We start from the raw sequence: 72,089 nt of genomic DNA on the forward strand, positions 1-72,089 counted from the left end.
GAGCATTTTAAAATAGCATATTTTTCCTCTTTAAATATCTCCAATCAAAACGATGCTAAAAACCCCGAAATGTCCATATTTAAGGAGTTATGAGCATTTTAAAATAGCCTATTTTTCCTCTTTAAATATCTGCCATCAAAACTATGCTAAAAATCCCGAAATGTCCATATTTAAGGAGTTATGAGCATTTTAAAATATCCTATTTTTCCTCTTTAAATATCTGCCATCAAAACGATGCTAAAAACCCCGAAATGTCAATATTTAAGGAGTTATGAGCATTTTAAAATAGCCTATTTTTCCTCTTTAAATATCTGCCATCAAAACGATGCTAAAAACCCCGAAATGTCCATATTTAAGGAGTTATGAGCATTTTAAAATAGCATATTTTTCCTCTTTAAATATCTCCAATCAAAACGATGCTAAAAACCGCGAAATGTCAATATTTAAGGAGTTATGAGCATTTTAAAATAGCATATTTTTCCTCTTTAATTATCTCCAATCAAAACGATGCTAAAAATCCCGAAATGTCCATATTTAAGGAGTTATGAGCATTTTAAAATAGCCTATTTTTCCTCTTTAAATATCTGCCATCAAAACGATGCTAAAAACCCCGAAATGTCAATATTTAAGGAGTTATGAGCATTTTAAAATAGCATATTTTTCCTCTTTAAATATCTCCAATCAAAACGATGCTAAAAACCCCGAAATGTCAATATTTAAGGAGTTATGAGCATTTTAAAATAGCCTATTTTTCCTCTTTAAATATCTGCCATCAAAACGATGCTAAAAACCCCGAAATGTCCATATTTAAGGAGTTATGACCATTTTAAAATAGCATATTTTTCCTCTTTAAATATCTCCAATCAAAACGATGCTAAAAACCGCGAAATGTCAATATTTAAGGAGTTATGAGCATTTTAAAATAGCATATTTTTCCTCTTTAAATATCTCCAATCAAAACGATGCTAAAAATCCCGAAATGTCCATATTTAAGGAGTTATGAGCATTTTAAAATAGCCTATTTTTCCTCTTTAAATATCTGCCATCAAAACGATGCTAAAAACCCCGAAATGTCAATATTTAAGGAGTTATGAGCATTTTAAAATAGCATATTTTTCCTCTTTAAATATCTCCAATCAAAACGATGCTGAAAACCCCGAAATGTCAATATTTAAGGAGTTATGAGCATTTTAAAATAGCCTATTTTTCCTCTATAAATATCTGCCATCAAAACGATGCTAAAAACCCCAAAATGTCCATATATAAGGAGTTATGAGCATTTTAAAATAGCATATTTTTCCTCTTTAAATATCTGCCATCAAAACGATGCTAAAAACCCCGAAATGTCAATATTTAAGGAGTTATGAGCATTTTAAAATAGCCTATTTTTCCTCTTTAAATATCTGCCATCAAAACGATGCTAAAAACCCCGAAATGTCCATATTTAAGGAGTTATGAGCATTTTAAAATAGCATATTTTTCCTCTTTAAATATCTCCAATCAAAACGATGCTAAAAACCGCGAAATGTCAATATTTACGGAGTTATGAGCATTTTAAAATAGCATATTTTTCCTCTTTAAATATCTCCAATCAAAACGATGCTAAAAATCCCGAAATGTCCATATTTAAGGAGTTATGAGCATTTTAAAATAGCCTATTTTTCCTCTTTAAATATCTGCCATCAAAACGATGCTAAAACCCCCGAAATGTCAATATTTAAGGAGTTATGAGCATTTTAAAATAGCATATTTTTCCTCTTTAAATATCTCCAATCAAAACGATGCTAAAAACCCCGAAATGTCCATATTTAAGGAGTTATGAGCATTTTAAAATAGCCTATTTTTCCTCTTTAAATATCTGCCATCAAAACGATGCTAAAAATCCCGAAATGTCAATATTTAAGGAGTTATGAGCATTTTAAAATAGCATATTTTTCCTCTTTAAATATCTGCCATCAAAACGATGCTAAAAACCCCGAAATGTCCATATTTAAGGAGTTATGAGCATTTTAAAATAGCCTATTTTTCCTCTTTAAATATCTGCCATCAAAACGATGCTAAAAATCCCGAAATGTCAATATTTAAGGAGTTATGAGCATTTTAAAATAGCATATTTTTCCTCTTTAAATATCTCCAATCAAAACGATGCTAAAAATCCCGAAATGTCCATATTTAAGGAGTTATGAGCATTTTAAAATAGCCTATTTTTCCTCTTTAAATATCTGCCATCAAAACGATGCTAAAACCCCCGAAATGTCAATATTTAAGGAGATATGAGCATTTTAAAATAGCATATTTTTCCTCTTTAAATATCTCCAATCAAAACGATGCTAAAAACCCCGAAATGTCCATATTTAAGGAGTTATGAGCATTTTAAAATAGCCTATTTTTCCTCTTTAAATATCTGCCATCAAAACGATGCTAAAAATCCCGAAATGTCAATATTTAAGGAGTTATGAGCATTTTAAATAGCATATTTTTCCTCTTTAAATATCTCCAATCAAAACGATGCTAAAAACCCCGAAATGTCCATATTTAAGGAGTTATGAGCATTTTAAAATACCCTATTTTTCCTCTTTAAATATCTGCCATCAAAACGATGCTAAAAACCCCGAAATGTCAATAATTAAGGAGTTATGAGCATTTTAAAATAGCATATTTTTCCTCTTTAAATATCTCCAATCAAAACGATGCTAAAAACCCCGAAATGTCCATATTTAAGGAGTTATGAGCATTTTAAAATAGCCTATTTTTCCTCTTTAAATATCTGCCATCAAAACGATGCTAAAAATCCCGAAATGTCCATATTTAAGGAGTTATGAGCATTTTAAAATAGCCTATTTTTCCTCTTTAAATATCTGCCATCAAAACGATGCTAAAAACCCCGAAATGTCAATATTTAAGGAGTTATGAGCATTTTAAAATAGCATATTTTTCCTCTTTAAATATCTGCCATCAAAACGATGCTAAAAATCCCGAAATGTCCATATTTAAGGAGTTATGAGCATTTTAAAATAGCCTATTTTTCCTCTTTAAATATCTGCCATCAAAACGATGCTAAAAACCCCGAAATGTCAATAATTAAGGAGTTATGAGCATTTTAAAATAGCATATTTTTCCTCTTTAAATATCTCCAATCAAAACGATGCTAAAAACCCCGAAATGTCCATATTTAAGGAGTTATGAGCATTTTAAAATAGCCTATTTTTCCTCTTTAAATATCTGCCATCAAAACGATGCTAAAAATCCCGAAATGTCCATATTTAAGGAGTTATGAGCATTTTAAAATAGCCTATTTTTCCTCTTTAAATATCTGCCATCAAAACGATGCTAAAAACCCCGAAATGTCCATATTTAAGGAGTTATGAGCATTTTAAAATAGCCTATTTTTCCTCTTTAAATATCTGCCATCAAAACGATGCTAAAAACCCCGAAATGTCCATATTTAAGGAGTTATGAGCATTTTAAAATAGCCTATTTTTCCTCTTTAAATATCTGCCATCAAAACGATGCTAAAACCCCCGAAATGTCAATATTTAAGGAGTTATGAGCATTTTAAAATAGCATATTTTTCCTCTTTAAATATCTCCAATCAAAACGATGCTAAAAACCCCGAAATGTCCATATTTAAGGAGTTATGAGCATTTTAAAATAGCCTATTTTTCCTCTTTAAATATCTGCCATCAAAACGATGCTAAAAACCTCGAAATGTCAATATTTAAGGAGTTATGAGCATTTTAAAATAGCCTATTTTTCCTCTTTAAATATCTCCAATCAAAACGATGCTAAAAACCCCGAAATGTCAATATTTAAGGAGTTATGAGCATTTTAAAATAGCCTATTTTTCCTCTTTAAATATCTGCCATCAAAACGATGCTAAAAACCCCGAAATGTCCATATTTAAGGAGTTATGGCATTTTAAAATAGCCTATTTTTCCTCTTTAAATATCTCCAATGAAAACGATGCAAAAAACCCCGAAATGTCCATATTTAAGGAGTTATGAGCATTTTAAAATAGCCTATTTTTTCCTCTTTAAATATCTCCAATGAAAACGATGCAAAAAACCCCGAAATGTCCATATTTAAGGAGTTATGAGCATTTTAAAATAGCCTATTTTTCCTCTTTAAATATCTGCCATCAAAACGATGCTAAAAACCCCGAAATGTCCATATTTAAGGAGTTATGAGCATTTTAAAATAGCATATTTTTCCTCTTTAAATATCTCCAATCAAAACGATGCTAAAAACCCCGAAATGTCCATATTTAAGGAGTTATGAGCATTTTAAAATAGCCTATTTTTCCTCTTTAAATATCTGCCATCAAAACGATGCTAAAAATCCCGAAATGTCAATATTTAAGGAGTTATGAGCATTTTAAAATAGCATATTTTTCCTCTTTAAATATCTCCAATCAAAACGATGCTAAAAACCCCGAAATGTCCATATTTAAGGAGTTATGAGCATTTTAAAATAGCCTATTTTTCCTCTTTAAATATCTGCCATCAAAACGATGCTAAAAACCCCGAAATGTCAATATTTAAGGAGTTATGAGCATTTTAAAATAGCCTATTTTTCCTCTTTAAATATCTCCAATCAAAACGATGCTAAAAACCCCGAAATGTCCATATTTAAGGAGTTATGAGCATTTTAAAATAGCATATTTTTCCTCTTTAAATATCTGCCATCAAAACGATGCTAAAAACCCCGAAATGTCAATATTTAAGGAGTTATGAGCATTTTAAAATAGCATATTTTTCCTCTTTAAATATCTCCAATCAAAACGATGCTAAAAACCCCGAAATGTCCATATTTAAGGAGTTATGAGCATTTTAAAATAGCATATTTTTCCTCTTTAAATATCTGCCATCAAAACGATGCTAAAAACCCCGAAATGTCAATATTTAAGGAGTTATGAGCATTTTAAAATCTGCAATATCTGCAATCAAAACGATGCTAAAAATCCCGAAATGTCAATATTTAAGGAGTTATGAGCATTTTAAAATATCATTTTTTTCCTCTTTAAATATCTCCAATCAAAACGATGCTAAAAACCCCGAAATGTCCATATTTAAGGTGTTATGAGCATTTTAAAATAGCCTATTTTTCCTCTTTATATATCTGCCACCAAAACGATGCTAAAAACCCCGAAATGTCAATATTTAAGGAGTTACGCGCATTTTAAAGTAGCATATTTTTCCTCTTTAAATATCTGCCATCAAAACGATGCTAAAAACCCCGAAATGTCCATATTTAAGGAGTTATGAGCATTTTAAAATAGCATATTTTTCCTCTTTAAATATCTCCAATCAAAACGATGCTAAAAACCCCGAAATGTCAATATTTAAGGAGTTATGAGCATTTTAGCTCATAACTCCTTAAATATTGGAGTTTTTTTAGGCTATTTTTCCTCTTTAAATATCTGCCATCAAAACGATGCTAAAAACCCCGAAATGTCCATATTTAAGGAGTTATGAGCATTTTAAAATAGAATATTTTTCCTCTTTAAATATCTGCCATCAAAACGATGCTAAAAACCCCGAAATGTCAATATTTAAGGAGTTATGAGCATTTTAAAATAGCATATTTTTCCTCTTTAAATATCTCCAATTAAAACGATGCTAAAAACCCCGAAATGTCCATATTTAAGGAGTTATGAGCATTTTAAAATAGCCTATTTTTCCTCTTTAAATATCTGCCATCAAAACGATGCTAAAAACCCCGAAATGTCCATATTTAAGGAGTTATGAGCATTTTAAAATAGCATATTTTTCCTCTTTAAATATCTGCCATCAAAACGATGCTAAAAACTCCGAAATGTCAATATTTAAGGAGTTATGAGCATTTTAAAATAGCCTATTTTTCCTCTTTAAATATCTGCCATCAAAACGATGCTAAAAACCCCGAAATGTCAATATTTAAGGAGTTATGAGCATTTTAAAATAGTCTATTTTACCTCTTTAAATATCTGCAATCAAATCGATACTAAAAATCCCGAAAAGTAAATATTTAATGGAGTTATAAGCATTTTAAAATAGCATATTTTTCCTCTTTAAATGTCTGCAATCAAAACGATGCTAAATTCCCGAAATGTCAATATTTAAGGAGTTATGAACATTTTAAAATAGCCAATTTTCCTCTTTAAATATCTGCCATCAAAACGATGCTAAAAACCCCGAAATGTCAATATTTAAGGACTTATGAGCATTTTAAAATAGCCCATTTTTCCTCTTTAAATATCTGCAATCAAAACGATGCTAAAAACTCCGAAATGTCAATATTTAAGGAGTTATGAGCATTTTAAAATAACCTATTTTTCCTCTTTAAATATAGCCTATTTTTCCATTTTAAATATCTACAATCAAAACTATGCTAAAAACTCCGAAATTACAATATTAAGGAGTTATGAGCATTTTAAAATAGCCTATTTTTCTTTTTAAAATATCTGCAATGAAAACGATGCTAAAAACCGCTAAAAGTCAATATTTATATGAGCATTCTAAAATATCCCATTTTTCCTCTTTAAATATCTGCAATCAAAACGATGCTAAAAAAATCGAAATGTCAATATTTAAGGAGTTAAATAGCCTCTTTTTCCTCTTTAAATATCTGCAATCAAAACGATGCTAAAAACTCCTAAAAGTCAATATTTAAGGAGTTATGAACATTTTAACATAGTCTATTTTTCCTCTTTATATATCTGCAATCAAAACGATGCTAAAAGCCCCAAGATGTCAATATTTAAGGAGTTATGAGCATTTTAAAATAGCCTATTTTACCTCTTTAAATATCTGCAATCAAATCGATGCTAAAAACCCCGAATGTCAATATTTAAGGAGCTATGAGCATTTTAAAATAGCCTATTTTTATGCCCTCCACCATACTATGGAGGGTATATTAATTTTGTCATTCCGTTTGTAACTCCTCGAAATACTCATATCATACCCAACAAAGTATATATATTCTTGATCAGCGTAAAATTCTAAGACGATTTAGCCATGTCCGTCTGTCTGTCGGTCTGTCCCTCTGTTTGTCTGTTGTAATCACGTTATCTTTCGAATAAATTGAGATAGAAGGCTAAAATTTTGCACACATGTATATTTTGCAAGTAGGCAGGTTAAGTTCGTAAATGGGCCATGTAGGTCCAAGTTATCATATAGCCCCCATATAACGGTACCTCCCGATATTCGGTATTTTGATGATTTTAGCGACATTATTGAACGGAATTGTTTCAAATTTGGCATTTGAAGTTCGTAGTAGATACTACAGCCTAAGTCAGAAAATTATCTGTGCAGGTCCACATTTTCGTATAGCCCCCATATAACGGTACCCCCGATATTCGGTATTTTGATGATTTTAGCGACATTATTTACCGGAATCGTTTCAAATTTGACATTTGAAGTTCGTAATGGATACTACATCCTAACTCAAAAAATGAGCCATGTAGGTCCACGTCTTCGTATAGCCCCCATATACCGGACCCCCAGATGTTCGGTATTTTGATGATTTTAGTGACATTACTTACCGGGATTGTTTCAAATTTCGCATGTGAAGTTCGTAATGGATACTCCAGCCCATGCCAGATAATTGTCTGTGCAGGTCCACGTCTTCGTATAGCCCCCATATAACGGTACCCCCTATATTCGGTATTTTGATGATTTTAGCTACATTATAAACAGATTTTTCTTCAAGTTTCGCATTTGAATATTGTAATAACTTATGACAAAAGTTGCCTATGCAGGTCTATGTCGTCGTATAAGCATTCGGTATTTTTAAGATTTTAACAGAATTTTCAACGGATTTTATTATGTTTTTTTTTTTTTTTTGGAAATTGCCAAATTGGTACCAAATGGTGGAGGGTATTAAAAGTTCGGCCCGGCCGAACTTACAGCTTTTTTACTTGTTCCTCTTTAAATACTGCAATGAAAACGCTGCTAAAACCCCGAAATGTCAATATTTAAGGAGCTATGAGCATTTTTAAATGGCCTAGTTTTATGCCATCCACCAAAAAAAGTATGGACGGTATATTAAGTTCGTCATTCCGTCGAAATAATCATTTTAGAACCAACAAAGTATATATATTCTTGATCAGTGTAAAATTCTAAGACGATTTAGCCCAGTCCGTCCGTCTGTCCGTCTGTTGTAATCACGCTACATTCTAAAGGAATTAAGATAGGAAGCTAAAATTTTGCACAGATCCCTCTATTGTCTGCAGGCAGGTCAAGTTCGAAGATGGGCTATATCGGTCCACGATATCGTATAGCCCCCATATAACGGTACCCCCGATATTCGGTATATTGATGATTTCAGCCACATTTTTCAATGGAATTGACTGAAATTCCACACGAGGAGTTCATTGTGAGTACTTTATCCCTTGGAAGAGAATTATCTATATAGGTCTACGATATCGTTAGCCCCCTATATAACGGTACCCCGATATTCGGTAATTTGATGAATTTAGCCATATTTTCCTTGTCTGAAAATCCACACAAGGAGTTCTTTGTGAGCACTTTAACCCCTGGAAGGTAATTGTCTATATAGGTCCACAATATCGTATATCCCCCCATATATCGGCACCTTCCGATATTAGATATTTTAAAGATTTTAACAGAATTCTTAATGGATTTTATTTTTTGAATTCTAATTCGTTCCAAATTGTGGAGGGTGTTCAAAGTTCGGCCCGGCCGAACTTACAGCTTTTTAACTTGTTCCTCTTTAAATATCTGCAATCAAAACGCTGCTAAAACCCCGAAATGTCAATATCTAAGGAGTTATGAGCATTTTAAAATAGCCTATTTTTCCTCTTTAAATACAACACAAGATATTTTATTATACCTAGAAATTTACTTTGTAACGTGACTGTTTTATACAGGTTACACCTCTTTCTACCAAAACTAATATCTACCTAACTTTACTTTACTTTTTACTTCGATGTACTTTTCTACAGTTACGGACAGATATAATTGTAATACGGCTCAAATAATACATCTGGTTTTCTCACCGAAGTCGTCGAATACCAGCCGACAAAGTACGAAGTGAAATAGTCGTGTGGCTCGTCCGTAGTCTCGACAGCTAGCAAGCTCCAAGCTCTTAGCCAGCTCCAAGCTCTTAGTCAGCTTCAAGCTCATAGCCAGCTCTACGCTCTTAGCCAGGTCAATGCTCATAGTCAGCTCCATCTATCCAATCTATTCTCAGGCAGCACCCGAATACCCTCAAGACGAGACACGTGCCCGACCACCGGCCCGAGCCCTCTGAAATCCAAAGACTTCTGGGCCGAACCTCGCACCTGAGCTCCAACCAAAGATTTGAGATCCAAACCGGCAATCCGATATGCACATACCAAATCCACATTGTGCCGAATTTATCAAAAATGTAATGATAACTGCTGCAACCGCGTCGACTACCGAATAACCGTATCCAACAACGTGATCTCCTCCAAGCCGAAACCAGCACATTCGATTCAACAGTAACAACCTGAAATATTTCCCACATAAAGTACCAAAACCAAAAATCACAATAAATATATAAATTATTACATCTCGTGGTTTTCTTTTAGCTAAGATTTGTGGGTCCTTAGGTCAACACCGGCAGCGACTGACTTTACCTCAGTCTTAGACAAAACCACTCACTATAACTTATGTCAAAGGTAAGTCTATGGTTTAGCTTTCGGATCTATACCCTCAACCCTCAAAATACTCTGATTTCTGTTATGATTATTCAAATGTTTGACCTTCCAAAGGAATGGGTCAATGTTGTCCATTTCGTATAGGAGCTAAATTAATATGATATAAATATTGCGACGTGCCGTGGTTACTTCTTTCACTTTATGTGTGATAATTTTTAAAATGTGCGTGAGGTACCAGATATAGTCGACCGAAGTATTCCATTTTCATGTTTCATCTAATACATATAAAACAAGTAAGCAAAGGCTATAGTCGTGCGGGGCCGACCATGTGATACCCTACAACACTACAATATGTTAGAAGCACCCTTATGTCCAAGTCCATTTTAGAAGATTTCGCTTTTGAAATTTTGTCATGGAGGACTGCCCAGATATTGCCCTTAGCATTTGGACCAGGGACATTTGCGCACTCCGTCGTGCTGTTAGTTGTTGTGGTTTATTTTACAGCTAAATATAATCCAGTGATTATCCAAAAAGCTAGAATTCTTCCCTATCCTTAACTCTCTGCTCAGGCATGTCGATTGGCTTCAATTGTGTGATCATGATTTCTTTTCTGTTTTTGGTTTATTAGAGCCCCTTAATATTTTGCGTTCATCTCCAAAAGCAAGAAGCCACGAAATCAGCATAAAAAAGCCAGAAGTTCGATTTTTTGTGTATTCCGGATATCGCTTGTAAGTAATGTTGGTATTTTTTTGCACACAAAAGTAGTGGTCCATTCTACTCGCTGTCCTAAACCCTAACTACATGCGAGATTTCGTGTCCTTTGGTTTCTATTTGCGACCTTATAACGGCTGCAAAATCAGGAACATTTTTAGTGGTTGGTCCATTTTAACCCCTAAATATATTGCGGTCATCTTTGAAAATATTAGCTCTTCTGAGCCTAACCCTACCCTTGTGAAAATGTTCGGTAATTGCAATCTGTATATAATAACCCCAACCCGTGTTGTAAGGTGAAAAAAATTTTACAAAATGTACACTTCAATATTATAAGTCAAATTGAAAAAATCGCATGCGATAAAAAATATGAAAAAATAAAAAATGTCACAAAATTCTACAAAATCTATAATAACACCATTATTGGCCTATCTTTATGCGATTTTTTTGGATTTTATTCTCTTATACCAAGAGGGCACTCTGAAGTGTCAAAATTTGTCAAAATCGGTCCACCCATTCTTGAGATATAAGTATTCTAGCTAACATCCCCTTCCTTTGTACATATTTCGCTATATATATCCGATATATTTACTATGGACATCTACGTAACAGTCAGAATTGACCTGTTCGTCTATTTGTGATTTCGCCGGCATTAAAAATATTCGCGGTTTAATGAAAAATTTGACTTTTATTTAATACAAATGTTATGGTCTATTTCAACCACCAAATATTACCCGATGACCATCAAAATTGGAAGACTTCTGCCCAGCCCTTAGCTCTAGCCCCATTTTAACTTTCGCGTCGGTTGGTCTATAACTGCGACCTGTAGAGCAACTGCAAAAACAGGAAATTTTTCAGTATTTGGTCCATTTCAACCCCTAAATATTATGCGATCATCTCCAAAAGCAATAGGGTTCTATTCTGGCCCAAACCCCACCACCATTCTAAATTTCGTGAAGATCGGGCCATAATTGCGACCTGTAGAGTGATTACAAATTAACATCGACAGACGGACGGACGGACATACATAGCTAGATCGACTCAGCTCGGCGAGATAAGAAGATCCATATATACTTTCCTATGCGGGAAACCAATATTTCGTGGTGTTACATAATTTTTGGCCCAATCAAACTTATAATACCCCAACACATAGTGTTGTAGGGTATAAAAACAAGTTAATAGGTATATGTCGGTTTTGCCGACAGATATATACCCTCAGCCAATGTACGATTATTTAAAAATATTTTGACTTCTGTTATGATTATTCAAATGTTTAACCCCACGAGTGAGGAATGTGCCAATATTGGCCATTTCGTATCGAACCTAAATAAAAATGATATAAATATTGCGACGTTCCAGGTTTGGGCTATATTGGTAACTTCCTTCACTTTACATGAGATATGTGCTCATTTTTAGAAAATGTTAAAATGTGCGTGAGGTACCACCGACCGAAGTATTCCATTTTCATGTTTCATCTAATACATATAAAAATATTGGTATGCGCAATATTACAAAAGAACCGAACATTTATATCCAAGTTTATGCAGAGCAAGACCTATTTATAAATTTTAGGAAATGCAATGAGATGGATATCCCACGATGAACAGCATGAGTTTTTGAGGAATGTTTCAGGATAAGCATCTTTAGTTGTGCAACTTGTTATTTATATTTCGGGAGGGAATAAATAACCTGACGAAGAGATTTCGTCTGCTAGTTTTGCATACACACGGGAATTTCTACTAGTTATAGAATTCCTCTAATTTTAATAGTGACTCTTTCACACGTGTGACCACCGTTTCCATATTTACTTTCTCTGGGATAAAACAGTGATGCATCTTGATTTTGAACAAATCGTTATAAAGAGTGAATTTAATTTTCTATGGCAAATCTTGGTGATTTAACTGGATTTAGCACTTAAATGGCCTTTAGTCTTAACGTATTTTTTATCTTCATGAGTATGAGTGATACACAAAATGTCCCTGCAAAATCTAAAAACCTCCAAAATCTAAAAATCTTTCTTAGTTTGAAATCAAATATCATCAAAATACCGAACAAAGGGAGGTACCGTTATATGTGGGGTATATGAAGATGGACATGGACCTTTGTAGACAATTTGAAGTATCCATTACGAACTTTAAATACGAAATATGAAACCATTCCGGTCTATAATGTCGGTAAAATTATCAACATACCGAATATCGGGAGGTACCGTTATATGGGGGCAAATCGAATACGTAGACCGACATGATCCATTTACGAACTTAACTTCATTGGCAAAATACACATGTGTGCGAAATTGTAGCCTATATCAATTCGTTCGAAAGATAGCGTGATTAGGATAGACAGACGGACACCGCTAAATCGACTTAGAATTTTATGCTGATCAAGAATATAAATACTTCGTTGTGTCTAACATAAGTATTTCGAGGAGTTATATAGAATGGTGGTGGGTATAAAAAATAATAGATTACCAAGAGAGCTTCTCAAAGAAACCATTAAAGAAAGTCCTAAAGTCGGGCGGGACCGACTTTATGATACCCTACACCACTTTGCTAATTTAGTAGAGCTCCACATAACAATTAAAAGATTTTTTGGGCGAGAATTCAATCATACACGATATGATTATAATTATAATTTAAAGTTCAAAGGACTAAATATGCCGAAGCATTTGTATCTTTTAAATTCGGACTTGTATTGCCCATTTGAAATCAGATAAAGATATATATGGGAGCTATATCCAAATCTGAACCGATCTCGATAAAATTTGGCAAAGACATTTCTGAGCTGTATTTGATATACTTCCCCGAATATCGTTGTTACGGAGTGCATATTACGGCAGTGGGTAACAAATATAACAAATCGGATGAACAATATAGCTATATCTGAACCGATCTTCACCAAATTTGGCATGCTACCTTCTGGACTCAATTCGATCGTATGTGCCAAATTTTATCCCATTTGGGCAAATATTAGACGTTTGGTGCACAATAAAAGGTAAATCGGACAAAGTTATATATGGGAGCTATATCCAAATCTGAACCGATTTCGATAAAATTTAGTAAAGGTATTTCTGAGCTGCATTTGATATATTTCTCCAAATATTGTTGCTACAGAGTGCATATTACGGCTGCGGAGGACAAAAATAACAAATCGGATGAACAATATATATGGGAGCTATAGCTATATCTGAAGCGATTTCGATCAAATTTGGCATACTTATTTTCAGGCCTAATTTTGTTGTATGTGCAAAATTCCATACTATTCGGGCTGATATTATACGTTTGGTGCACTATGAAAGGCAAATCGGACGAAGATATATATGGGAGATATATCTAAATTTTTACCGACTATCTCCAATTTCAATAGGGTTCGTCCTTGGGCCAAACAAATGATTTGTGCAAAATTTTTATCTCAATCGGATAATAAATGCGATCTGCATTTTGTTCACAAGAATACTTGGACAGTCGGACGGACGGACGGACTGACATGCATAAATCAACTCAGGAAGTGATTCTATTGAGATCCTCAAAAGTAACTATGGGTCTATCTCGCTTCCTTCTCCATGTTACAAACAAATGCACAAATACATAATACCCTTACCACTATGTGGTGTAAATAGAATAGAATAGCACTAAAAAATATAAATTTAATTCAATCTGAACTTTCAATTTTTTTAATAACAAGTAAGCAAAGGCTACAGTCGAGCGGGGCCGACCGTTGAATACCCTACCATACAGTTTATATAGGCGAGATACTCGAAAGAACTCCACAAGTTATTGTGACAAATAATAAAAGAAAACCATCATGTTTCGTTCTCTAATTTTCGAATAATAGCAACTTAAACGAATTTGCCCATTTCCAATTTATTGGTAGATGTTGCAGGTAAATGGTTTTCCTAGATCTGGAACCAATATTTCCCAAAGACCTATAATCTCTCAGAAGTGGCAAAAGATTAACATTTATTATTGGGTTTTGACTGAAACGCATCTATATGAGATACAGACATTTGACTATGTTCTTCAACGAAGTCAGCGTTAACGAAATAGTCAGAAGTGCGTCTTTCCTGTATTTGTGAATTCTCCAAAAAGTCACTGGAAAGGACATTTTCGTATTTTGTCTACAAAAGTTGGCAAACTATTTCACACATTGAATATTTTTGGATGGCCATCCGAAACTGCTTGGCTTTTGCAATGTGCGGTAACCCCCATTCAAATGTGCGTGAGGATCGGGCGATAAATATATATCGATCATCTCCAAAAAGAGTAGGCATTTATTCTGACCCTCATCTTATCCCCATGCAAAATTTCGTAAGGATCGGGCCATAAATGCGATTTGTATATGATATCCTGATATCCTAACTACTTAGTTTTGTTAGCTGTAGAAACATTACCAAATGTTTAAATCAAAATGCAAATTTGCCAAAAATATGAAAAAATTGAAAAAAATATGAGAAATGTTACAAAACCAATATTTTTTTTTATCTATAAAGAGACATTTTTATGCGATTTTTTAGACGTTTTTTCTTTCCTGCCAAGAGGCCATTCCGAATTAATGAGAACTGTCGAAATCAGTTCAGCTGTTCTCGACATATAAGAGATCTTACAAGCATATCTTCCTTGATAGACATATATATCGCACATGTTTTGCTATATATCCGATTTGTTGGATGTTAACATCAATGTAAAGGTCAGAAGTAACCTTGTCATGACTTTGTGATTTCGCCGGGATTAAAAAAATTCACGGTTTAATTTTTTCAACACAAAAGATGTGGTCTATTTTACCCGCTAAATATTATCCGATGACCACCCAAATTGGTAGGCTTCTTCCCCGCCTTAAACTCTAGCTACATGCGTCGATTGGTCTATAATTGCGACCTATATAGCTACAGCAAAATCCGACATTTTTCAGTATTTGGTCCATTTCAACCCCTAAACATTTGGCGATCATCTCCAATTCTGACCCTAACCCCACCTTCGTGCAAAATTTCGTAAGGATCGGGCCATAATTGCGACCTGTAGCGTGATTACAAATTAACATAGACAGACGAACAGACGGACGGACGGACATACATAGCTAGATCGACTCAGCTCGGCGAGCTAGGAAGATCTATATATACTTTCCTATATGGGAAACCAATATTTCGAGGTGTTACATAAATTCTGGCCCAATCAAACTTATAATACCCCCACACATAGTGTTGTAGGGTATAAAAATACAGAGTCAAGAATATTTATTTTTTTTATAAATTTATTCTTATTTATCAAATAAACGATTAATATTATTATAATTATATTATTTATTTTATACAAAATACAAATACAATATTCAAATTGGGCTAAATTTGATTTTCGATAACATTCCACACTTATATTTTTTGTTCTTCTAAAATACTGGGGGGTTATAATAGAAGGCCGATCAAAACGAATTTCTCTTTCCTGTTTTAGGTGGTGCGGAGTAAGGGTTCATAATCACTTGTATCCAATCACACATACATTCAACATAAATACATAACTAACATTATACGAATAAAGTTCCATTTGTTGTAACTTAAATTAACAAAACATTATTTAGAGAGGAGGAGAGAAATGAGAGAAGAGATATTTTGGGGGTTGGGGGTTAGGAAATCATAGGGACGCAGTGGGAGTAAGCTATTCATTATACAATTTATATAGTTTAGAATATATTTGACAACATTACACATCTCAATATTGTGGGAGGATCGCTCGATCGCTCGATCTCTCCCTGAATGTAGATTAACTTTACAAACAAAAAACAAACTGGCTACCATGCTCTCATTTTGTTTCTCCATGAAGCAACAAATCATTTCCTTAGGGGATCCAAACTTTCCAAAGTGAAATCATCTACAGAGATTTTACTCAGTTTCTGGGGGAAAATACTTTGATGGTGGGTGCCAGTGTTGGATGTATCAAAGGGATCCGAACCAAAAAGATCGGCAAGATTGTTATTGTTGGTTGTAATGTTGCCATTGGTCAATAAATTGTTAATGGCATTTGGTGAAGTGCTATTGTTGCTGTTGGTTACCGAGGTACTGCGACGTGAGGCCGATACTTTGGGTGGTGGAGCCACTGAAAATAAGGGAAAAATTAAATTTTAAAATTGATTCCTTGGGGGTATCCGATTTTTAACTACTTACACAATGGTGGTGTTATGGTCAATTCACTGAATGTGTTATTACTAATAATGCTGGTATTGTTGTTGTTGTTATTGTTATTATGGAATTTATTATCATTGTTGTTATAGAACAATTGTTGGCCAAACGAATTGGATGGCTCGAAGCCAAACAAATCATTACTTATATTTTTACCACTACCAGTGCTATTGCCATCTGTTGACTCCTCTGCACGTGGGTCAAAATCACTATCCGAATCGGAATTCAATAATAGCTCTTCCATTTTTTGGGCATTATTATTCATGGACTTGGTGTTGGCGTTGTTGTTGTTACGTGGCGGTACAGCGGGTAAGAATAGCGATGATTTCAAGGAGTTTGATGAATTCGAATTGGTATCAATCAACAGGGTCTTATCATCGTGATTTGTTAGACCATTCGAACCATTGGTAAGATTCTGAGTGGACACATCACCATTTGTGGTAATAGTCTGTGCTGGTACTTCCAGAATATCTTTGATATTTTGTTTAAACAAATAGGCATCCAAATCTGATTTGGCCAATTTTGCAGAGAGATCTCTCAGCCGATTCTTGTAGATATTTACAGTTTTCTCCAAATCGGCAATCTGTTGCTGGGCCTTACCCAGTTCTGTTTTTTCCGTGGAGCTGACATATTTTCTGAAATCATTGAAAGAGAGGAGAGTCATTAGTAATGTAAAAATTGTGCTAAATTTAAAGTACTAGAAGAGTTTTCAATGGAGGACTTGAAAGCCTTTAAAGAAGAGACCAGAAAGTCTTCCAGTAGAGATGTGCAGCTGGGCTAATAAGAGAAACCTGCCTCATTCCATGACAGTACCAACCGGTCTAGAATAAATTGGCCAACTGGTGTTGTATGAAAAGACCAACTGAGTTTGTAAGAGAAGACTTACTGGGTTTCTATGAGAATGCCAACTGGTCTTCTATGAGAAAAACAAATGGGTTTTTAAGGGAAGAACAAATGGACTTCTATGAGAAGGCCAACTGTTCTTCTATGAGGAGACATTTTGTTCTTCTATGAGAAGACTAAATGTTCTTCTATGAGAATACCAACTGTTCTTCTACGATAAGGTCAACAGGGCTTTTTTGAGAAAACCTTCACAGAAGACGAAGTGAACTATTATCAGAAGATCAACTAAGCATTTATAAGATGACTAGATGGGCTTTTAAGTCTTTGGTTCGGTCTTCTAAGAAAAAAACCTTCCGGAATTTTTAAATGAGAAAACAGTTTGTTCAATGAAGATTAATCTATGAAGATTGTAATTTACAGGCAAAAATACAGTCTTCTATGAAGGAGGCCATTTTCTATTATTAAAGGAAGATACATTTTTTGTTGAAGAAGAACATTTGGCTTTCTATAAGTAATATCGCCCGATCCTCTATAAATATTATAATTTTTTCTTTGAAGGAATCCACATAAGGAATTCATAAGGAAGACCAACTGCTCTTCTTTGAGAAGGCCCTATGCAAGTCTCCAAGTTTTTTCCATTTAACAATTCTCCTATTTATCAGAACTCCATCTGATATTCTATGAAACTTTCTTAGCTTATAAAACGGAACCCAAGTTGTTTCCTTTTACAGGACTCATTTCTTCAAAGCTTAAAAACAAAAACTCACCTAAATGCCAATTCAAATGCCTGACCAATGGTCAATGTGATATCCGATGCCAACTTATTCGATATGAACACAAAACACTCGTGTGTATCCTCGGCAGTCGATGAGGATTGTGTTGAACCATCGGGACTACTGCCACGGCCGTTCGAAGTGTTATCTCCCGATGTTGGTTTCACAGTTTTTGCAATAAAACTAAAGAATTTCTTGACACCCTTCTCGTCGGCACAATACGAGATATTGTGCAATGGGAATTGATGTAGAATCTTTTGGGTGCGGGGCTCCTGCACCGCTACACCATCTACACTAATAGTGATTTCGACTTTCTTGAATTTCTCTTGAGTACCCGTTTCGGCTTTTTTCATTTGTTGGGCAAATTGCAGTTTGCGTATGGTATCCTTGACGACTTCAATGCCCTTGGGCTGGTCAACCGGGACATTGCCAAAGAACTGGAATCGGGAAAAAAAATTAAGATAAGATTAGTTGAAAGTCTAAAATGTTTTTATATGAGAGGAGCTTGCCTTGACTAGATAGACAACATGACCATTTATAAGGGCTTCGGGTGTGTGCAACCAGTTGCGTTTTCCTGCCTTCGAATCCTCTTTGTTAGCACCATTTTTAGTTTCAGTCACTTCAGCATCCTTATCTTTGTCCTTGCTTGTGTTGTTGTTCTGCTTGTTCCAAAATTTTAATTGTGATATTTTTGCTGTCTTCTCCATTCTGTGGACTGACTAAACGATCAACGTTTCGAATTGAGTAAGTTATATCTAGAAATAATAAGAAAAGAAACAAACGTTAAATTTTTGGTTACGTTCCCAATAATTTTTAAACGCTATATTTTATAGATATACTAAACAATGTAATATAATCTACACATATTATATTTATATAACTCTTATGCTTTGAGTATATTAATATACACTATACTACACTTTCTTTCAGATAACAAATTGTGTAAAGCGCCTTAAAGTATGTTATAAAAATGCTAAAATAAATGTGGAAAAAGTAGCTTTACATAAGACTCTAACATTTGGTCTGTTCCAGAACTGAAAGAATGTAAAAGTATTCACTACGACAACCGATTTTCCCTTTATGATAACGAAACAAATTTTAAAACTAGTAGATTCTTGCGGGTACTTGAACAGAGCAATTAGATATTTACTAGTCTTCTCTGAGCAAAAACTTGCAAAAAAGTACAACATCCAGTAAAAAATGTAATTTAATGGACATTTTGGAACAAGTTTCTAAAAAAAGTCTTTGAAAAATTCATCTACTGGAAAAAACTTTAGTGAATACATGTTTTAGTATTTTTTTCATTTATTTATTTTTTTATTTATTTTCAATTAGTACAGAAACCTAGCCGACAGGGCCATGGACGGTTCAAAAAACTTCTATACATGACTACTCTAAATTAATTATAATATCCTTAATCCTAAAAGAATTACTTAAAATTAAACACTAAAACAAATTAACAAAAAATGAATAAAATTAACAATTGATTGATGGTTCCAAGAACTCCTATACATGACTACTCAAAACTATTCATAACATCCTTAATCTTAAAAATAACATTAAAAAAATAACAAAAAAAAAAAGATTAGCAAAAATCACAATTCATTGAAGATTTAGATAAATCAACTATGCAAGGAAAAAACAAATTAACACAAGAAAACTATATATTTTAAACAATATTGAAATGAGCATATAATTTACGCTTATAACATTTTAGGGAAGAATTGAATGTCTTAAGATTAGGTGGCAGATTGTTGAAAATGCGAGCAATTCTTACATAGAAGGATTTTTCCAACAGAGGAGTCAAGCGTGGTATAACAATTTGCAGGTTCCTTACAGATCTCGAAAACTTAAAAAGGTCCAAAAGAGTAGAAGATGTCCTCAATTTAAAATGTTTGTAGAAGAACAACATTGACCTTAAATTCACAAAACACTCAAACGAACAACCAAGAAACTCTTTCACAGAAGGAGATATATGATCACGACGTTTGACACAAAAAACATATCGCATTACTCTATGAAACAATAGTTTTAACTTACGAAAAACAAAACCGTAGCTACCCCCAAAAATCTCAATACAATATAAAAAGTGAGGCATTATTAATGCATGTACCAACTGAATTCTAATCTTCTTAGGCAAAACTATGTCCAAGCAATACAACTTCTTTAAAATAAAGTTAACTTTGGACACTAAAGAATTCACATGCACATCAAACACCAAACCAGAATCAAGAAACAAACCAAGACATTTCATCGAGCTTACAACATTTATAGGCGTCCTATAAATGGAAACTCTAATTGAATCCTCTTGCAAGTTCCCAAAAAACATAACTTTAGATTTTTGAGTATTTATTGAGAGACCGTTACAGGACAACCAAGTTACCAACATATTAATATTAAAATCAATTGACGACTGCAACACATCCATAAACACATATTCTCCTTTAAACAAAATTTGAATGTCATCAGCAAATGCAAACGACATACAATTCCTACCATTAATACAACTCAGCAAATCATTAACATACATAACGAACAATAGAGGGCCAAGAACAGATTCCTGTGGCACACCACTACTCACTGATTTTTTTGATTCCTGTAAAATTTCGTACAAATGATTATAAAATATTAAAAAAAAACCTCTTGGAATGCCCTCTATGTACAGCGGTGAGCTAACTCTAGAAGACAAATAAGTGTTTTTTAGTGCCTAGAAGTCATATAAAATATCATGTAATCTTTCATATGAAGACAAAATTTTGGTTTTTCTGTAAGGAAACCATTTGCTCATCTATGAAACCATCTGATCTTCTATGAATAAAACCATATGCTCATCTGTGTGGAAGATCAACGCCTCGTCTGCAAGAAACCATTTTGTGTCCAGAACACTTGTGAAAAATTGAAAATATTTTTGCTGGATCCCAACGTTTCAAAGAAAACTCCACAAATGTCATTATTACCCATGCTCTGTTCCGGATGCTGGAGGAATGTAAAACATCTTACTACGATAAGCGATTTTGATACGGCCAAAACGTGTCTCATTGAAATAACGGTTTTAGACCTTAGCTCTCTTTGGAACAAATCCGTTTCAGAAAATTTGGAGTCGATCTAGCGATGTCCGTCCTTCCGTCCGTCTGTTTGTCTGGCTGGTGAGCACGATAACTCTTGAAGCGAGCTTCCGATTTGGTCCAAACTTAGTGAATCGTAATATTATTATCAAACTTAGATCGAGTTTGGAGATGGGCAAAATCGCTTCGCGAGTGAGGCCTCGCCTCCACCCCTCTCACAAAAGGGCACAATTTTTAAAGAAAATAATCTACCCCATAGTAAGAGAAAGGATAATTCGATTTTGTGCAAACTTTGCACATCCCAATATTTTTGCCAGTGCTAGGTTAGGTGCTAAAATGGACAATATAGGTTCACTCCATCAAGTACCTCACCCACAAAGGGGCCAAATTTTGAATAACCATGAAGCTCGTAAATCTCGAAAAGAGGCTTTTCAAATTTCACACATCCCAAAACTTCTACTTAAACAAGATCTGGTGTGAAGATGGTAGATATCGGACCACTCCTTCTGATAACTCCCCACATAGGTTAAAAACTTTAAATAATCATAACTATTATAAAATTTGAGCTAAGTCTCTGATCATCTTCGGCTTTCGCGAATTTCAATAATTCTACTAACACAAGGTCTGGTATGAAGATCGGATTGAACGGACCACTCCTTCCTTCCACAACGGGTCAAAATTTGAAATAACCACGAAGCTCATAAACGCAAAATGACCATACGATTACCCTTGTAAAATGTGATGTAAGTGTCCGATTGTCTCTAAATTACAGACATCACATTATTTCTACTAACATAAGATATGTAGTGAAGATGGTCCACTCCTTCTGGTACCTACCCACAAAGGATTAAAATTTTGAATGTCCATGAAAACCCATAAAAAGCGGAATTAACATCCGATTCCATTCAGACTTGGTACATCTCAATCTTTCCATCAAAATAAGATCTGTCATAAAGATGGTACAGATCGCACCATTTCTTCTGGTGCCTCCCCACATGTGGTTCAAGATTTTGAAAAAAAAGCAAACGCTCAAAGCATCCCACTCTCCAATTTCACACAAGATCTGTTGTGAAGATGATATATGTCTGCGAACCCCTTCTGGTACCTCACCCACAAAAGGTCGCAATTTTTAATACTTTCATATGTCATAACTTGCGAAACAAGTCAGCGATTCTTTGCTATATCTACATTTTCTCCCAACCATGAACCTAAGATGAATATGAAATTTATGATTTCGCATTTAATTAGTTATAAATATACGATTTTCTTGTAATATTGCCCATACCAATCATTTTATCTGTCTTAGATGAAGTATGAAAATGGAATACTTCGGCCGATTATATATTTTAATATTTTCTTAAAATTATCACATATCTCATATAAAGTGAAGGAATATAGTCCAAACTTGACACTTCGCAATATTTATATCATATTTATTTATGTACGATGCGAAATTAAAAATATTCGCCCATTCCTTTCGAACATAATTCCATAGAGGGTCAACAATTTGAATAATCATTACAAAAGTCGAAATTTATTTAATCGAACATTGGCTGTTGGCAATACCGACTGATTCTATTAGAATTGTATAACGAAAATTATGTCTAGAATACCACGGAAGGTCTTCTGTAAGATGTCACCTATGACTATAAGACTTACAAAATGTTTTCTATACACAAAAGACCTACAAGAAGCTGTTTATGCATAGAAAACTTATAATATCTTGAAGACCGATAAACGATTATGTATCCCTCATGTTTATCTTGAAGACCGATAAACGATTATGTATCCCCCATGTTTATCCTCGCTTGTCAATGACAAATGTTGGAAAATTTCCTATGGCCGTAACGCTCTACACGCTCTATACTGCAGTGTCAATTAAAAATTCACATAAAAAGCATCCATTAATTGTTGGCAACTATTCTCAAGCGTCTTCTACTGTAGAACTACTACCTGAAGCTTCTTTAGAATCTTTAATTAATTGTAGACATCGGTCGTTGTGTTTTCGTTCCTCCTTCTTTTCAAATTTATATTCATTAGACTAATCGCATCGAGTGACTGGCGCAATTCTCAGCAACCATATAACCACAATAACAACTACACTCCCTCATTGTTGAGATTAATTTAAACAAACACACAGAAAGGAAAAATAACTAACAATAATTAAAAGTGACTGTAAATATACATATTTAAATCGCAAATAAAAGAGAAAGACAAAAAATTAAAAGATTTTTTTGTTAATATATTGAAAATTGTTTTCTATAATTAAATTAAATAGTTAATATCGAAACCAGCAGATGCTGGCCACTCAATTGACTGGCTGGCTGGCTATCGGGATGAGTGAGTGTTAATGCTATTGTCAGATGATGATGATTTCGTGTCGTAAATTCCATTGGCTTAATTTTGTTGTGTCGTGAACAAAAATATTTGTTGTTTTGTTTTTTCTGCCTGCTTATTTTAATAGTTAATAAAAATTAAAAAAAAAAAAAAAAACAAATCAAATGAAATTCATATGCACATGCACATGAAACTACTAAATGCAATACTTAACCAAACAAAATTGAATATTCTGAGGGAAGATGAGGGGTTGTCATCAGTATTCATTGTTACATGGAGCAAGCAGAAGATCCATAGGCGGTCGAGGGGCGATGGAACGGACAATTGGCATACCATCACGAAGTGGAAAAATATTTTAAATTTCACAAATATTACCAACCGCCCATATGACAAGCCAGTCAATGGTTTCACGTTTTGTTTGAATTGCATTTAAGGTGTTTTATGTCCCCCACCCATTTAAGTGTGGAATGAAATTCATTCAATCTGTAAGGGCATGTGAAAAATAATAGCAGACAAAAGTTTTTTAACGTTGTTAACAAATATTTACTTTTCCGCAACAGCAAAAAGAACATCTTATCGCATTATTTATTTTTTTCGTTTTTTGTTATTTGCAAATGGAAATATTTTCGATAAGAAAGAAAACATCAAATGTCAATTTCCTTTCACCGAGATGCACTGCAAGAAATGTATCACTAAAATGCATTAAAATATCTTCTAGAAAAAATACCTTTAAAACAACTTCAAATATGTTGTATGTTAGAAATATTTGATATATATATAAACTTATAAAGAACATAAATTGGTTCTTATATACAATAAGAACCATATGTAACCCTTAGTTTAATTAAGACTAGTTTACGCATCATATTAGAGTCATATGCAAAGAAACTTTCTCACATTTATATTAGGCATTTTATTTCATCGTAAACATAATATAATACTTTGTATTACGAATGCTATCAATATATCAATTCATACATTACTCCAAAGCTACCCTTTATATACCCTTAGCCATATGGCCAGGGTGAGATGACAAAACTGCAACCAAATTCAGACTGCTGTCATTTCTAAGCCAATCTTCCGACAGCTGTTATATTGTTTACAAAGCATTTTGGTGAGAATTTTCCTAACTCTAATTTTATGCGAGATTTCGTGTTCTTCGGTTTCTATTTGTGACCTTTATAACTGCTGCACAATCAGGACAATTTTTAGTTGTTGGTCCATTTCAACCCCTAATATATTGCAGACATCTTTGAAAACAATAGGCCTGGCCCTTCTAAGCCCAACCCTACCATTGTGAAAATTTTCGTGGGGATCGGACGATATTTGAATATAGTATCCCAACCTGTGTTGTAAGGTGAAAAATTATTACAAAATATTATAAGTCAAATTAAAAAAATCGCATGCGATAAAAAATATGAAAATATAAAAAAATGTCACAAAATACAACAAAATTTAAATTAACATCATTATTGGCATGTTTTTCTGCGTTTTTTTATTTATATACTTTTTCGTCAAGAGGGCATTCTGAATTGACAAAATTTGTCAAAATCGTATTAATATAAGCATTATAAGCATTCTAACTAACATCACCTTCCTTTGTATATACACATTGTATATATTTCGCTATATAACCGATATATTTACTATCGGCATCTACGTTACGGTCAGAATTGGCCCGTTCGTCTATTTATGATTTCGCCAGGATTAAAAATATTCGCGTTTTAATGGAAAATTTGACTTTTATTTAACACAAATGTTGTGGCCTATTTCACCCACTAAATATTACGCGATGACCATAAAAATTGGAAGGCTTCTGCCCAGTCCTAAGCTCTAGCCCCGCTTTGATTGGTCTATAATTGCGACCTGTAAAACAACTGCAAAATCAGAATTTTTCAGTTTTTGGTCCATTTCAACCCCTAAATATTATGCATTCATCTGCAAAAGAAATAGGGTTCTATTCTGACCCTAGCCCCACCTCCATTCTAAATTTCGCAAAGATCGGACTATAATTATGACCTGTAGAGTGATTACAAATTAACATGGACAGACGGACGGACGGACATACATAGGTAGATCGACTCAACTCGTCGAGATAAGAAGATCCATATATACTTTCCTATGTGGCAATCCAATATTTCGAGGTGTTACATAATTTTTGGCCCTATCAAATTTATAATACCCCCCAAACATAGTGTTGTAGGGTATAATTACTTATTTCCGACATTTTTTGCTTTCATTCAATAAAATAAAAAAAAATGTAAAAAATATGGGATTTGACTTTGTTGCAGTTTTTTATCTCACCCTGTATGATGTAAGAGTCCGATTCTCTTCAAATTACACACAATACAATATTTTTATGAGTTCACAGACTGGTGTGAAGATGGAATATGTCGGTCCACTCCTTCGGGTACCTCTCCAACAAAGGGAAACAATTTTGAATATCCATAAAACTCATAAAATGATAAACTTACATCCGATTCCATTCAGACTTTGTACATCTTAATATTTCTTTCAACACAAGATCTGTTAAAAAGATGGTAGGGATCGGACCATTTCTTCTGGTACCTCCCCCACAAAGCCTCAAAGTTTTGAATAACCAAACAAAACGATTATAAAATCCGAAAGAAGCATTCGATTCTCTACATATTACACACATCCGATTATTTCTACTAACACAAGATCTGCTATGAAGATTCCCATCTATGTGATCAAATTGGGAGATCTTCTGGTACCTCCCCCACATAGTGTTCAAGATTTGAAAAAAGATAAAGAAAGCGAAATAAGCATCCAATTCTCTTCAAATTTCACACACACAAATATTTTTGCTACGACAAGATCTGTTGTGAAGATGATATATATCTGCGAACCTCTTCTGGTATCTCAACCACAAAGGGTCACAATTTTCAATACTTTTATCAGTCATAACTTGCGAAACAAGTCAGCGATTCTTTACAACATGCTATATCTAAATATTTCTCTCAACCAGAAACCTGAGATGAACATGGAATTCACGATTGCATAAAATTGGATATGAATGTTCGAGTTTCTTGTAATTTTGCCCATATTAATATTTTTATCTGTATTATATGAAGTATGAAAATATCGAACTCGACTATATCTAGTACATCACGCACATTTTAACATTTTCTAAAAATATCTCTTATAAATTGAAGGAAGTAGTCTATATAACCTAAACCTGACACCTCTCTATATTTATATCATATTTATTTAGGTCCGACACGAAATGGACAATATTGGTCCATTCCTTCGGAACCTTCGGAATTCAGAAGTCAAAATATATTTAAATAAAGGGTGTCCCAAATGCGACATAATTTTTCATTGTATTTCGACTTATGCAGTATATTTCTTATTGTTTGAGGGCAACATACTTTTCCCAAATCCTTATCAGCTATTTTGCGAGCTTCGATTCTTTTTGATCTGCCGTAAGATAAGATTTTATTATTTGCCGTTTTTAACTTATTTTTACACATCCATCTGTTTTGAACCGTTTTATGATGTACTGAACTGTAGATCGCCTTCTGTTAACAATCCCACATATCTAACTTAGCGATTTATGGTTTTTGTAATGTTTAATTAATAAATTTCTCACTTCAACAGTGGTTTGTCCTTGTTGTCTTCCGATTTTTTTTTTAATATTTACGTTAGTAAATTACACAACCCGTTGAAATGTTTGATAAATGGGCTTTTAGGGACTTCCCTAAGTACATTTTCCAACAATCGCTTGAAGTTGGACGCAGTTCGAAACAGGGTTGCCGTATAAATGTAAGCTGTACGAGTGAGTTTAGCATTTACATAGAAATTTGGTGAGTTTTAGAATAAATTTCATTATTTTGCTAAATAAAAAAACAGTAAACTTTTGTCCTACGGCTAGTTCTAGTACCCTATAAACTAATAAAAGATATAGGTTTCTTCTGGTAGTAAATTGGATAATAATCATATATTGTGAGTGAGTTTAGCTTTAACATAGAAATTTGGTGAGTTTTAGAATAAATTTGATTATTTTGCTAAATAAAAAAACAGTTCTACGGCTAGCTCTAGTGCCCTATAAACTAATAAAAAATATAGGTCTCTTCTAGTAGTGAATTTGATAATAATCATATATTGCATGAATCATATATTGCATGAAAGAAATTTGTTTGCTAAGTGTACGAGTTTTGCTTGGAGCTACTGTATTTTTTAAGAAACATTCAAAAAAATTGACATATCAATGTTCCCAAGCATTGATGCAGCTACCTGTGTCCCTCTACCATGGACTAATATTTTGTCGCAATAACAAGCAGTCCCTCCCAATTTTAAAAACCAGATGAAAATTTTTTACACTTTTTGCACTATTGTTATCTTTTGTTCTTTGATTTCAATCACAATAATGCATTTTGACATTACATTTGGTAGTCAGCTGGCTTGACAGGGGGACCTTATACGTGGGCCATAATTGGTATGATGGGTAAAGATGAGAGAGGATATACCAAAAAGAGAATAGAAGGAAGGAGACTAGTTCTTATTACAATGTATTTTCATGGGCAAATACAATTCTAGTTTTTTGTTGTTCGGAGGCAAAGTGTATACAACGCCTTCCCCAAAAACACACTTGCATTTTTAAGCAGCATTTACGTGTATTTTTGATCAACTTAGCAATGCAAATCATTAGACAGAATTGTATTCTTCAGTGATACTTTTTTTTCTACAACTTAACCTTTTTATTAATCTTATTTCTTTAATATTCTACAAAATTTAAATGAATAAATATAAATCACACCCCGAAAATTTTTCTTATATGTGTTGAATATCTTGAAAATCCTGATTAGAATACTGTAGCAGAATATCAGGTTAAATGAAAACGTTAATTACTCGTCAAACCAAGCTATTAACCTAATAAAATGGGATGAGGTCTGTGCACTTGAAAGATTTATGCACACAATTCAAATGAACATTCACAAAAGCCTAAAGTACTGGAATTTTTGAAATTAAGCAATATAAAAAAACGATATGTAGGTCAATAGCTTATATTCGTTGCATCAATCATAACATTTTACAATCACAAAAAGGATTGTGAAAGGTTTTAAGTTAATCACCTTTTAAATAAAGGGTGGCTTAGAATAAATTTATCTATCGAGTGGATTTTAAAAATCAATTCCATTGCGCATGCGTCAAATGAACTTGACTTTCATAAACAGTGGTTTTAATTTGCCGCATGCGCAATGGAATTGACAATTCTTGGGAGCGTCTAAACGTATGCTTGAAAAGTGCTAAAAATAAATGTGAAAACAGTAACGTTGCATATAAATTTAAGATAATTGGCCTGTTCCACAACTGCAAGAATGTCAAACTTTTTACTACGATAACCTACTATGGAGGGTATATTAACTTTGTCATTCCGTTTGTAACTCCTCGAAATACTCATGTAAGACCCAAAAAAGTATATATATTCTTTATCAGCGCAAATTCTATGTCGATTTAGCGATGACCGTCTATCTGTGTGTCTGTCTGTCTGTTGTAATCACGCTATCTTTCGAACGAATCGAGATAGAAGACTAACATTTTGCAGACATGTTTATTTTGCCAGGTCCACGTTTTTGTATAGCCCCCATATAATGGTTCCTCCCTATATTCGATATTTAGATGATTTTAGCTACATGGTGGCCCGGTCGAACCTACAGCCTTTTTACTTTTTTTGATTAAAATTTTTGATAGAATCGAACAAGTATTGAAATTTATTGTGGTTGTCAGGCGAATTCAAATCATATTGACAGAAAATGTAGATATCAGCTGGTCTTACTTGTCGACCTTATAATTGGGTTGTGATACATCCCTAAGACTACACCAGCTTTCAATTATTCAAACTTGAACTATAAGACTATAGTTTAGAGTTGCATTTTCCTTTCGTTTTAAGCTACCTTACTGGTTGTGCCAAGGTCAATGGTAATAAATATTTTTTTTTTTGCAGAAAAGACTACCAACAGGACATGATATGAGGCCCCTTCTATAAGTTGTGTTCCAGAACCTACAAATTAGTACTAATTAGTGCTAATTCTGCTACAACGCGTTCCCGTACTTCAGAAACTAGCAAAACTTGCAGCTCTCTCGAGCTGGTGCTGAGTGGTGCACATTTCTGCTTGTTTTAGCTACATGATTTTGCCGACCAGAAATGTGCAAATTGTAAATTTGACATTTAATTGGCAGGGCTAACAAGGTTGAAAAATGTATTGATACATTTCAAAGTTCGCGCGTGACAACAAATATAAACTTAAAAACTAAAGAAAAACTAATATTTGTCGTGCAAAAAACAAAAAGAGAAAATATGGAGCAACTGATGTATTCACTTTTGGATGAATCCAGGAGAGAAGAGGACTGGCTGAATGAGGAATCAGACGAAGAAAATGTATTGGAAAACATTGCAAAATGAGTGCAAGGTAAATTGAAAAATTAAATTTAAAATCAAAGATGTTCGCTTATTACTGCGAACATTTTCTTTTTATTTTTTAGGTTGGCTGTCTTCCCAACTTGTGGCATTAAATCTTCTAGCAGACTTAACATTAATTTTACCGGCGCCTCCAACCATGTCAGCTTCTCCGGGGTTGGGATTTGCGAAAACTCCACCTCTAAATATTCTTAAACGCATTCTGAAAACAAAACTTTCTAAATAAACAGCATTCAAAAATAATTATTAATTTTAACTTATTTTCAATACTCATTTTTTTAAATTTTGGCGTCCATTTCAGTAAGGTTTCACCAGTCCGATTTAGGCTGTTTTCTTTTGGAATTTTGAATGTTGACATTATATCGCATTTCTGCTAATTTACCGTTCCCTTATTTTTTGAGCGCACCTAAATGAGAATAGCATTTTGTACTGTTCTCTCTTCTGCTAGTTTTACTACTAAAAAGTACTAGAACACAGCTATAATCTCTGCCAAAAAACGGGTTAGTTTTAATGTTTTACTTAAAAAAAATATTGCAACAAACAAATGTCTCTTCGAAACCAAAATTCCGAATTTAGATTTCTATCCAATGATTACACATAATAATCAAACAACTGCCAGACTAGGTATGTGTCCATTGCCCCGATGAGGTTGATTTTATTGACGTAATAATGTTAATAGGTGACCATGTATGTAATTATTTTAATGAAATCGAAAAAAAACGCCACTTTTTTAAACAGATGGCTAAATAAGTAATGGAACGGGGGAAGAAGAAGGGTATACCCCTAAAACCATCAACTTAATACAGGCCAAATATGAATAAGAGATTACAGGCGAAGACGAAACAACAAGAAAAAAATATCAACCGACCGACTGAACACAACTACAACCACAAAATACAAACAAAAAATTTTAAACAAAACCTTACAAAACAACAACAGCAAGTAAATATTAGCATTTAATATTGTTTTATTGCAAAATAAAGCGAAAGTAACACAAAATGAGCCAAATAAAGACAGGCAGACGGACGGACGATCGGTCGGGGCAAAAACATAATCATGGCAACGATCGTAGCCACGCTAAGGTACTAACGCCACCACCGACGCCGCTGTTGCCACTAATCAAAATAGAGAAAAAAACAAAAACATAAAACAATGGCCCAGCGTTGTAAACACGTTAATTTTTTCTGTTTACAACAACAACTACCAACCAAAACAAATAATAAACCAAGAAAACCTAAATTGTTTGAAAACAGCGAAAACAAAAGCCAAGGAAAAGAAAAAAATAAGCCACGCAAAAATCAAATACTCTCACACAATCTGGTGGTAGTTAACCGCCCGCCGCCTGACGCCCGACGCTTTTCGCCGATCAACTGTGTGCAATAATGAGTGCAAATATGGTACAAGTATGTTTTGATCATTCAAAAACACACACACACTCGCACAAACACAACTTACACATGGCATGGCATAATATGACGAAACACCCTGTATATGGAGATGTGAAATAAAGCCTCCAATAACAACAAAAACGGCGTCTTAGGTAAATCTGACCAACCACAAAATCCATAGAAGAAAAAAATTCCTACACACACCGTCCGGAGCTCTATCGTCAGAGGCTAGCATTATTTTTTGCTGGCGTTTTTGCATCTACGGAAGTTATTGTCGGTTGGTCAGTTTGTCATAGCCGGTTGTGTCTGTCCATCCGCCGCGTTTTTTGCAGTCTGCATATCCACTTTATTATGAATATCAAGAAAAAAAGAAACGCAGCGTAGTTGGAAAAATTATTTTGTTTTCAATTCAAATTAGTCTTAAACGAGGTTGGTATGGTGGGAATGAGAAAAAATTCAGATTTTTTCTAAAAATTGTCACTTATTTTATAGCTCATATTTATACGGACGTGTTCTCTTCAATGGACGCATTGGAAGACAACATTGAATCATTTATTCTTGAGTTACTGGCCGAAATGTTGGAAAGAGTATCCAAAATTGGACTAATCGCTATAATCATCAAAATACCGTTATATAGGGTCTATACAGAAACATGTAGCTACATAGATAATTTTCGGTGATAGAAAAATTTGAAACTTTCCCGGTGAAAAATCTGACACAAATCATTAAAACACCGAATACCTGGAGGTATAGTTATATGGGTACTATACCAAAACTTGACAGTTCTAAGGAAGGATATTTCTTACATAATGGGTGCACATGCTGCCAATTTACAGCAAATTTGGGGTTTAACTAAACTAATGGGGACTACACGAAAACGTGGACCTGTATAGCCCATTTTCAATACCAAAAGTCCTACAGAACTAGCATCGCTTTTTATCAGCCTACTTCATTTCGTTCGGAAACTTAAGTGATTTCCACAGACGGACATCGCTAAATCAACATAGAATTTTATGCTGATCAAGAATATCTATACTTTGTGGGATCTATACAAATAAATGGTAGCGTATTCATACTAAATACTAATTACATATTTTAAGCCATCCCAGCTAGCATTTGGAAGATTGTTTTTCCAAAAATCACTTTGGTGGGTCTTCTTCGAGTTATTTTGGTGATCAAAAAATGATTAACTAACTTGTATGATCGAAAAGCGACTCGAAAATAACTCTCTCCAATGAGTAAAAAGAGAGTAATTTACTATACAACATCAAAATGTATGGGAATCAAAAATCAATCATTGATATGTGCAAAATGTGACTATTATTTCGCTATTTATTATCGTATTGCGATCATCTAGAGATTGAAAAATGATTATTCTTATTCTTTGAAAAGTGATAATACTTATGCATTTTTTTTTATCATATTTTTGCACATATAAGTGCTTAAATGCTGTTTGTTTTGCCAAGCATAACGAGCCATTTCGTCGGGTTTCTGGAGTGACTATCAAAAAGTTGACTTATTGTTCATTTATAAAAAGCCAACAGTAAAAGTGTATAATATGGAAATGTGAATAAAAAAATATAAAAAGTGTACGATTATCTGTTTTTTTTTTATTTATTAATTTTTCATTAAATATATTTTTTTCCTTTTTTAAAAAAAAAATAGAAAATCTAAAATGAAAAGGATGACAAAAAAAGTATTTGCAAGCCTTTGATGAATTGAAATAATACAACACTTAAATAATTTGTAAGTATAGAATATTTGCCTTTGATTGATTAATTCAATACTTTACAAAATACTCATATAATTTTTATAATCTATTTCCAGAAAGAGTTTATTGCAAAAACCGTTGGTGAAGGCCCCACAATTTCTTCAGGCTGCCGTTCGAAAGTTTGTTTCAGATAATTTAACCTGCCAAAACAGCTGGAAGTGGACAGTCTAAAGTCGAGTGCAGAAAATGTTATTTAGTGACAGTAATCAAAAGTTTGTCTTTTTAATACGTATATAAAGTATTAGTAAAATGGACAGATTTGTAAATATTTTATTTCAGATATTTGTTATCTCAAATAAACTAGCAACGACAGGGATATGAACACAGACCTTGAGAAACATTTTGTTCACACAAGAGACCTAATTACGAAAAAAAAAAAAACGATCCCATTAAAGTTTCTGATTTCTTATTTTTTGATTTTTTTCCCTAGTCCAGCAAAAAATTGCATTTATTGAAATTAAGAATGAAAGAAAATATTAGTACAAATTATAATTATAGAAGCTTAATTATTGATTGTAGAATCGTAAACACTAATGTAAGACTCAGAAATGACTCGAATTTAAGACAAAGGTGACTTAAAAAAGAATCGGAAATGAAAGTACACATGGGTGATATATGACACTTAGAAGACTAAAAAATTAGTCACTAAGGACTCATAATTGATCAAAAAACAGTTAAGCAAAGGCTATAGTCGTGCGGGGACGACCATGTGATACCCTACAACACTACAATATGTCAGAAGCCCCGTTATGTCCAAATCCATTTTCGCTTTTGAAATTAGCATTTTGACCAAGGACATTAGGCCAATATTTCCGCACTACGTCGTGCTGTTAGTTGTTGTGGTCCATTTTACAGCTAAATATAATCCAATAGCCCCACATTTTGGTTCATTTGAACCCTTAAATATTTTGGGATCATCTCCAAAAGCAAGATGCGGCTCTGTATCTCCAAATTTAGTCTCACATATACAATTAGCTTGTCTTCGATATTTGCCCATATTCGTCAACGAAAACAGCGTTAAAAAGCTAGAAGTTCTCGTTTGTGCATTTTTGATTTCGCATGCAAGTTATTTTCAACGTTTCGGTAGAATGGAAATGTTGGTATTTTTTCACGCAAAAGTAATATGGACCACCCGCTGTCCTAAACTCTAATTTCATGCCAGATTTCTTGTTCTTTTGTTTCTATTTGTGACCTTTATAGCGGCTGCAAAGTCAGGAAAATTAGTTGTTGGTCCATTTCAAACCCTAAATATATTGCGGACATCTTTGAAAACAATAGGCCTAGCCCTTCTGAACCTAACCCTACCCTTGTGAAAATTTTCGTGAAGATCGTACTGTAATTGCAATAAATCCGATATATTTACTATCGGCATCTAAATATTACGCCATGACCATCAAAATTGGAAGACTTCTGCCCAGCCCTAAGCTTTAGCCCCACGCTAACTTCCGCTTCGATTGGTCTATAATTGCGACCTGTAGAGCAACTTCAAAATCAGAAAAATTTTCAGTTTTTTCTAAATACCATGCGATCATCTCCAAAAGCAATAGGATTCTAGTCTGCCTCTAACCCACTCCATTATAAATTTCGTGAAGATCGGGCCATAATTGCGACCTGTAGAGTGATTACAAATTAACATGGACAGACGGACGGAAGGACATACATAGCTAGATCGACTCAGCTCGGCGAGATAGGAAGATCCACATATACTTTCCTATATGGGAAACCAATATTTCGAGGTGTTACATAATTGTTGGCCCAATCAAACTTATAATACCCCTAACACATAGTGTTGTAGGGTATAATGACTTAACTACTCGAAAAAAATTCACAAACTAAGAGTATTAGCGCAATAATACTTTTACTCAGAAAATGGAAAAAATACTCTTAATTTATCTAGAAGAAGATTAGAAGAGTCGCGTGATGTCACGTTTTTCTCCCAACAAATGTGTATTTTATGATCAGAAAATGCGCTCACATTCCAGCCTTTTAACCGCGCAACTGGTTCAATAATGACTCGAATATGATTAAAAAATTCAAAAAATCCTGAATGGGATGTAAATAAAAATTTCAAAAAGTGCTGACTGGGTAGTTTTAAAAAAGTTTTGTTTGACACTGTATGTGACTTTGGAGTGTAGCTCAGTACCAATGTTAAAACCCATTGTAAATCTGGATTAAACAATAAATCCTGACGAACTTTTGTATTCGAAATTTTGGTGGCTAGACTTCTAGACTTTATTTCGTAAGAAATTTCTGAAAGAAATTACAATAAAAAAATATTAACAAATCAAAAAATCCCACACGTAAGAATTGTTCAATATTTTCTTTTCATAGAATTGTCCAAAAAGAAATGCTAAATGCTTTTGATACTCATTGTACGTTTAAAAAAAAAATCCAATGAATATCATTTTTCACTAATTTATTTTTTATTTATTTTTTTTTTTTGTGATATTCACACATTATATTACCCACCTCGTTTAAATACCCACTAACCCCTCTCTTTTTCACTCACCTCTCACTAGACATAAGCAAATTACAATTATATTATTAAGTATTATACATATTTTCCCTATAATTTAATTTAATATTTAAAGTAGTTAATATGCACAAAGCATAGCCAGTCATTCAGCCACGACAATTGAATGGAGAGACAAACAAACAACAACTGCAACAACAACAACAAAAACCAGTAAGGAAAGCTCAAAAGTCGGGCGGGGCCGACTATATGATACCCTACACCACTATGCATATTTAGTAGAGCTCTCGTAAACATGTTTATACACGGCATTTCAGAGCTCTATGAGATATTTGGTACAAAATCAAAATCTATATAATTCTATCGTGCATTTTACGAACTATAACTATCTGTGAACCGGGTTTCTCCAAATTTGATGTATTAGCTTCTAGACTGGTGATTTGGGCTGATATTGACCATTTAGTGCACATTTAACCCGAAATCGGATGAAGATATATATGAGAGCTATATCCAAATCTGAACCGATTTCGATAAAATTTAAAACAGCTATTCCTGTGCTCCATCTAATACCTGGTACCAAATATCACGGTTGTGGAGTGAATATTACGAATGTATGGGACTAAAACTCTAAATCGGATGAAACATATATATGGTTGCTATATCCATATCTGAACCGATTTTCACTAAATTTGATATACTTGCTTCTAGGCTGAATTTGGTCCGATGTACTAAAATTCAGTCCATTTGGATTTATATCGGCCATTTGGTGCACAATTAACCCGAAATCGGATGAAGATATATATGGGAGCTATATCCAAATCTGAACCGATTTCGATAAAATTACAAACAGCTATTTCTGGGCTGTATCTTATATCTGGTACTAAATATCATTCTTGTGGAATGCATATTACGAATGTGAGGGGCTTAAACACCAAATCGGATGAAAGATATATATGGGAGCTATAGCTATATCTGAACCGATTTTCTCCAAATTTGATATACTTGCTTCTAGGCCGAACTCAGTTGGGTGTGCCAAAATTCAGGTAATTTGGACTGATAGTGGACATTTGGTGCACATTTAACCCGAAATCGGATGAAGATATATATGGGAGCTATAGCTGTTTCTGAACCGATTTTCTCCAAATTTGTTGTATTTGCTTTAAGGCTAATCTCGGTCACATGTGCCAAAATTCGGGCCATTTGGGCTGATATTGGCCATTTGGTGGTCAATTAACCCGAAATCGGATGAAGATATATATGGGAGCTATATCCAAATCTGAACCGATTTCGATAAAATTTAAAACAGCTATTTCTGTGCTCCTTCTAATACCTGGTACCAAATATCACGGTTGCGGAGTGCATAGTAGGAATGTGAGGGACTTAAAGATCAAATCGGATGAAAGATATATATGGGAGCTATAGCTATATCTGAACCGATTTTCTCCAAATTTGATGTACTTGCTTCTAGGCCGAACTCGGTTGGGTGTGCCAAAATTCAGGTAATTTGGACTGATAGTGGACATTTGGTGCACATTTAACCCGAAATCGGATGAATATATATATGGGAGCTATAGCTGTTTCTGAACCGATTTTCTCCAAATTTGTTGTATTTGCTTTAAGGCTAATCTCGGTCACATGTGCCAAAATTCGGGCCATTTGGGCTGATATTGGCCATTTGATGTACATTTAACCCGAAATCGGATGAAGATATATATGGGAGCTATATCCAAATCTGAACCGATTTCGATAAAATTACAAACAGCTATTTCTGGGCTGTATCTTATATCTGGTACCAAATATCATTCTTGTGGAGTGCATATTACAAATGTGAGAGGCTTAAACACCAAATCGGATGAAAGATATATATGGGAGCTATAGCTATGTCTGAACTGATTTTCTCCAAATTTGATATACTTGCTTCTAGGCCGAACTCGGTTGGGTGTGCCAAAATTCAGGTAATTTGGACTGATAGTGGACATTTGGTGCACATTTAACCCGAAATCGGATGAATATATATATGGGAGCTATAGCTGTTTCTGAACCGATTTTCTCCAAATTTGTTGTATTTGCTTTAAGGCTAATCTCGGTCACATGTGCCAAAATTCGGGACATTTGGGCTGATATTGGCCATTTGGTGCACATTTAACCCGAAATCGGATGAATATATATATGGGAGCTATATCTAAATTTGATCCGATTCTCACCAATTTCAATAGGGTTCGTCCTTGGGCCAAAAAAATATTGTTTGGAAAATTTCATCTCAATCGGATAATAAATGCGACCTGCATTTTGTTCACAAGAATACATGGACAGACGGACGGACGGACGGACGGACGGACGGACAGACGGACTGACATGCATAAATCGACTCAGAAAGTGATTCTATGAAGGTTCTCAAAAGTAACTATGGGTCTATCTCGTTTCCTTCTCCATGTTACAAACAAATGCACAAAGACATAATACCCTTACCACTATGTGGTGTAGGGTATAAAAAGAGGAGGCGTTGTGGACAAAACTTTTGACTGGTCATTTCACGCAATAGAAAAAAAAAAACACGTTTTTTAACTTCTGTTATTTGGTGGAAATTTTTATTTGTTTAATAATATTTTATTTATTTTTTTAATATAGACAAATCAATTAACAGGACAGGATATTTAATGACCAGCAATGATGAAACTTATTAAAATTCATTAATCACGAACAAGAGAAAACAATTTACAATTTATTGGAAATTATCAACAACATTGACGTTAGTATTATAATTTTTAATAACAAAAATTACAAGAGATAGCGATGATTACAACCAAGATTTTTAATATGCGATATTAATTTGGAGAAATAAGGTGTAAAGTACCCAACGGTCGTTTAGAATCAAATCCTAATCCGATCCTATTCAATTCGATTAATGTTACGAGTTTTATAAATTTTATGGATCTTACAACACGAAAAATTGAATTACAGCCGATTTGAAATTTTTAGCGGGTAATTGAATATTTTAGCGGGTAGTTAAACTACCCAGTGAAAACCCAAACTACCAAAATTATAGCTGAATTCATGGTACAACAAAAAGACATTGCAGACCTCTCAGCTGATTATTTTTTTTTCCTGAAAGTGGCCGATTTCTGTCAAATTTGTTTACATATATTTCGGTTTGAATTAAGGTCAGTCAGGAAGACTTCTTTTGACAACGATTTGACAATAATCTCAGTAGTTTTTGCATTATCGTAATTTGACTATCTTTGAATTTCAACTCACATTTATGATTTTGATAGCAAACTTGTTTGTCAGATGGGCTTTCTGGTCGACCTTATGTAGGCCTTGGTTTGAATATCAAATTTTCCATAAATTCAAAAATATATCAAATTTTTATTAGAACGGAAAAGAAAATCTTGTTTAAAAATTTAAATCATTTTAATTGAAAATATAAAAAGTTGGTTGGTCCTTTAATGGATACTTCGTTGGATCCTGAATTTTCTATTATATTGTTGTTGGGAACAAGTTCCACAACCAATCGTTAAAAATTATGTATAAGGTAACAAAATGCAGAAGAATATTGGACAAAACGTAGAAGAATAATGCAACTATGCTGGTAAAGGAAGTAATGCCATTGGCTTGTAAACAGTCCGATGTGCAGAAAAATGTCAGGTGATAAGTTCAGTGCGGGCAAAAATTAAGGAATCGGAAGTGTCTAAAAACAAGTAAAATAACCTTTCCAGACAGAAGAGTCGTCCTATTTTGTATATGGCATCGGTAGTTTTTTGCACACTCCTTCAAGTTTCAGCTTTGCAATCATACTTCCCCCGGAGCCCTTAAGCTTTGGTTTCCCGGGAAGCGACTGAGAGAGCCATGATAATAGCCACATCCAATTGCTAGCTGGCATCGTTTATGGTTAGAACTAAAATCGCTGATTTGTTTTGCAAGTTATGACAGATAAAAGTATTGAAATTGTGACCCTTTTGAGGTTAAGGTACCAGAATGGATTCGCAGATATATATCATCTTCACAAGAGATATTGTGTTAGCAAAAAAGGTTAGTATGTGTGAAATTTGAAGAGAGTTGGATGCTTCTTTCGCTTTCTTTAAGCGTTTTGTTTTTCAAAATCTTGAACCCTGGGTGGGGGAGGTACAAGAAGAAATGATCCGATATCTACCCTCCTTATAACAGATCTTGTGTTGATGGAAATATTGAGATTTAGCAAGTCTGAATGGAATCGGATGTTAATTTCGCGTTTTATGAGCTTCATCCATATTCAAAATTATGACCCTTTCCAGGGGAGGTACCAGAAGGAGTGGACCGATATAACCCATTTTCACAGCAGATCTTGTGTCAGTATAAATAATGGGTTGTGCGAAATATGAAGAAAACCAGATGTATATTTCGGATTTTATAATTGCATTGGTTATTCAAAACTTAGACGTTTGGTGGGGTAGGTACCAGAAGGAATGGTCCAATATCTACCATCTTTATAACAGATCTGGTTTTGATAGAAATATTCTGATGTGCCAATTCTGAATAAAAACGAATGTTAATTTCGCGTTTTATGAGCCTCATGGATATGCAAAATTTTGACCCTTTGTGGGGACGTACCAGAAGCAGTGGACCGATATATTTCATCGTAACACCAGACCTTGGGTTAATAAAAATATTGAAATGTGTGAAATTTGAAAACAATCGGACTCTTACATGATATTTTATAAGAGTTAAGAGTTATATTTATTTATTTATTTTATATTTATACAAAATTTTGACCCTTTGTGGAAGAGGTACTTGATGGAGTGAACCGATATTGTCAATTTTCACACTGATGCAAATTTAGGATTTGCAAAGTTGGAGCCTTTCCATTTCCATTCTCTTTCCATGCAGTAAAATATTTTTTTGAAAATATCGACCTATTTGGGGGAGGTATCAAAGGGAGTGGACCGATATTGCCCATCTCCAAACTCGGTCTAAGTTTGAGAATAATATTACATGGTACCAGCAGTGCGATTCTCTAACTACAGGTTTCTATACAGTCAAATTTGAAAAGGACGGAAAAGGCAAAGATGGATATGCTTGTTTGAAATGACTTTTCGTTCTGAATTCTACCATGGTTATAAGAGGACTAAACCAAAAAATGGACCTTTATTAAATATTTTTTTCGAGGAGCTAAAATACTGAGAACCCCAATTGGTAAATTCCATTCAATGAAAAACAATTGGCCTTCTGTATTCGAAATTATCGATATTAATAATACATTTGCAAAAGCTAAAAGAAGTCAATGTTGTTTTTTTCCTTTTTTTTGTATTTCAAAATTGAATTATTTAAAAACAATATTAATAGCCTGTCATGATTTAAGCTAGCAAAATCAATATCATTAACCTCTTGGAAATGATGCTGAAAGATAAACACTTGAGCCGAACACTGCTTGCCGGCTGCCCGCATACGAGCGACTCAAGTGATTGTTGATCTCACTTCCTTCCTTGGTTTGTTTTTGTTTTGAATTGGAGTTCACTTAACCAAAAAAAGACGAAAAAATATAAGAAACGGAAGTTTACCGAAGATACGATAAGGAAAATATGGACTTTTATCAGCAGTATACTCGCTCTTACCACCACCGCCAACACCACCAACCAACATGCTCTGGTTGATTGAACTTTGATCACATGCGAGGGTTGTTTCATAAGATACATATGCAACAAATAGTTATTTCAGATTTTTTTTCTAATTTCTTGCTAATTGAAGCTTTCCTAATTTTTGTAACAAATAGTTTTAAATGTTTTGAGCTTACTGTTAAAAAAGGGATAAAATCCTATCTTACGTTTCTTTGTAAGAAAATTCACAGAATAATTCCATCCGATTTATTTACACTTTTTATCCAAAAATTATTGACATACTTTCAAATAATTTTGCTACGCCAAAACCAAATGCTGGGGAAGTACTCGTACCAACACCATCAAAAAATATCAACTACGAAATTGAAATTAGCATTAATTTATTATAAAAAATAAAATAAAACAGCAATTACTAAGAAATCCATAAGATGAAAACAAAGAACTCAGACGATATCGAATTTTTGAATTTCAAAACAAAAAACGGGTTTCTTAAGAACGTTATCGATCAATCAAGTAGTATATGGAAACAAAAAAAAAAAACAAATAAGAAATGGCAATAGTCAGCGGCAAAGATGTTAAGATACCGCACCGTATTCACACTATAAAATTTTTAATATATTTATTTTGTTATTATGTATGTAGCCCCCCGAAATAGGAGTTTTTATTTTGATCTCTAACAGCTACTGTTGGAAATCCTAAAAACTTTCACCCAGACCCATTACATGGGAATTTTGTTGAAACCCCTACAAAGGGTCAAAAAGGACACACTTATTTGAGGTTCCACCAAATATAGCAGATCTATATAGAAAAATTTATTTTCTGTGAAACTGACTTGTCAAATTAGAGTTTATCATCGATATCTTTAAAATACCTAAATTCAGGAAGTGTGGAAAACATTTGCTAAAATCATTGAACCTTTATGGTGAAAATCGATGCCACTGGGAACCCTAATTGTTACAAAGCAACTGATTCGGTTAAGAAATAAGTAAGAAAATGAGGAGAGCACCTTCAAAACACCATTATTTAGTGTAAATAATTATAAGGTTGGAGTAAGAAATCTCGCTCGAATTTGTACAAAGAGTGAAACTCACTCGAATTCGAGCGAGTGCTCTACTGGAAGATGAAAAAAGTCGAGCAGATTCAATTGTTTAATATCGCTTGAAGATGAGTGAGCATATTTTCCTCACTTTTAAGTGGAAGCAAAATTCGTTCAAAATCGAGCAGATTCTGCTCTTGCCGACCACACGTTTAGTTTTTATCGTACCTTTGTTGTTTTTATACCCTCCTTCGTAATTCCGTTCGTAACCCATCGTAATAATTATTTTAAACCTAACAAAGTATATATATTCTTGATCAGTGTAAAATTCTTCCTTCCATCCGTCCGTCTGTTGTAATCACGCTAGAGTCAAGACGAATTAAGATAGGAAGCTAAAATTTTGCACAGATCAGTCTTTATATATGCAGGCAAGTCAATTTCGAAGATGAGCTATGTTGGTCCATGATATCGTATATCCCCCCTATAGCGGTACGCCCCCTCCCCTTATTCGGTATTTTTTATGATTTTAGCCACAATTTTCAATGGAATTGTTTAAAATACTACACAAGGAGTTCTTTGTGAGTACTTTACCACCTGAAGGAGAATTATCTCTATATGTCCGCGATATCATGTATGCCCCATATAATGTCCCCTTCCGATATTCGGTATGTTGATGATTTAAGCCGAAGTTTTCAATGGAATTGTCTGAAAATCCACACAAGGTGTTCCTAGTGAGAACTTTACCGCCTGAAAGTGAATAGGTCTCCGATATAACGGCACCTTCCGATATTCGGTTTTTGATGATTTTAGCCACATTTTTCAATAGAATTGTCTGAAAACCCCTACAAGGAGTTCCTTGTGAGTATTTTATCCTCGGGAAGAGAAGTATCTATATAGGTCCACGATACCGTATACCCACAATATAACGGTACCCCCGATATTCGGTATTTTGATGATTTTTGCGACATTATTCACCGGAATTGTTTCAAATTTCGTATACAAAGTTCGGAATCGTTACTACAGCCTGTGACACAAATTACTTTTACTTTTCGGGTTTCTTCCAAATGGTGGAGTTCTGTTCGGCCGAACTTAGCTGTTTTTTTGTAGTTCGTAAAAGGCGCCACCTTCTGTGGCAAAAATAATTGTCCTCTAGATATTCGGTATTTTGATGATTTGTGACGCACTTTCCACCGGAATTGTTTCAAATTTAGTATTTGAAGTTTGTAATAGTTACAACCCCCTACGACAGACAATTGCATATACAAATTCACGTCTTCGTATAGCCCCATATAACGGGACCTCCCAATATTCGTTATTTTGATTATTTTAGTTATGCTTTTCAACAAAATTATGTTAAATATGTAAGGCCGCATCGGACTTAAAGGAGCAGGTACATAAAAAGCTTGAAGTCATGGCTAGGCATATTAATGTCAAATTATAAAGGAAAACGACGGCAGGATTCTAGTGAGGCTCTGTAATTCCTTTATGAAATGTCACAAAAGATGCCCAGCCATGACTTCAAGCTTCTTATGTACTTGCGCCCTAACTGCTTTTTACTTGTTCATACTCAATTAGGCTTTTCAGGTGACATTCGTATAACCTACTACCAACAAATTTGCATGTGGTTGTTGTTCTAAATTGTTTATACCCTTATGCCATGATTTTCCCTTTTAAAAGTTTCAATTGACATATCATTCCTTTATAAAAGTTTAATTCGGTCCAAAATATAAAACATAGTTTCGTTTAAATATTTATGCAACTTTTGCAGAGGTATGTATTTTTACCCTGATTCAGAGAAAGAATTTTTGCCTATCCAACAAGTGGTCACATGATTTGGTTATTTATATTATTTTTTTGGACCCGGATTTTTTATAAAACCCTCCAAAAATCGAAAAAGGGTCCATTGTGGGGGATCTCCGACCTTTCCAAAATGCTACAATTTGTGTCAATACCCTTTTCGGTTAGCTGTATAACTAAAACTAGATTTTTGTTAAATTCGGTTGGTCAAAATTATTGTTCAACAGCTGTCAATATAAGTAGCCGGCCTTCAGACGGGGCTTGAGATTTTCTCCTCTCCTCCACACCGGCTAGCGCGAACCAAATTTGATACTTTTGGAAGTCCAACGCCGGCTACACGAAACATTTTTTTATTGAAAACATAATAATAAGAAGCGGGTTATGCGGGTGGAAAGGTCCATATTTCAGAACCCAGAACAGGTATTAGCACAAATTGTAGCATTTTGGAAAGGCAGGAATGTCAGATATAATTTGGCGTCAATTTTGTTGATCCCCATAATCAGCCTTTTTTTGACTTTTTGGGGCATTTATAAAAGTTCCGGGTCCAACAAATCGCTAATTTTACTATAACTTCCGAACTGATTCAAATACCCATCATGTAAACACTTGTTTCCGACAATACCTATTTTATCTATATCGGGTTAGTGGATTCGGATTTAGCCCGGGTCTTGAACCCGGACTTTCGGGTAAAAAATTGGGGTCCCGAGTCCGTCCCCCAAGATAGTTTACCGGAATCAGGGTAAAAATTCCTACCACGGGAAAAAATTTCAAAAATTGAAGAGTTTTTACTAAACAAGGGTTAAGTCCAATTCTATAGGTCGTTTCGATCATCACTCGTCGTGGTAAAAATGTTGATATTTAATCAAGACGTTATTTCTTTTATCCTAGACCTGTTGTCCCAGTGACAAATTCTAGCTATCCTCCCAACATATTTCTGTAAGTGTAATTATGTTAAATTGGAATTTCTTTTACGAAGCTTCTTCTTCTTCTTTTTCTCGATTGTAGGTACTCCTCTATTCACTTCATTGGTTTTGCTTGCATGTCGTTTGCCTCTAAAAATAAAATAACAGACCGGTCGATTGATCGTTCGTTCGAACGTCCGCCCGTCTGTCAGATGATCAGCCACCTAACTGCATGCCGTACTTTCTAGTTTCAGGTGTAGTTTTTTAAATGTCGATTTTTTTAAGAAATAGAAAAAAATTAGAAAAAAAACTTTAATGCGCACGACTGGAGATGAGAAACAGAATTCGAGAACAAATTATTGAGATTTTTACAATAAACAATTGTTGTTGCTTTTTTGCCATGAAGCTGGTGATGATGATGATGCAAACGACATTTTTAAGGTGTGTTGCTGCCGCTTAGAACGATGATATACAAAATGTGGCGAGATAAGCCAGCAATCCTTTGCTTCAGGTAGGTAACCTAACACAACTTACTTCACTTACTTTTAAAGGTGAATTGGGTATTTTTTATTTGTCAGCCGAATATATTTCAGTTTTGCGTTGTTTTCAAGCCTTCTGGTATTTTTACCAAAATTGGAGATTTCAGCTTTCCTTTTATTGTTCGTTTGCTCGTTTAACTTGCCGGATTGATCTTGACCAAAAAACGAAAAAAAAAAATCATATGATTTTGACAAAACCACAATTAACTATTTTTGTTTTTTTTTTTTTATTTCTTCGGTAAATTAATTATTTTTATTTCTTGCTTTTTTAATTTATTTTTCAACTGTTTCTTGGCGATCTACACACACTTTTTATTAACACCACGAACACGACGAACAATGGCTAATGAACGGGCGAAAACAAAGAAACATGAACGAGAAGAGAGTTTAGATCAATCGATCGATTCACTTGAATAGACAGACAAACTGTTTGACTGACTGACTGACTGATTGAATACGTTTCCACCACCACAACACTCAACGAAGCACGGCTCAATGAAAACTGAGAAGTCAAGAGAAAATCCACAATGCAGTTTGCGTTAAAAACAAATCATAAAATGTTTAATTTAACGGCGTCATATTTACGTTAGTGGCGGCTAAACTCAGTCTCAACCTGTTGAATGTATTAGTCCACCCATAAAATATCAAAAACAAAAAGACGACGAAGAAAAAACAAAACTAACTCCGCTCAATGTTGCATTAACACTGACCGACGATGATGACGAACGAACAGCTGCTAACTGGAGACTAAACAAAAGCCAAGCTTTAAAATTCACAAGAAAACGAACAACAAAAACAACAGCAACTTGCATTGAGAAACCCCGTCGGCACACTCATTCATTGCACACACAAACACTTACACCCAAAGAGAAACTTAGAAAGATTCAACAAAGTGAGAGAGAGAGAGGGAAATACTCAATAAAAAAAAAAAACTTGATTGTCAAGCTTTGCTTGACGCGACCAACGGCATACACTGTGTAGATCGTTCGTAATGGCTGTGATATTGGTTGACTGGCACCGATCTCGCCAATCCACCACACAACAATAACAAACAATACACATTTCAACGAGACGACATTTAGCGGCACTAGCAGCATTTACGACGATCGAAAAAGACGTAATAACAACAATAGTTATAGCAGCACCAGCAAAATGTGCGAAATTTAAACCAAGTGGAGCTTTAAGAGGTCAGGCGTATAGTACATTTTAGTGGGTGGAAATTAGAAATCCGACAAGAAACAGCTAATTCTACCATATCGGCTTGGCCCGAAACTTCGACATTCCAGTTTTGACAATCCTTAAATCATGGCAGAATTTAAAAGGCAATCTCATGAGTGAAATCGGAAAGTGGAAAGGAGGGTTCCGTTTGTAACACCACTAAATATTCGTCGTAGACCCCATAAAGTATGCATATTCATAATCGGCACAAAATTTCTAAAACGATTTAACAGTTTACCCCACATAACGGTACCTCCATATGTTCGGTATTTTTATGCTTTTAGTCACATTTTTCCACCGATTTGTCAAAAATTAGCATTTGTGATTCGTAATGGGTTCTCTGGTGACGGGGCATTGGCATGTATATTCGTTTGAATTTAAATACTTTTACATAAAAGTGTTTTCCCTAGCTAATTGTGGAGGGTATTAAAAGTTCGACACGACTGAACTCCTTTATTTCTAATTGTTTATAATGAAACTCATCATATATTTTAAAAAAATATTTCTAAAATTATTGCTTAAACTATTTAACCAAAAACGGCATGTTTTTTACTGGTTCAAAATTTTCCTCTACCTTAACATACCTATGTCAAGTCTGTAGATTTCTTATTCTTCAGAAAATTTACTTTTAAAGTTGGATACAAGCACAAGTTTAAAATCATAACTAACCAAATTGCCAATGAGGCAATAACTCAAAAGAATTCCAGAAGTTATAAGTAAGACGTATGTGGAAACTTTGAGTAAAATCATTTCAGTTATCCAAATTCAAAAAGAGTTCATATTTCGATGCCAAAGCCAAACTCGTATTAAAGTATTAATAATTAATATTTTGTATGCATTCCTTTATTTTTTACATTTGTAGCCTATTTGGTATACTTTTAACACGTTTTTCGCAAAAACTAGGTTCAATTTTTGTCATTCTTCCAACATAGCTTTTTTCAAATCTTCTTTGCAAGATATGGTGTCCATTGAGAGAGAGATTTTACTACGGGGGTTATGTCTGGACTCTGGGCTGATGTATTCATGACGTGGGGACAATTATATAGCAGCCATGATCGCACTTAATAACCCTCGTGTTTTGAATCATTGTCTTGATAAAAATAATAATCTAAGCCAAGGCTGAACTTTCCCTTACAGAGTGCCACACTTTGTTACAAAATGTTAAGGTACATACTCTAATCGATAAAAATACTTTCAATAAAATGCAATACACCACGTCCATGAACCCCATACCATTACTGACCCAACACCGTGCTTCACTGTAGGCTTCATGTTTTTGGCAAGGGGCGCTTCATTTGCCTTTCTCCATACATAAGGTTTGGCATCTGAACCAAAAAGGTTAAATTTGCCCTCGTCCGTGAACAACACATTGTTCCAAATGAAAAATCTTTTGATATGTGCTCCTTGGCAAATCGCAATCTAACTTCTTGATTCCGCTTGCTGATTAGAGGTTAATGTCTAGCTCTCCTTCCATTTAATTCGACTTATGCAGTATATTTCTTATTGTTTGAAGGTAACATAGTTTTCTCAAATCCATTTCAGCAATTTTTGCGAGATTTAGTGCACTCAAAAATGGATCCTTTTTGATTTGCCGTAAAATATACTTCTCATCACTCAAGGTAAATATTTTATTATTTGACGTTTTTGACTAATTTTCGACATATTCATCTGTTTTAAACCGTTTGATGATGTACTGAACTGTGTACTGATCGGCTTCTATTAACAATCTCAGATATCTCATTTAGCGATTTATGGTTTTTGTAATGTTTACTTACTAAATTTCTCGCTTCAACAGTGGTTCGTCCTCGTTGTCCTCTCAATGTTTTTTTCTTTTTTTAATATTTGCGTCAGTAAATGACACAACACGTGGAAATTTGTGATAAATTAGCTTTTAGAGACTTCCCCAAATACATTTTCCAATAATCGCGTGAAGTTGGACGCAGTTCAAAACAGGGTTGCCGTATAAATGTAAGCCGTACAAGTTTAGCTTTTGCATAGAAATTTGGTGAGTTTTAGAATATATGCCATTAAAACGTAAACTTTGGTTCTATAGCTAGTTCTAAAACCTTATACACTAATAAAAAATATAGATTTTTTCTAGTAGTGAATTTGATAACAATCGTCTATTGCATGAAAGAAAATTGTTTGCTAACTGTACGAGTTTCGCTTGGAGCTTCTGTAGTTACATATTTTATACAACTCTTCTCGTCAAAGTCGTCATCTAACACGAATCCTTGGTTCTGTGTGTTCCTTCTTTTAAGTATCCACCGAAATTGCATGCAATAATATTCTAAAAATTGTTAATTCTGGTACCGTGAGATGTTGGAGCCTTTTTTTTGCAACATTCTGGCTTGTTTTATGAGTGTTAGGAGCGTATTATAGCTTGTATTCCACAACTAAGATGCCGCTCTAACCTCTTCTTCTCATCATTACTTTTATTTTGGCACATAAAACACTTTATGCAACCAATTATATGTTTTTATTTGTGATTTTGGATTACGTAATTGTCAAATGGCAATTAACATCAAAATTTTGTAATTATTATTAACTGCGAGGCACACTTTCGGGAAACCCAAAAGTAAACAAAAGACAGATATGAGTCAGTTTTGAACATCAAATTAATGCCACAGGGCCGGATAGCATTATGCACAAATTATAAAAGGTTCGGATAACGTGATCAGCCTATGGTCAGTGTGTCTATGAAGAATTAAATTTTAAATAGATTTTCATCCATAATTTTAAAAAGTGCAATGTTTTATGCTTTGCTGAATGGAGTAAATAAAAAGGTTTGGCAAGAACGGATACAATTCCAAGCAAAATTTTTATGACATTTCTACATCCAGAACATTAAATACTTTTCCACAAAAAGAGCGGCTTTCTTCTACAGGAACCACAGTCCCAACAAATTACATACTCAAATACAATCTTCTATGTTACTCAATCTCAGTGTGGCACTCATTTAACACAAAGAAAACTTCGCTCTCTCTCTCTCTCTATCGTTTCAATGTTCTCACTTACTCTTTTGATTTGTTGTTTTAATGACGACTGGTGTAATTTGTATCGGTTGCTTTGTTAACCACCACAGACGACTGACTGCCTTGATAGATGAGGCCTTTGTCTGCCGTTTTTTTTTCTTGTTGTTGGTGGGGAGATGGAAATTTTGATAATTTTGTTAATTTTATGAATGTAATTTTTGCTTTTCTCTAAACTGTTTCACAATCAAATTTTTGTTTCAAATAAATTTAGTTTCAATGTCTTTTTGCACTCGTTATTCTTTGCTGAAATTTTCTTGTTTGGATTTTTTTGGAGAAGAAAAACCAGTTATCTTTTGTATTTCTTCTTGAACCTTTTTTTCCTCTTCTTCTTTAATTGTTGTAATTGTAATGGTCTTTGCACTTTTTTCAATTCGATTCATGAATCACAGAAAAAATAAAAACACCAACAACGCATAACGAGAAATATCACGATAGGTAGCAACGGCAACAACACCAACAATGAGACAGAAAAACCAAAAAAAAAACCTTTACAACTGGTGGTTTTCTATGGAGGTTTTGGGTCTCTTTTTTTCTTTCTATGCGCGAACCAGACTCAAAGCAAAGCTGAATGAATGATCACCGCTACCGTCCAAAACGAGACTAAATTGTGTTGGGTCTTTGGAGTTTTCAGTTTCTGTGGCCTTTTTGTGTTGTTCATGAAAACTGATGATGCTGCTGCTGGCGCTGCCATCGTCGTCGGCAATGCTGTACTCTCCTCTGCCAGGTTGAAACTAGTAACGTCGCCTAGATATTTGGGTTTTTTCACTATGTTATTGGGGGAAGGGTGATATTATCATTTTAGGGGGAGGCAAACAAACGTATCTAGTTAACTAATACACTAGAGAATGAGAGCCACTCGTAGAGTGTATGTTGGTCAAGAAAAGCAGCGAGAAGAAGGCATCTGCTATTCAGTAGTTTAAGCTGCAAGAAAAAAGATTTAAGTGTCATGCTATATTTAAAGTTTTTTTTTTTAACTTTTGAACAACAAACTAGGATTAGAATTTGGGTTGTTCTAATCCAGAAAATGTTAGGCTTAAAGACAACTTCCGCCAATATTGCAACCTACCTCGAATCGTTGTTCCGACCCAGCAATATAAGCCAAAGTCTTATTTTCCACCATTGAAAAAATCTTTTATATTTCTTATTCTCTTTCTCTTTACAGTTAATAAGGTGTGCATACATACATACATTATCGTATATGGTTGCCAAGTATTTCATCCATCATTCCCAAACCAAACCTGGGTACCATGCCATCTGTAGGCAAGCTTTATACCACATAGGGATAGTCCATGGACAAATCCAGGCTGAAGGAAAATTATAAACTGAGATGAACTTCAATCTCGACCCGAAATTCAGTGATAGATAGCATCTTAGAATCCTAATCAGCTGACAAAGCACATAAAACCATTGTTGAAGTTCTAAAAGATGGCGAAATAGATCATATCGCCTGAAGAACAGCACATTGTAAAGCCCCCAATGAAGGAAGAGAGAATCGAGGCATCAAATATTTTTCGCAAAACGCGTCGAGAGCCACGTTGAGGAAATTACCCCAATAATTCTTACATAGATCGACAAAGTGATACAAAAAATACATATTGTCACAGAAACTTCGGCTCTCTATTCATCAGAAGCTTCGTGTAGCGGATCCACAGGAGCTTCAACTCGCTGTTCAGCAGGAGATTCGGCTTACTGTAAAGGAGCTTCGACTCTCTTTTCCACCGTAACATGACGCCACAAACTGATCTGTGTAAGCCACCAGATCGCCGATACAACGAGTTTCGGTCATCTACTACTCATACACAGTTAAAAACCGGCCGGACACTTTACGTCAGAGTTCCCGATTTAAGAGCCAGAGTTCTTATTTTATATACTATTGAAGATTAACCCACAAACGAAATGAAGAATTCGCCATACCCGCCATACTATGTGTGGGGGAGGGTATAAAAATAGTACGCAATCCGTAAAGTTTGGGGACATTTCTATGAACCAACGTAAAAGGAAGTAGGAAGTAGAACCCATATCAGCAACTTTGATGTAAAAGTCACCCAATAGTTATCATTACATATTACCGTTCTTTGTGGCTACCCTGGTCATTCATGTGTGATAATCAAGCTACTCTATCTCTCAGCAAAAACAAAAAATATTTTATTATTTTGTTGATCAATTTTGAGCGAAAAAAGTGAAATTGAAATAATACCAAAAGAAGTACTGCATACATACAAACAAACATATACGTATGTTTACATGTACATTTACGTTTAGGTACCATACCGTACCATACAGTAGTTAAATAATTGCCATGTTCAATTACAATGAACAACGACGACCAAAGTGGGAGACTGTGAAATTAAAATTGAACAGCAGAGAGAAAGAGCGAGAAAAAGACTCTACCGAAAATCATAACAAATGTATGATGAGATTTGGGAAGAGAATATTATAATGGATGTTAACTAGGTGAGAATCTTGTTGCGATTTTTAGCGGCATATGAGCTTACATGTTGTGAGCATACTTTCCTCTTTGTCTTTTAATTATTGCCACTTCCCCAGTAGTTGCGATTTTCTAGAGCCACCTGTTCATGGATCTATTAATAATTTGAACATGAGTTTTGTTTCTCTGAGATTGTTGCTGCTGATGCGAGAGTTGTTTTTTTGTCAAACATGCTGTAATTGTTCAACAACTACAACAACGATAACTGTTTGGGGGCCAAATAGAGGATACTTGTATGTACTTGCTTTTATACACACAGACGTTCATCGGCATAAGCATATATACATATTTGAGTATGGTTTTATAAATTTCTTCAGCTTGCAACTCAACTCAAGTTGTGGTGAAAAAAGAAGAGAAAAAAAAATTAATCGTTGTACCCAATATGCGTAACATTTCCTCTTGTTGGTGTTTACCTTTTTCCTATCATTCTTCAATCTTGTTTTACAACTCGTTTACGGTTAGACAAATACATCACGTTTTATGCATTTGAAAATGTATGAAATGATGTTTTTTTTTCTTTGTTGGACGTGATTTCTTTTTGTCATAGATCCATCAACATTTCAGGAGGGGGTTATCCACATGTATTCACATGCATTCATATGTTTCCACGTCTCTATATGAATATCAGTTGGTTTTCTATTAAAGGTTTCTTGATCTTCATAAAATAGAGAGGCAATAGGAATTTTGTGTAAGAATACCGCTCCAATATCCATAATACGAGATCTCTTAGTCTTACTTAATATGTGCTTTTGGTCTACTATGAAAATATGAGTCACCTACACTTTGCGTTGCATTAAAAGACTTTAATATGAATTAACTCTAATTACTAGATTGGAATATATGACCAAGATCCTTGCCATAACTAATATAAGGGGTGAACCTATATTGATAAAAGGTGAACATTGATAATTGTGTGTAATTAGCGTCCTTACACTCTCCACCTACGTCGAAATTAAGAACGTAAATCATTTCAAAAAAGCATGTCCATCTCTGAATTTTCTGTAATTTATCTTGTCAAATTTCATTGAATCAAAAACAGTATCCATGTCTGATTTTTATACCCTCCACCAAAAAAGTATGGAGGGTATATTAAGTTCGTCATTTCGTTTGAAACTCATCGAAATAATCATTTTAGACCCAACAACGTATATATATATTCTTGATCAGCGTAAAATTCTAAGACGATTCAGCCCCGTCCGTCTGTCCGTCCGTCCGTCTGTTGTAATCACGCTACAGTCTAAACGAATTAAGATAGGGAGCTAAAATTTTGCTCAGATCTCTCTTTTGTCTGCAGGCAGGTCAAGTTCGAAGATGGGGTATATCGGTCCACGATATCGTATAGCCCCCATATAACGGTACCCCCGATATTTGGTATTTTGATGATTTTATCCACACTTTTCAATGGAATTGTCTAAAATTCCACAAAAGGAGTCCCTTGTGGGCATTTTATCCCCTCAAAAAGAATTGTCTATATAGGTCCACAATATCTATTATCCCCCATATAACTGTACCCCCCGATATTCGGTATTTTGGTGATGCTAGCCACATTTTTCAATGGAATTGTCTTAAAATCCACACAAGTAGTTCCTTGTGAGTACTTTACCCCTGAGAGAGAATTGTCTATACAGGTCCACGATATCGAATATCCCCCATATATCGGTACCCCCCGATATTCGGTATTTTGATGATTTTACCCACATTTTTCAACGGAATTGTCTGAAAATCCACACAAGGAGTTCCTTGTGGGTACTTTATACCTCGACAGAGAATTATCTTTATAGGTCCACGATATCGTATAGCCCCCATATAACGGTACCCCCGTTATTCGGTATTTTGATGATTTTAGCTGCATATTCCAATGGTATTCTCTGAAAATCCACCGATATTAGGTATTTTAAAGATTTTAACAGAATTTTCAATGGATTTTATTTTTTGAATATTTTCTAATTCGTTCCAAATGTTATTCGCTCCACCATAGTATGGAGGGTACAAAGTATATGTATTCTTTTCGATTCTATGTCGATTTAGCGGTGTGCGTCTGTCTGTCCGTCTGTGGAAATCATTCTAGCTTCCGAACGAAATGAAGTAGGTTGATAAAATTGTACTCAAATGTATATTATGTCTGCAGGACTTTTGATATTGAAAATGGGCTATGTAGGTCCACGTTTTGGTATAGCCCCCATATAATGGTACCTCCCTATTTTCCGTATTTTGGTGATTTAAGCGACATTATTCACTGGAAATGTTTCAAATTTTGTATTTCAAGTTCATTATGGATATTACAGCCTATGATACAAAATTGTCCTTGCATGTCAACGTCTTCGTAAAGGGCTCCATATAAGGGAACCTCCCGATATTCGGTATTTTGATGATTTTAGCGACATTATTTACCGGAATTGTTTTAAATTTGGTATTTGAAATTCGTAATGGATATTACAACTCAAGACAGAAAATTGTATGTGCAGGTCCACATCTTCGTAAAGGGCCCCATATAACGGTACCTCCCGTTATTCGGTATTTTGATGATTTTAGCGACATTATTCACCGGAATTGTTTCAAATTTGGTATTTGAAATTCGAAATGGATTCTACAGCCTATGACAGAAAATTTTCTGTGCAGGTCCATGTTTTCGTATAGGCCCCATATAACGGTACCTCCCAATTGTTTGATTGTTTTATTTACATTTTTTACGTATTGGTCTAAAAAATGGTGTAGATATAGAAGATATATATAGATATATACATAGAAGTGTAAAGATAGAAAAATATGGCAACCCTGTGAAAATACCTCTGTTGTTACGATATCATAACAACATAGTTACCAATGTTAATTGATTTAAACCGCTAAGGCAATATGCAATTAATTGGAAAGGTCAATTGAATAGAATTTTGAAACCAAAATTTTGGATTATTCAAACTTTTATTTGCCAGTCTTTTCTTTTATTGTGTTTTTGATATTAACATTCCTCTGTCATGACCTGTTTGTGTGTCAATATAGTATAGCCACAAACCATTTGCTCAGAATGCATTTTGTCTAGTCTTTACCATTTTAGATCTTTGTTTAGATCTTTTCTAAAAATTGGCATTTCTACGTCATAATGAGTTCTAGCTTCTGTGGCAAAATATTTTATGTATATGACCACGTCTTTGTATAGCCCCCATATAACGGTACATCTAGATATTCCGTGTTTTGAAGATTTTTGCCACATTTTCCCACGGATTTGTCTAAAAATTGGAACAATGAAAATTTAGGTCCACGTTTTCCTATGGATCACATATAACGATACCCACCGATATTCGGTATTTTGATAATCCTAGTTACATTTACCAAAAAAATAAAATCTTTAAATAATTCTGTTAAAATTTTAAAAATACCGAATATAGCCCTTTTATTGGGGTCTATACGACGTGGACCTACATAGGCATTGTTTGCCATTAGCTATTACCATATTCAAATTCAAAACTTTAAATAAACGGTGAATAATGTAGCTAAAATCATCAAAATATCGTATATAGGAAGGTACCTTTTTATCGGAGCTATGCGAAGACCTGGACCAGCATAGACAATTTTCTGTCACAGGCTATAGCATCCATTACTCACGTCAAATACGATATCTCAAACAATTTCGGTGGGTATTGTACCTAAACTCGTCAAAATACCGAATTTTGGGAGGTACCGTTATATGGGGGCTATGCGAAGACCTGGACCTGCATAAAAATTTTTCTGTCACAGACTGTAGTTCCCATTACGAACTCTAAATACGTAATTTGAAACAATTCCGGCGAATAATGTCGCTAAAATCATCAAAGTACCGATTTTTAAGAGGTACCGTTATATGGGGGCTATACGAAGACGTGGACCTCCACAGACAATTTTCTGCCATAGGCTGTAGTATCCATTACTAACGTCAAATACGATATCTCAAACAATTTCGGTGGGTATTGTACCTAAACTCGTCAAAATACCGAATATAGGGAGGTACTGATATATGGGGCCTATACGAAGACCAGGACCTGCATAGATAATTTTCTGTCACAGACTGTAGTTCCCATTACGAACTCTAAATACGTAATTAGAAACAATTCCGGCGAATAATGTCGCTAAAATCATCAAATTACCGATTTTTAAGAGGTACCGTTATATGGGGGCTATACGAAGACGTGGGCCTGCACAGACAAAATTCTGCCTTATGCTCTAGTATTCATTACGAACTTCAAATGCCAAATTTAAAACAATTCCGGTGAATAATGTCGCTAAAATCATCACAATACCGAATATCGGGAGGTACCGTTATATTGGGGCTATACGAAGACGTGGACCTGCCCAAATAATTTTCTGTCATAGGCAGTAGTATCCATTTCGAACTTCAAATACCAAAGTTGAAACAATTCCGGTGAATAATGTCGCTAAAATCATCAAAATACCGAACATCGGGAGGTACCGTTATATGGGGGCTATACGAAGACGTGGACCTACATGGCCCATTTACGAACTTAACCTGCCTACTGGAGAAATAAACACGAGTGCAAACTTTTAGTCTTCTATCTCAATTCGTTGGAAAGATAGCGTAATTACAACAGACAGACGGACAGACAGACGGACGTCGCTAAATCGACTTAGAATTTTACGCTGATCAAGAATATATATACTTTGTTGGGTATAACATGAGTATTTCGAGTTACGGTTACAAACGGAATGACAAAGTTAATATACCCTCCATAGTATGGTGGAGGGTATAAAAACAGATCCCAGTACTTGGGACAACACATCAGATCTTAACCTGATTATCATCAAATATAGGGTCTAGACAACTATTGGGAAAACACCTTTAAAAAAATCTGGGAGCTTTATGAACTTCTATGAAAATACTGTTTGATTTTTATTAAAAGAACACATGATTTTCTGCATTAAATGGCATCCAGGAATGTAGATTTCCTGTACTTATATGCAAGAAGACTTCTTGTTAGAAAGAAATATTTAACATTAGAAAATCATTAGAGTTCTATTTTATATCTAGTTTCCTAGTTCCCCTAGTCTTTAAATCAATCTTAAGTATTTTTCAAATTGCGGTCATTGTCAAAGGACCTTGAACTTTTATCCGTACTTCATTTGAAATATAAAAAACACGCTTCAATTGTTCTTGTCGGGACACCAACTTTTGAAAGAGTTATGTCATTCTTAATTGGCAGGTTGGCAGGAGTGTTGTCGTTGCTGTTTGGGTTATTTGAAAATCTGTATGCAAAACGTGTCAGCCGCTGTTATTTGTAAACGAAAACAATCAGTTATTCGTACATATGTCTTATTGGCACGACAATTCTTGTCATCGTCAAAACCGCACTTTTTACGATGATAAACACACCCTGGACACTTTTATTCTTTATAGGACACCGCTGTGAATACCAAAATTGCAATTATTTGGGAGAAAATCACTAAAAAGCTAAGCTGAGTGAAGCTAACGGGAGTTTCTACAATGCTGGAAGCAGTAGGTCTGCCACAGTCTTTAACGTGTTTTGATTACAATTACAGAAGGTAGAACAAAGCTACCCCCAAATACAATTTTTTTCTCTTGGTGCCCCTATTCAGTTTGTACATGTGTGTGTTTGGTTTTGAATAAAAATGAAAACAATTTGAAATTATTTTAAATTTAGAGACAAAAGAAATGCGTATTTTTCACGCTAATATACAATTTTGGAAAAGAACAATCTTTTGGATTCTATTCAAGTTTTGTGGGACTTCCCTAAAATAATTATTTTGGTAAAAAAAAATGTTAATTAAACAGAACAAATTGTTTCACGTTTAAAAAGTCTATTTGACATAATTAGACTCCAGTACAGAGTTGCATTTTCTTAGTTTCCTTGAAGTAGAGCAACCTTTCTTATTAAGCCATGGATTCTATCATGGTAGAAGAATATAGGTAGATGCATGGCAGAAGAATACAGGTAGATGCATCAACGCTTGGGAGCATTGATATGTCAAAAAAAATTTAAACGTTTTTTCAAATATAAGTAAATTTTTATATGTTTTCTTATACTACGTCATTCGGAGGCTATTATAATTCGCGTTTTCCATCAATTTTTGCAAATTTAAATAATTTTTCATTCAACATTTTCAATTCTAAAATTGGTTTGACAGTTCATTGTCCCAGCAGCTGTTTCGACGCGTCTACCTATATTCTTCTACCATGGGTAGATGCATCAACGCTTGAGAACATTGATATGTCAAAATTGTTTAAGTGCTTTGTCAAAAATAAGTCGATTTTTATATGTTTGCTTATACGACACAAATCGGAGGTTGTAATGATATGTATTTTTCAACAATTTTTACAAATGTCAATAATTTTTCATTCGCGATTTTCAATATCAAAATCGGTTTGACAGTTCATTGTCCCAGCAGCTGTGTCGATGCGACTACCTGTATTCTTCTACCATGGATTCTATTATCTGAACTAATACCAAGTTCACATGGCGCGTGGTAATACGCTCTCAATTCGTAATACTTCCCTTATAACGAGTTTAGATATAAAATCTATCTGAATTAATAGCGCGTTTACATACAAAATCTGCCCGGGTTAACCTTGATAATCGACCAATCACAATAAATCATGGTAGAAGAATACAGTTAGATGCATCATCGCTTGGGAACATTAATATGTAAGAGTTTTTAAAATATTTTTTAAAAATAAGTAGATTTTGTATATATTTTCTTGTGCAACGCCAATCGTTATGAAATTGTATTTTTCAACAGATTTTACAAATTTCAATCATTTTTCATTGAAAATTTTCAATTTCAAAATAGGTTTGACAGCTCATTGTGCCAGCAGCTGTGTCGATGAGACTACCTGCGTTCTTCTACCATGCAATAAATTTAATGTAAAGGGTGATTTTTTTGATTAATGCGATTGTGACCAAGTTTCGCACTCAGTTTACTTTATTGGACATTAAACCAACCACACGAATGCGTACAGTGCGTACAGAAGAGAATATTGCGTCTGTTTCTGAGAGTGTTGCTGAAGACCGTGAAATGTCGATTCGTCGCCGTTCGCAGCAATTGGGTTTGTGTTATTTGACCACATGGAAGATTTTACGCAAAGATCTTGGTGTAAAACCGTATAAAATACAGCTCGTGCAAAAACTGAAGCCGAACGATCTGCCACAACGTCGAATTTTCAGTTGGCAGAAAATCCGCTTTTTTATCGACAAATTTTGTTCAGCGATGAGGCTCATTTCTGGTTGAATGGCTACGTAAATAAGCAAAATTGCCGCATTTGGAGTGAAGAGCAACCAGAAGCCGTTCAAGAACTGTCCATGCATCCCGAAAAATGCACTGTTTGGTGTGGTTTGTACGCTGGTAGAATCATTGGACCGTATTTTTTCAAAGATGCTGTTGGACGCAACGTTACGGTGAATGGCGATCGCTATCGTTCGATGCTAACAAACATTTTGTTGCCAAAAATGGAAGAATTGAACTTGGTTGACATGTGGTTTCAACAAGATGGCGCTACATGACACACAGCTCGCGATTCTATGGCCATTTTGAGGGAAAACTTCGGAGAACAATTCATCTCAAGAAATGGACCGGTAAGTTGGCCACCAAGATCATGCGATTTGACGCCGTTAGACTATTTTTTGTGGGGCTACGTCAAGTCTAAAGTCTACAGAAATAAGCCAGAAACTATTCCAGCTTTGGAAGACAACATTTCCGAAGAAGTTCGGGCTATTCCGGCCGAAATGCTCGAAAAAGTTGCCCAAAATTGGACTTTCCGAATGGACCTCCTAAGACGCAGCCGCGGTCAACATTTAAATGAAATTATCTTCAAAAAGTAAATGTCATGGACCAATCTAACGTTTCAAATAAAGAACCGATAAGATTTTGCAAATTTTATGCGTTTTTTTTTAAAAAAAAGTTATCAAGCTCTTAATAAATCACTCTTTATATAATCGATTTATAAATATATATTTTGGCATACTTTACTCTATCATGGAGTCTCCTGTTGAATTTGAAAATTTCAACAATTTCACAAAACATGAAAAAAATTGTGAAATTCATGAAACAATAGCTTTTTGAAAAAATATATTTGTTCTGTTCCAGAGCCAGTAAGAATGTAGTTTTGCAATATTTCCCGAAATCATAATGGAAAAATCGGTTATTTGAACATCCTTGCAGGTTCTGGAACAAAGCAATTATGTATTTTCTCCATATGTTACGCGCCACCTACAGTAGCGCCATCATGCTAGAAGAATACAGGTTGTCGCATCGCCACAGCTGCAGGGACAATGAACTATCAAACCAATTTTGAGTGAAAAATTTGTAAAATTCGCTAAAACGTATATCGAATTAAGTAGAAGCCACAAACAAAAAAATTGTGCAAAATCAATCTTGGAAGCTATTATGCGGTGTAGATCTATCTCGGACCCAAGAACCTACGCCGCCGTCAAAGTTTTGTGATAGTCTTTTGTGATAGTTTTGTTAAGTATGTCGATGTTGCCAATGATCGTATAGCCCCCATATAACGGTACCTCCCGATATTCGGCATTTTGATAATTTACGCGACATTATTCACCGGAACTGTTTCAAATTTGGTATTTGAAGTTCGAAAAAGATAATACAGCCTAAGACAGAAAAGTGTCTGTGCAGATCCACTTCTTCGTATAGCCCCCATATAACGGTACCTCTCAATATTCGGTATTTTGATGATTTTATCGTCATTATTCACCGGAATCGTTTCAAATTACGTATTTAGAATTCGTAATGGGATCTACAGTCTGTGACAGAAAATTGTCAATGCAGGTCCATTTCTTCGTATGGGCACCATATATCAGTACCGCCCTATAATCGGTATTTCGACGAGTTTAGGTACAATACCCACCGAAATTGTTTAAGGTGTCGTATTTGAACTTCGTAATGGATGCTACAGCCTATGACAGAAAATTGTCTATGGTGGTCCAGGTCTTCGCACAGCTCCGATATAACGGTACCTCCCTATATACGACATTTTGATGATTTTAGCTACATTATTCACCGTTTATTTCAAGTTTTCGAATTTGTATATGGCAATGGCTTATGACAAACAGTGCCTATGTAGGTCCACTTCGTATAGACACCAATAAAACGGCTATATTCGGTATTTTTAAAATTAAAACATAATTTTTTAACGATTTTATTTTTTGAAAATTTCCAAATACGTTCCAAACGGTAGAGGGTATTCAAAGTTCGGCCCGGCCAAACTTACTGCTTTTTAACTTGTTTTTATACCCTCCACCATACTATGGAGGGTATATTCATTTTGTCATTCCGTTTGTAACTCCTCGAAATACTCATGTCAGACCCAACAAAGTATATAAATTCTTGATCAGCGTAAAATTTTAAGACGATTTAGCAATGTCCGTCTGTCTGTCTGTGTGTCTGTCCGTCTGTCTGTCTGTCTGTTGTAATCACGCTATCTTTCGAACAAATTGAGATAGAAGGCTAAAATTTTGCACACATGTATATTTTGCCAGTAGGCAGGTTAAGTTCGAAAATGGGCCATGTAGGTCCAAGTTATCATATAGCCCCCATATAATGGTACCTCCTGATATTCGGTATTTTGATGATGGATACTACATCGTAAGTCAAAAAATGAGCCATGTAGGTTCACGTCTTCATATAGTCCCCATATAGCGGTACCCCCCGATATTCGGGATTTTAATGATTTTAGCGACTTTGTTTACCGGAATCGTTTCAAATTTGGTATTTGAAGTTTGTAATGGATACTAAATTCTAAGTCAAAAAATGAGCCATGTAGGTCCACGTCTTCGTATAGCCCCCATATAAGGGTACCCCCCGATTTTCGGTATTTTGATGATTTAAGCGACATTATTTAGCGAAATCGTTCCAAATTTGGTATTTGAAGTTCGTAATGGATACTACGGCCTAAGACAGAAAATTTTCTGTGCAGGTCCACATCTTCATATAGCCCCATATACCGTACCCCCCGATATTCGGTATTTTGATGATTTTAGGGACATTATTTATTGTTTCAAATTTCGCATGCGAAGTTCGTAATGGATACTTCAGCCCATGCCAGAAAATTGTCTGTGCAGGTCCTCGTTTTCGAATAGCCCCCATATAACGGTAGGTAGGTTAGGTTGACCTAGTTCGATTTTGGCCCTAGGCTCCTTTGTTCATCTCCGAAGAAGCCAGCAGATGACTTAAGCCAGCCAAATAAGCGCTTTATGTATTCCCAGCTTAATGGCTTATGACAAAAGTTGCCGATGCAGGCCCATGTCGTCGTAATGACCCTAAAAAAAGAATTTTTAACGGATTTTATTGGTTTTGAGAATTGCCAAATTCGTTCCAAATAGTGGAGGGTATTCAAAGTTCGGCCCGGCCGAACTTACAGCTTTTTTACTTGTTAATATTTTAACAGTTTAAACGGATATTATTTTTTTTTTAATTTCCAAATTCGTTCCAAATGGTGGAGGGTATACACATGGTACAATAAGGAGAACATTTTCGTAAAAGTACAGAAATACAGCCCTGAGGCTATGCCCGCTTTCTGTCAAATTTGCATGCAACATGTTGTTATAATTTGTTCAATATTTTTCCTAATTTTTAAAATCAGTTAAACAGCGGGAAAAATGAATAAAATGCCAGGATTTTCTTTCAAAAATATGATCGAAACAGTTCTATCTTTCAATTCCATTGCAAAACTGGCGAATAGCTTTAGTGCGCGTCTCGTAATTTACGCGTCTTCCAATCCTTGATTTTGAAAATATTCTATTTTTATTTTTCAAAACAATAAATACATTCACAAAATTGGCAGAAGCCGGGCATACTTAGAAAAAATTGTAATCAGGTGGTAGCTCTACCTCACCTTTTTATTGTACCATGGGTATACAGCTTTTTTACTTGATTTTTCTTTGTAATAGTCCGTTTATAATTCTACGTTCTAAAAAAAAATCAAATTCGCCAATCATTCACATCGTAAAAAAGGGTAATATTTTGCGATTGATTTGCATTGTGCTGCATTTCTTTGTGAAGAAAATGGGGTTCAATGGAACTATAAAAACAGCAACAACAGAAAACAAGATTAGATTTTGCGTTGTTAGAATCTACAATGCATGGGAATTTTTTAAAATTGTTATTAATATTTGAAACGATGATATTTTGGAACGTTAGATTTCAATGACACTTTAAAGCCAATGTCAAAAACCCCACTAAAACCATTTAAATTCATAGCGTAATTGGGAATGTTTATACGTTGTACGGTTTATAATCTGCGTTCGTAATTTAATTTAACGCCTCTTAATTGCCTGGTAGACAAAAATATGGGTGGATGTGGGGACTGGCAATTTGTGTTATCAGAGATGCCCATAAAGAAGATTTTTTATGTTGTCCTAAAAACAGATTTTTTTCCTGAGATACTTGGTCTCAGTTCTGTAGAAGACTCCTTGGGTCAGATGGGAAACAATTTTGGTTATCATCTGTCGCGAAATTTGAATGCTCTATTGGCAAACCTTTTTGCTGTTCTCTAAAGGAATTCATTTCCAACTATGGCTTTCAAATCACCAATAATTTTCAAAATAATGAAACAAAACACACCACCAAAAAGTACGTGCCTTTTTTAGAGGCGCAGCAAAGTCACGTTTTCTCTATGTTCAGTTATAGCTAGTAAGTAGCTGGAGAATAGCCACAGTACATGGATAAGACAAATAAAAACGAAATTGATTCTAATGAGGGAGACGACCCACTTCAACACACCGCACTCAGACCGCTGCTGTTCGTTTTGTGGAAAACACATGTACAGATGTGATACCTCGAGATTTGTGGCTGCTCCTCAGCTACATGTTTGCATAGGTAGCTGGTTACCTGAATAGCGTGTTTAAAGGTTCTCCAACTTGAAAGCAATGGCTAGCTGGCTGGGGTTGGAAGGTTTTCTATCATCAGTGAGCGAAATAAGCTAATTTCTTAAAACGATCACGTTCGGTGCAATCCCACCGTCTATAAATACTTTTACTTTTGTTTTTTTTTATAGAAAATCTCAAGCCCATGGAAAAATACAAAATAAAAACAAAATATTAAAATGAAATGTCATTAAATGACTTGGGAATATGTCATTGGGAATTCCAGATATGTAATAGAAGATTATTTCGGGTTTATATTAGAAGGAACAAGCAAAAAAGCAGCTATGTTCGGCTGGCCCGAACTTTTAATACCCCCCCCCCCCCCCACCACTTTGAAAAATCTTGAAAATTTTAAAAAAAAATGCGTCAAAAAAAAATACCACTTACGTGAGAACCGTTATATAAAAAAAATCTATATATATAAAAATCAATTGTTGTTCGTTGGTAATGGAATCAGTTGAAAACGGCTCGACCGATTTGCATCATTTTTTGTCCAAACGTTCGTCATACCCCGAGTTAGGTTTTTAGAGAAAAAAATATTGACCACGCCTACTTTTAGGCCCACTTTCTTGGTTTATCTAAAATCTTTATATTTGCCAGATAATGAAGATATCGCTTTGAAAATTATTACACTAGATACTGTTGACTTTCCCTCCAACCCTAGGGATTTATTTGGGGGCTGAGGAACTGACCACGCATACTTCTAATCTATCTATATATATAAAATAATATAATAAAGTTGTGTTAGTTACTACGCTTATAACTCTGATCTGATCTGATTTTAACGATTCACACAAATTCGGAATTGTCTCTTGGCAGAAAAGGATAAAATAAAAAAAAAATCGCGTAAAAATGTGAAATTTGAAAATTTTTATTTTGACTTTTGAAGTGTACAATAGTATTGTTTTATTTTGCCCGATTTTTTCCATTTTGACTTAGGCTACAAATACATAAAAAGCTTGAAGTCATGGCTAGGCATATTAATGCCAAATTATAATGAAAAACGACGGCAGGATTTTAGTGCGGCTCTGTAATTCCTTTGTGAAATGTCACAAAATAGGCCGTGCCATGACTTCAAGCTTCTTATGTACTTATCCCCTTATTATTTCGGAATGTACATTTGTAGTGTTTTTTTTTGTATTCTAATATGATGTGTAGTCTATTTGGGTAGTATAAAGTGACGACAATTTTAGAGTGGCGGACCTGAATAGATGATGTGATGTGGATAAACCAAAGTTAAAAGATAATTACTTACTCAAAATTGCTAATAAATCAAAAAAAAACCATTACAGAAACCCTAAAATCGGGGAAAAATAGAGAATATTTCAATAGAATCAAATTTCAAAATAATAGTAAAGACCAAACTTCGTAAGGACCTTTAAACATTCGCTGTAAAATGCCAGCGAACAAGTTAAAGATTTTGTTTCAATTTGTTTCTTAATTACTATGCTTATAACTCAAGAACGTTTTGGTGGATTTTCACAATTCATACAACTTCGGAATGGAATCTTGGCAAAACAAAAATTTCGTAAAATAGGCCAATAAAAATATAAAAGAAAAAATGCTTTTTGCGCGAAATTTTGCGAACACATTCAAAAAAACAAAAATGACCGACAAAACGTTATGGGGTTCATTTCAAAACGTGGACCTACCTACTTCTTTCACATGACAATAATCCGTCCAATGATGAGAACTCAATATGCAAAATTCATTGGGACTGCTATCAGTGAAATACCGAATATAAAGGGCGCAAAAACGAAGAGGGAAAAGCATTTCTATTCTTTCAGAAATTCTTCCTAAACTTTCACGATACCTTAAATCGCTTTTGCAGTTCATGATATGGGTCATAACCCCCGGATAAGGATACAACCCAATTTAAAGTATATCTTTGAATTATACTATGATATAAGATATGATCTAAGATAAGATAAGATATGGACATTATGGGGTCTCCAACGCGAAATTTTAATGACAAATATTACATATAACTTTAAAAACAAGTAAAAAAATTAAGTTCGGCCGGGCAGAAATATTATTATCATCCACCTTAGGGTAAAGAAACATTTTTATATAAAAGTACCTGAATTCAAGCGTGTTTCACTTTAAACTTCATATACCAGTAAGACTGTTTGGATTAACTGCATTATCAAAAAACCATAAAGTTAATGAGGCCTTTATATGGGGCCATACCAAAACGGGAACCTCTGTTGACAATTTTCACCTATCAAATCTTCTAAAATACCAAATTTGAAACAATTATGTGCGTAAATGTGACTAGGATTATCAACATACCCAATATCGGTAGGTATCGTTATATATGTTAGACAAATCCGAGGAGAAATGTGGCAAAAATCCTCAAAATTCCCCAATTTCGAGAGGTACCGTTATATGGGGACCTTGCCAAAACATGGATTTTCAATACCAACCATCCTATACACAATACAAATTTTTCTGCTAAATGTTGATGCTCTACGTCAAATAATGTGGGCTGTATCGTAATTTAAAGAAACAGACATACAGACGTGGTCTATGACGAACATTTATGGATGTTACAAACTGGATTAAAAATTTAATATACCCTCCTTTCAAAGGTGGAGGATCTTAATAAGCATTAAAGACTAAAATTACGGGCCGGCAACGCGGACCAGGCCAGCTAGTTTTATATAAATATAAACTTTGTTATTGAAGCAATAGATATATTGTACTGGACCTAGTTTCACCAAATGGTAAAATTCGGTTGAATATGAACAAATCCATTCAATTTGGGCGGATATTATATATATGGTGAGCAATAACCGTAAAATCGGATGAAGATGTATATCGAAGCTATATAAAAATCTGAACCAATCTTGATAAAATTTGGCAGAGGTATTTTCGAGCAGTTTCTTATGCCCTGTATCAAATATCATTGTTACGCATGTGAGGGACTTTAACATCAAATCGGATGAAACATAAATATATCAGCTATAGCTATATCTGAACCGATTTTCACCAAAATTTGAAGCACTTCCTTTTTGTCTGAATTCCGTCGGAAATGCTAAAATTCAGTCCATTTGGGCTGATATTAAACCTGAAATCGGATAAAGATATATACGGGAGCATTTTAAGTTAGATGGTACCAAATGTCATTCTTGTGGAGTGCATATTACGCGTGTGAGGGACTTTAACACCAAATCGGTTGAAACGTATATATCACAGCTATAGCTATATCTGAACTGATTTCTACCAAAATTGGAAGTACGTACTTTTAGCCTGAATTCCGTCGGAAACGTTAAAATTCAGTCAATTTGGGCTGATATTTGCCATTTGGTGCAAAGTAAATCTAAAATCGCATAAAAATATATACGAGAGCTGAATCCAAATCTGTACTGCGATTCTCTAACTTATTTTTTGAGTTACCGACAAAAATCGGTAAATTTGAAACCCAATATTGTGATATAAAAGATAAGATAAGGTTGACAAAATTGGTATCTATCGCCAGGTCCTAGCGACAACTTTGATTTCATCGCCGAAATTATAAGCATTTTCATTTTGCTGACTTTTGTCGGTAGCTCAAACACTGAGTTAAAGACTGATCCGATCTAGAAAAAGAATTGACAGAAGTATTTTTTTAGTTCCATAAGTTATCTGGTACCAAATATCATTCTTGTGGAATGCCTATTAGGCGTGTGAGGAACTTTAAACACCAAATCGGATGAAACATATTTTCACTAAATTTGATATACTGTCCTCTCTACACTGAATTCGGTCAGCACATCCGAAATTCAGGTCATTTGGACTGATATTGGCCATTTGGTGCACAATTAACCCGAAATCGGTTGAAGATATATGTGGGAGCTATATCTAAATTGAAACCGACTCCCACCAATTTCAACAAGGTTTGTCATTGGACCAAACAAATATATTTTTTGGAAAATTTCACCTCAATCGGATAATAAATGCGACCTGCATTTTGTTCACAAAAATACATAGACAGACCATGGTAGAATTAAGGAGGTATAGCCAAATCACCTTAAATGTGGCGGTACAGTTATATCCAAATGTAGACCTATATGACCCATTTTCAATATCAAAAATTAAAGGGACCTAAAATGCATCTCAGCAAAATATTATCGATCGTTTCTTCTTCGTCCAGAAGCTAGAGGGATTTCTACAAACGGACGGACATGGCAAAATCGACATAGAATCTTATGTTGATCAAGAATATATATATATATATATATATATATACCGAATGTTGCCGTATATTAGGTTCTTTAAGACGACGTGGACCTGCACAAGCTATTACAATATTCAAATGCGAAACTTGAAAAAAACCTGTTTATAATGTAGCTAAAATCATCAAAATACCGAATATAGGGAGGTATCATGGGGGTTATAAAACGTGGACCTGCACAGACAATTTTCTGGCATAGGCTGTAGTATCCATTACGTACTTGAAATGCGGAATTTGAAACAATTCCGGTAAATAATGTCGCAAAATCGTCAAAATACTGAATATCGGAGGGTACCGTTATATGAGGGCTATACGAAGACGTAGACCTACATGGCCGATTTTCTGTCTTAAGCCGTGGTATCTATTACGAACTTCAAATACCAAATTTGAAACAATTCTGGTAAACAATGTCGCAAAATCATTAAAATACCGAACATCGGGAGGTACCGTTATATTCGGGCTATACAAAGACGTGGACCTACGTGGCCCATTTTCTGTCTTAAGCCGTAGTGTCTATTACGAACTTTAAATACCTATTTTGAAACAATTCTGGCAAATAATGTCGCTAAAATCATCAAAATACCTCATATCGGGAGGTACCGTTATATGGGGACTATACGAAGACGTGGACCTACATGGCCCATTTCCAATACCAAAATTCCTACAGACATAATACATATTTGAGTAAAATTTTATCAACCTACATCATTTCGTTCGGAAGATAGAGTGATTTCCACAGTCGGGCAGACGGATAGACGGACGGACATTGCTAAATCGACATAGAATTTTATGCTGATCAAGAATATATACACTTTGTGGGGTCTAAAATGTATATTTCGAGGTGTTACAAACGGAATGACAAACTTAATATACCCTCCATACTATGGGGATGGTATTACAAACGTTTAATTGAGACATTATCATCGTTACCTAACTTATAAACATTTAGGATCACAAAAACTGAACTCTTAATACCATGGCAATTATTTTTGATAGAACTGTGAATCACTGACTCAGATCAACACCCATTATAATACGCGAAAGCCAATGGGTCTGCACAAAACATAAAGACACAACTTACCTACATAAAAGAGCGGCGGACGACATTTCCATTAAAATATCTCAATAATCAAGGAAATTTTTATGTTCGCTAAGGGTTGAGAATCCCCCCCCATGAATTGCCACGACTGAGTGTGCCGGAACCCCACCAGAGTGACGATGTAGGTGGCTCATAACAAATAATAATAACAAGTAAATAAAACATTAAGTTCGGCCGGACAGAACTTTTAATACCCTCCGCTTGGATGGAAATATTAGAACCAATTATGACCCACAAATACCAATTTTTAGACATATTCGTGGGAAAATGTGGCAAAAATCATCAAAATACCGAATATCGGGAGGTACCGCTATATAGTACCACACAAAAGCGTGGACCTACACATACAATGTTTCGCCAACGGAGCTAGAACCTATTATGACCAACTAATTCCAATTTTTAGACAAATCTGTGAAAAAAATGTGACAAAAACCATCAAAATACCGAATATCGGGACGTACCGTTATATGGGGGCTATACCAAATCGTGGACCTATACATGCAATGTTTTGCCAAAGGAGCTAGAACCCATTATGACCAACAAATACCAATTTTCAGACAAATCCGTGAAAAAATGTGGCAAAAATGATCAAAATACCGAATATAGGGAGATACTGTTATGTGGGGACTATACCAAAGCGTGGACTTATACATACAATATTTCGCCAGACGAACTAGGACCCATTGTGACCTACAAATACCAATTCTCAGACAAATCCGTGAAAAAATGTGGCAAAAATAATCAAAATACCGAATATCGGGAGGTACCGTTATATGGGACATATAAGCCAAAACGTGGACATATACATACAGTGTTTCGCCACCGTAGCTAGAACCCACTATGACCAACAAATACCAATTTTTAGACAAATCCATGAGAAAATGTGGCCAAAAAATACCGAATATTGGGAGGTACCGTTATAAGGGGACTATACCAAAACGTGGACCGATGTACGTCATTTTCAATACCAACCATCCTAGACACAACACAAATTATTCTGCTAAATTTTGACGCTCTATGTCAAATAATGTGGTCTGTATCGTGATTTCAACAGACAGACGGACGGACATCGTTAAATCGACTTAGAATTTTATGCTGATTGTGAATATATATATACATTATGGGGTCTACGACGAATATTTAGACATGTTACAAACGGTATGACAAGTTAATATATAATATAATCACAATAATAGTTAATGTAATATCTCTGTTTGGTTGAAAAATCAAAATCGGTTAAAGAAAATCAAAGGTTTAAAATTTCGACTTCTTCGTTGAAGGCAAAAATCGAAAGGTCTAGACTACGTAGATCATCGTAGATCGTAGGTCACTAACTCTATGAGAACTAACCTCTAGCTCGCCTATTAACTGGAGAAGTACTCAGCTATTCTATATACAAAAGTCCTTCAATGTATGTACCCCTCGTATAAAGAATCATTTTTTTTTTTTTTTTTGGTTTATCTATAGGAAGATCTTCTTTTTCGTTTTTATAATACGACGTTATTTCCTTCTTTCCACCCTATAAATAAATTATCATTAAATTTTGTCTGTTTGGTTGACTGGCTATGCCCAAGCGGTCGTCGTCCATCCAGTCAAGTGTTGTTGTACCAAATACAGGCAGATAAGAATTATGTCTTATCTAATGAGTTCCCTGGTTCTGGGGGAACACACCATCACTGGGACAAAGTCTTTGGAATAAATCATATGCACATTAAATGTCAGCAGCAGTAACAATAACAACAACAGCAATGAACCGCTAAGCTCGCCGAAACGCCTTCAATTTAAATCTCCATAGACTAAAAATATCCACCCACTTTGTGTGTCGAAAACAACAGCAGCAACAACAACAACCATAAATACAATGGAGCGAGAAGAACCAACCGGTACTAATATTACGTGCTTAGAATTTAGGCAATTCATTTTTTCAAGAATTGAAAACGTCAACGATTTCAGAATCATCGAAACATTTTGAGTTATGTCGCCGAATTAAGCAAGCAAGCAAACAAGCTGGTCCAACTGCCGACCGATCAATGGTTGCTCCACTGCCCGCCACCATCATTGCCATAATCATCTTTCGGTCTATTTTTATCTAATTGAACAAATTTAATTTAAACTAAGTGCCGCCGTTGCGGGTTTCGTTTCAGCCTCAGATTCGGCTTCAGCTTCAACCTGCCTCTTCTGTATGTGTGTCGATTTTAAGTGTCCGAAAGAAAACTAAGCTGTAAGAAGCAATGATAATAAAAATTGAAACGCTTAACGTAACAAGCTTGCTCGGCCCAAGCATGCTTTAAACAGCTGTGTGAACTAACAGCAATTAGCTGGGTAATGGGAGGGGTCAACAGGGGGGAGGGGGTCCTGTGCGACCTGCAAACAATTGCATAGCATTGAGGAAAACCAAACCTAACAAACTACAAAGCAAGATCTCGGTGTAATCTAACTCAGCTTTCGTACGTATGTACGTTCATACGTACATACCTGCATAACGCGATAACACTACCTACTTAGGTTTGTTTGTATGTTTGTATGTAACTCTCTATACTTGATCATTTCAATGGAATTCAGGATGGACGACGCAGAGAATCATCAGGCCTTGCCAGAGGCCTTTTTAAGGGGTCTTTTAGGAAACAATTTCTAATAATATAGGGTGATTTTTTTTTAAGTCCGATAGAACTTGAAATTGTAAAAAATAACA

The 72,089-nt window shown here is 34.7% G+C and overlaps 1 protein-coding gene and 1 long non-coding RNA gene across 5 annotated transcripts; one reads left to right on the forward strand and one right to left on the reverse strand.

Annotated features, from left to right (window-relative positions):
- Window positions 1-15,562: 15,562 nt before the first annotated feature.
- LOC131804708 (PTB domain-containing adapter protein ced-6-like) lies at window positions 15,563-50,319 on the reverse strand. 4 transcript variants are annotated; one of them, XM_059127799.1, is made up of 6 exons: window positions 49,696-50,319; window positions 45,464-45,611; window positions 18,628-18,873; window positions 18,113-18,555; window positions 16,488-17,137; window positions 15,563-16,419 (listed from the first exon to the last, which is right to left on the reverse strand). In XM_059127799.1, exons 3-6 carry the CDS (start codon window positions 18,823-18,825, stop codon window positions 16,154-16,156), a joined length of 1,557 nt encoding a protein of 518 aa, XP_058983782.1. In that variant the 5' UTR covers window positions 18,826-18,873; window positions 45,464-45,611; window positions 49,696-50,319; the 3' UTR covers window positions 15,563-16,153. The 4 variants fall into 4 exon arrangements, with proteins under 4 accessions (XP_058983782.1, XP_058983781.1, XP_058983784.1 ...); XM_059127798.1 differs by lacking the exon at window positions 49,696-50,319 and adding an exon at window positions 45,769-46,201; XM_059127801.1 differs by lacking the exon at window positions 49,696-50,319 and adding an exon at window positions 46,045-46,197.
- On the forward strand, window positions 28,560-30,324 carry LOC131804709 (uncharacterized). The gene is made up of 3 exons (XR_009343234.1): window positions 28,560-28,945; window positions 29,489-29,954; window positions 30,028-30,324. It is a non-coding gene; the product is annotated as an uncharacterized LOC131804709 (long non-coding RNA).
- Window positions 50,320-72,089: the final 21,770 nt, after the last annotated feature.

Source organism: Musca domestica, unplaced genomic scaffold, assembly GCF_030504385.1.
Source record: "Musca domestica strain aabys unplaced genomic scaffold, Musca_domestica.polishedcontigs.V.1.1 48, whole genome shotgun sequence".
NCBI classification, from domain to species: Eukaryota; Metazoa; Arthropoda; class Insecta; order Diptera; family Muscidae; genus Musca; species Musca domestica.

Coding starts and splice junctions, on each gene's coding strand:
- LOC131804708 (XM_059127800.1), bottom strand. CDS start 18,825: ATGGAGAAGACAGCAAAAATATCACAATTAAAATTTTGGAACAAGCAG. Junction 18,556..18,627: donor ATGTTGTCTATCTAGTCAAG/GCAAGCTCCTCT, acceptor TCCCGATTCCAG/TTCTTTGGCAATGTCCCGGT. Junction 16,420..16,487: donor GACCATAACACCACCATTGT/GTAAGTAGTTAA, acceptor CCTTATTTTCAG/TGGCTCCACCACCCAAAGTA.